Source organism: Micropterus salmoides, unplaced genomic scaffold (assembly GCF_014851395.1).
Source record: "Micropterus salmoides isolate LMB-PRFRI ecotype aquatic unplaced genomic scaffold, ASM1485139v1 Ms_hic_scaffold_10, whole genome shotgun sequence".
In the NCBI taxonomy this organism is placed as follows: domain Eukaryota; kingdom Metazoa; phylum Chordata; class Actinopteri; order Centrarchiformes; family Centrarchidae; genus Micropterus; species Micropterus salmoides.
The window spans coordinates 13940119-14012207 of record NW_024040041.1 but is presented as its reverse complement, the minus strand read 5'-3'; the positions used below and the strand labels follow the sequence as shown (position 1 = coordinate 14012207).

The 72089-nt window shown below is 38.5% G+C and overlaps 1 long non-coding RNA gene and 6 gene segments (V, D, J or C); all 7 read right to left on the bottom strand.

Annotated features, from left to right (window-relative positions):
* Positions 1 to 9428: 9428 nt before the first annotated feature.
* LOC119917564 lies at positions 9429 to 9869 on the bottom strand. The segment is given in 2 exon segments: positions 9429 to 9736; positions 9827 to 9869. Coding segments are annotated over 2 exon segments (348 nt in total).
* A 5186-nt stretch (positions 9870 to 15055) lies between these two features.
* On the bottom strand, positions 15056 to 15600 carry LOC119887090. The segment is given in 2 exon segments: positions 15056 to 15464; positions 15546 to 15600. Coding segments are annotated over 2 exon segments (360 nt in total).
* Positions 15601 to 17566: 1966 nt separating this feature from the next.
* Positions 17567 to 18021, bottom strand: LOC119887101. The segment is given in 2 exon segments: positions 17567 to 17892; positions 17982 to 18021. Coding segments are annotated over 2 exon segments (348 nt in total).
* Positions 18022 to 19825: 1804 nt separating this feature from the next.
* LOC119887123 lies at positions 19826 to 21407 on the bottom strand. The gene is made up of 2 exons (XR_005441626.1): positions 20937 to 21407; positions 19826 to 20402 (listed from the first exon to the last, which is right to left on the bottom strand). It is a non-coding gene; the product is annotated as an uncharacterized LOC119887123 (long non-coding RNA).
* An 18486-nt stretch (positions 21408 to 39893) lies between these two features.
* On the bottom strand, positions 39894 to 40493 carry LOC119887076. The segment is given in 2 exon segments: positions 39894 to 40360; positions 40445 to 40493. Coding segments are annotated over 2 exon segments (363 nt in total).
* Positions 40494 to 44384: 3891 nt separating this feature from the next.
* On the bottom strand, positions 44385 to 44866 carry LOC119887112. The segment is given in 2 exon segments: positions 44385 to 44726; positions 44816 to 44866. Coding segments are annotated over 2 exon segments (345 nt in total).
* Positions 44867 to 63864: 18998 nt separating this feature from the next.
* Positions 63865 to 71257, bottom strand: LOC119887050. The segment is given in 2 exon segments: positions 63865 to 64271; positions 71015 to 71257. Coding segments are annotated over 2 exon segments (348 nt in total).
* Between the last annotated feature and the right edge of the window lie 832 nt (positions 71258 to 72089).

Below are 72089 nucleotides of genomic sequence, written 5' to 3'. Positions count from 1 at the left end.
CTGGGACATTCCTTACATTATATTGTTTTCCAATTTATAGGCATTGACGTTGAACTTTTCCTCGCGGGTTTCCCCTTCTTTGATGGTCCTTACAAGTCTGACGGCCTTCTTTCTTCTCGTAATCCACCAAAGTAACTTCACGTCTCAGCCTATCAGCTCATCATCCGGGTGGGATGCATAAACTGAGAATAGACGGGTAGGACTGATTGTACCCATACTGGAACAGTTTTGCTGTTGCTGTTATTGGGACTGATATAGTCTACAGGTATTGGTTCTGTTAATACCTCATGTGGTTTTATTTGAATGGATGAGTGTGTGTTTGAGGCCTATGTTTTATGCATTTAAAATAGATGAAGTATATTTTGGCAAACTGAAAATTATAAATAAAGCTTTATATTTGTGGATGCATGTCTCTGTTCACTCTGTTCTAGGACCTGTTACACTGTCCTGTAGGATAGTGTTGGCGTAGTTGTTCTTGCTTATTTGGTTCCCTAATAAAGGTATTTTTAGTTCTTTTCAGTTGTAGGGACCTAATTCTAGTTTTGTTTATATATAACCCCACCCTCGAGTCGCTACACAGTGAATAGTGAATATTCTCTCTGACCAATCAGCAGTCTGTCGTGTTTTCACGTTACATTTTAGTATCCCTCAGCTCACTTGGAAACTCGACGGAGGTGAGGTGATACGAAAAAAAGTACCTGGAAGCAGGTGCAGGTACAACATTTCTACAATGGAAAACCAAACAAAGGCGAGTTGAGCCGACTAGCTTGGTTTGAGGGCGTGCCTGACACCACTAGCCACTTGGCAAGCTTTACGACGCCTTTTCATTGTGATGTGAAGTGAAGGGCTGGACTACAAACAAGCTGTTTTCAAGTGGTTCAGAGCAGTACTTTCTGTGGGAGAGAACTCCCTTTGGAGTGGACTTTGGGCTTTTTCACTTTGCAAACCTGTTACATGCACAAAAAAGATATATAACTCAATAAAGGAGAGGGAAAAAGCCAAAAAGCATAATACCACCTCTTTAACAAAAGGATAAACTTGATATCTGGGAAAGACCGTCCATTAACTTTGACTATGTCTCAAGACCAAGCATCATTGATATAAACAGAGTCCGCCTCCTTTAATCTCGCCAGAGTCTTGTGTTCTGGTGGCGTAGAACCTGGTTATTACTTCAATTACTTTCTTTATGCCAACAGATGTAGAGTAACGGCATCCAGGATCATGTAAAACGTAAAGACTTTTAATGATTTCAGTGTTTCAAGAACTGAAACCTGTGACTAAATGCGAAAAGCTAAATATTTTCTTAGATGAAAACTAAAGTAGTTCATGCATTTTATGATTAAACCTCCATTAAACCCCAGGTCTGTTTTTTTTATAGAAGTTCTTTGGATGTATTAAACCTCTTAAACCCTGCGGGGTCGCCCGCTTTAGCTGCTTAAATCGTGAACACAAATATTAATGTTTAAACACATGATCAGTGTGTCAGTATGGACATGCTACACATCCTTAGATCGGTTAGACTCTCCACAATTCAGTTGTTCAGTTCATTTAACACAAACAACAAGCCCCAAAGTATTTTTAATTCTTAACTGTATTGGAACCAGAGGAAAGAAAAAAAAGTGCTGAATCCTGTTACCTTTGAAGCCTCGTTAAGTCCGCTAGTTAAGTCTGAATGTGTCCATTCCTTGATTATTTATCTTCCTTTAGTCTGTAAGGGTCCACCGATCAAAAGAATAAACAAAGTCTTCAAGAAAAATTCATCCAAGTTATGAATCCTGTCATGTGAAGTCCATTGCTCTGTCTGCTAACTGCCGCACTTCTCTCATTCTGCACCCTGTTGTTGTTTTGTTAGTTGCTGCCTTCAAAATAAATGCGTACAAGCCGTCTGTCGGAGCTAGATCAAATGAATTACGTGTAATTGATATTATTTGATCATTTTTATACAACTATTATTCTGTTTGCTTTGTGCAAAATGAATTAAAGGCCTGTCCCATATGGGCGCCTGTCCCAAATATAAGCAGGGTCAATTTAGGGCTTTTCAAAGTTTTAGGTAAGTTCGTTTCCACCAGCTGGAGCGATTAAACCAGGCTATGGCAAGCGTAGTTACTTCAGTAGTTGACGTTACACATGGCTGTTATAAACAAGACATATGGTTTTCAAAATAGATACACAAAACCAGTTGCATGGAAGCTATGGCCATTGATCTTAGAAAAATGGAGAGAGGTCCTCAGAAATGTGTTTCAAGGGGCCAAGTTGCTACCTGCCATGTCTGCGCATGTCATCGGAATATCCGGCAAGACACCGACAGTATATACTTAAGTCAGAACTTAGGCCTATTTGGTAATAGTGTTTCCATCTCCCATTTAGCGCATTAAATATTTTTCGACAAAGGCAAAAAACACCTCAAGCGAGCGTAAAAACTTTTTCGGAAAATTAAGTTGTTTTTTATTTATTTTGCCGTTTCCATCAACTTTTTCTAATGTAATACAAAAAAAAACATAAACAAATGTTGAATGAAACACGCCTGGTGTCACAATGCTGGAAAATCAGGTACCCTCCCACTACAGTAATATGTTATTTTTATCATTGACTGCTCTGTGGTAAGCGCATTAACTCATTTACGTTTTTGGAGTTTGTGTGTTGGTAGCGTATTTTGCTGCTCTAAATTCAACCCAGTTAAACGTGATAGGTTCTTCATTACAGCAGCTAATTATCCGCTTTACATTTACTTACACTAGTTCTGTTCAAGCATTCATAGATCTGTCCTTTTTCTCTCAAAGTTGTTTACACGCTATTCAGTTTTGCTAATGTTAGCTACCTTACTTTAACTTAGCAGCTAGCGATGGCTTCTTTCTCTCGCTCTTCTGCTCTCTCTTGCCCAGTGTGCCACGTTTAGTAAACGTCTTTCTGGGAAAGACCTGATCTGATTAGGATTAGCATTAATCCCATTTTGGATGGGGTAGCTTTCATATCTAGAAATCTAGCCGAGTTTATTAGTGGACCAAATCAGTATCAGAATCAGAATTTACACACATTTTCACATATGAGGAATTTGCCTTGGTATGTATTGGTGCTTATATTGGTACACATGAACATGTCACAATCGCTCTGCTTGCTTCAGAGTCCTGGAGGGGTGCAGGTCTTGGAGGGATGGAATATGGCAACCAATCACCTTCTCAGCAGAGTGAATCATGGGTCGGGGGGTCAGGATCCCCCATCTGAGATTTGTCTCCCTCCAAAAACCATTAAATAATATAATGTTATATACTTAGAATAATTATGTAAGTAGTAAAACAATACAAGCCCAAACAGGGCAATAAAAGTGCGTTTTAAGTTTTGCCTCACAGTGGACTACTGCCTGCTTTACCTCACAGGAGTCTGGTGGGAGTAAACAAGTTCAAATTATTGATGGAAAAAGTCACTCTTTTGACAGACTCGAGTCATCAAATCTCAAATTTTGTCATTTCATTCATTTCTTTCATTTTAACTAGGCTGGTTATTGCGGCACTGCAGCCCTCTAGTGGGTGATTAAAAAAAAAAACAGCACAGTTCTCAAACACGAAAGGCTGCCTGGCTTGCATTAATTGACAGTATAATGCACAAAGTATAATGTACAAATTCACCTCTTGATCATTCTCTATCATCCTTCTATAAAGCCCCATGTGGCCTCAACCAAATTCAAACCATGTAAAAAACACAGAAATATGTTGTCAATATTCAATTAAGCCACTACTCCGGCTAAATCTGTCCATTTTCACAATCTTTCCTGCATATACTACCAGGCCAGCCATATATATGTATATATAATTACTTATATCTTTATATCTCTGAAGTGCTCATTCATCAGTAGCCTAATGTCCCTTTCCATGAGTAAAATCTGTATATTAACACCAGATTTGTGGGGAATATTTTGAAGTAATAAGCTTCACACACTAGATAAATAAAACACACTCTTATTAAAATTTAACAACTTTAATAATAATCTGGATAAAGCCACCAAGTTCTTAAAAGAACTCCAGCACAGAGAGAGGAAAAAAGACATAAACACAAAATATAAACGCAGAAGTTTGGTAGGTCTGGACGCAGAATGGGCCTCATCAGGTCCGGATTCTGCAGACAGAGAAACAAACATGAGCACATCGCTCTTAAACACTGCTGGTTGTTCACCTGTCAAGAGCTGTGAAACAACAGCACGGCTCTGTTGATAAAAAAGTTAGTCACCTTCTCTGGCAGACCCGGATCAGCTGTTAGCTGTAAACACAACACAGGGCTAACGCTAACGTTGCTATGTGGCTGTGTTTTAATGTTTTAATGACCGGGTGTGTTTGTTTTAGAGAGGAAACGACCTCAGAGGTAATTCGGCGCCTGGTAGAACCCTGTCAGGGTGCTGAAGTGGAGCAGGCCCAGAACAGCTCTCATCAGCTGTTAGCTGTAAACACTAGCAGGACTAAAGTTACGATACGGCTGTGTTTAAAACTACAGCACAACATCACTGCCCTGTAAAAATGTTATGCTTTATTAACATTAAGTGTCATATAATTAACAAAATAGATATATGATGTGTTGGACCATGACTTTAAAGTACCCTTTTTAAACTGTGTAGTCCTTGGTCCTGCGTGTTCTTTCATGAAGCAATAGGAGAAGATGTATTTGGTCCAAGTTAATCAGTTTTATTACAAGTAAATGAATAAAGCTTACAGAGTTCTGGGTTGATCTTCCTTTCTCTGACAAACAACAAGCTGTATCAGTTCATGAAGTCTGACTGGCTATCTCTCCCTGACCCAGTGTTTTAGTATACATCGTCATAAAACAATAAAACTAAAGTGTAGGTGAGTCCATGATTGGCCCACATCCTCTGACCCCAATGTTTGTCCTCTGACTCCACGAATCACCATGCTGTTGCTGGGCAGATTACGAGCGTAGTTCCTGAAATGAGATATCTTGGAGAAGAGATGTTTGTACCACATTCCAAACTACCCCTCACCCATTGTGAGGGGTGTCCTTATCTGATCATGCAGTGACCCCCTGTTTCTGCACCTCTCCAAAAAACACACACATCAGGTCTAGTTTAATAAATGATAAACCAACATATAAACTTCTACCTATAAAATACATCAGAGATCACTATAAGAAAACACAATAATTTTGGTTACTCTGAGTAATCATACTATCATAATCTCTCAAGTCCCCCTTTTGGTCTCATGAAAATGAGACCAATCAACAACTATCAGCCCATAATTACACTGTGGAGTCCTTTTCTTCGTTTCCCTCTCCCAGCCATGCCATTACCTCCGCCTGGACCATTTGATAGGGAGGTGGAGCATTCTTTTTCTCCACCGCTGCGAATATTGCACGCTCACAGAGAGACCTGATGCAAGGAATACAACAACAACCACACAATCCCACACAAGCAATCATACTCACGTGGTCTGCTGGTTGTTTGGTACCCCTGCCTCTCAGACCGTCCTCCCACCATAATATTGGTACCACAATCATACATGCAATTAATGAAACAATACACAAAAACCATCCCTTTTGGAAGAGCCCGTTGTCTGGGATGTACATCGTTCTTGTAGGGTCCTGTCCACCTTGGCTCAGACCACTTCCACTTGATCACCTTCAGTAAAACCCACTCCGTGGATGGCGATGTCCCTTCGTCCGACACCCCATTTGCTGCTGCAACCTGTTTGGAGAAAGCTGACACCAATGCTGTTAGTTGATCATAATAAGGTTTATACCTTACTGGGCTTTCATCTGCTTCCTCAGTGAGCAGTCCAGCTCCTGGTCCCGGGAACTGTTGTACCAACAGATACCTGTACCCATTCACCCTTTCCAAACATGTCTGTGTAGTCAATAATAATTTCTATCCCTGGCATTTTTGGAAAGGGAAATTTACCCTCATGCGGTTTTATTGTTGGTCGAACATTGTATCCAGTACATATGTGACACTCTCTGATATAGTTCTCAATCATAGCTGGTAGAAATGGGTGCCACCAGTGGGCTAACCTTCACATCTTTCTGCACTCTTTCCTCACATCTGTGTGGTTCTCCCACTCCCATGTTGTCTGCCATGTTGTAAATGTTATGTTGGGTGCCGTTAAAATCTTCTCCAGCCTAATTTTCCTGAGTGACGTCATGGTGAATGCTGTTGAACTAACAAATGCTACAATGCTGTGTGTTGAGTACTGTCACTGGATGACCCATCACTATGTGTGTTGTTTTCTGCAAAACTTTTGCCACTCCTGCTGCATGTCATGTCTGTCTTCAGTTGGATCTAGAGTTATGCTGGCATACATCAGCACCTGTCTACCTCCCCCTTTTTTCTGAAAAAGCATTTACTGTTTGTGATTTTTCGGAAACATCCAAAAAAAATGGTAACTGGTAGCCCGGTATTGCCAGGGCAGCAATACTGGTTAGGGCCTGTTTCAAAGCAATAAAACTGGCTTCGGCTTCAGTGGTCCAATTCAATCGGGCAGAGAGATTTCTCATGCCTTGCTCATTAAACAAGGCCCTGAGAGGGTAAGTTAATTCGCCATATGATGCCACAAACTGCCTGCTATACCCTGTCAAGCCTAGGAAAGACAACATGTCTTTCACAATGAGGGGTTTGGCATGGTGCAAAATAGATGACAGGTGTGAGGGTGACATCCCTGTACCTTGTCTGGAAATGATTCTTCCCAGAAATGAAACTTGCTGTCTACAACACTGCAACTTGGATCTGGAGACTTTAAAACCACAAGCGAAGAGCCTAGAGAGCACGGAATAAGTCGCAGTCAGGCAGGAATCAGAGTCCGGAGCAGTCAATAATATGTCATCTACATACTGTATCAAAACTACTCCGTAAGGGAGCTCAAGATCTGATAGATGCTGTTTCAAAATCTGGTTGTATAGATCAGGAGAAAGTATGAAACCCTGTGGCACTCGAGTGTAACAAAACTGAGTACCCTGGGAGGTAAAAGAGAAAATATCTCTAAGATGGTCAGCAAGTGGCAGACAGAAGAATGCATTGGCCAAGTCCATACATGTAAATCACTGGTGTTGTGGTGACAGAACAGACATTGCAGTATATGGATTAGGCACAGGTACTGTTCAAGTGGAAACAATCGCATTAATCCTACGTAAATCATGAGCCATGCGATATTTACCAGTGTTCTGCTTCTCTACTGGCAAGATAGGTGTGTTCCACTGTGACTGAGATTCCTCCAACACCCCTGCTGCTAACAGTCCCTCAATAGTGTCTGCTATTCCCTCCTCAGCTTGTTGCTTATATGGATACTGCTTCTGCCAGATAGGCGTGCAATCCGAGACGTCAAAGGTCACAGGTTGCACATAAATGCAGTGCTCTACATCTGTAGGGCCTGCTGACCATAATGCAGATGGGAGTGAATTTAACATCACCTCTGCATCTTGATGGTCTGTTTTTCCCTACCATGGAACCTCTCAATTTGTCTGTGTTCCAAAGTAACCTGATCTGTAGTGGCCTTAACAATTTCTTGCAAGCCTTTTCAGATGAAGAATAAAAAACATAGGGTAACTGGGTCGAAACCCAGTCAGATATCGACTCCAAGCGCTTACACATAGGGCCCAAATCGTTAGCCTGATGGTCTGAACTTATAGCTAAAGTGATATGGGGTACAGCTTCACCCTGAAATTTATACCATGTCATCTGTTCCTCAGTGAGTTCAACAACCGCAGCCACACCTTCTTTTCCCACCAGGATACAACTAGAATTAATATCCCACTTGAGGTCGATGACTTCATTGAAGAATGCCTGCTGATAAATTTCATCCCTATCATAGAAAAGGGTCACATGGAGAGGGGTCCAAAGGAGGGGTGTAGCTTTAGGATCCAGGGTCGCCAGTCTCGATACAGGTGTTGTATTCCTCCAGCACATGCAGGATCAGTTGTCAGTAGGCCCCAATATATGTCGGCCCATATTCCTGGAGCTGTGGGAGACAAATCTGCTGACAGCAACATCTGAGAAGTTGATTGCATTATAGAGATTGAGCAGTTCACAGAATAACCATTACGAATAGTCACCACCAGCCCTTGAGGTCCACACAAAATGAATGCACCACATTTGATAAGCACATCTCTTCCCATCAGATTTGCTGGGCATAAGGGAGAGGAAATATATGAATGCATAAAAGTCTGATCTGCAACCCTGGTAGGTAGAGGTCTGGTGAATGGCAGGTTTTCCCGAGAATCCAACTAATTCCACTCTTGAGGATGACAGCTGTGATTTAGGCACATCACAGTTAATGGTGGAATAGCGTGCCCCTGAGTCCACAATAAATGGCAGTTCATCATCATTTATCCTCATATGCAGGTAGGGGTCTGCCAGACCTACCGGCTGTGGGGTTCTCGGGCCTCTTCAGTACTGTTCCCAGTGCTCAGTCCAATCCACTTGAGGGTACTGGCCCTGGGGAGCTGCTGCTGCATATGGCGCCTGATGCTTAGGTGGTAGACCTTGAAAACGTGGCCTATATCCTCCTCTAGGGGGAGCTATCTGACCCCTTTGTCCTGGCATTGCCTCATATGGACATGTGTTCCTCCAGTGATTTAAATCACCACAATTACAGCAGCCATTTTTTGGTGGATGTCCCCTGAATCCTCCGCGACCCCTTCCCCGACCCCTGAAGCCTCCATATTGCCCCCGAGGTCCCCCACGATAAGGAAGGTGTGTCGGGACCCACAGTGGTGTGGGATGTAGGTCAGGAGTGGGTGCACCACAGACGGGTGGCTGCTGCTGTTGAACCATCTGAGTTGCAGACTTTCTGCCTTCTTTCTTTGCCTCATTTGCCTTTTTTCTAGCTTCCTCCAGTTGTAATTTTGAATTTATTTCTACCCCTCTTAATCTGATTTTAGTTTCACAAAGTAATTTTCAAATTCCACTGAAAGAAATATCTGACACACACGGTTCACTTTTAACACATTAAGAATAATTCAAAGATTATTACAATAAATTTTTTCATCTTATTGAATAGGTCAAATTGAACATTAGTCAGAGTTAATGCACTGTAATATGTCAAAAGTGGTATAAGAAGTAAATGTTTATGTTTCATTTCTTGTTAGATGAAGAGCTTTTTTAAACAAATTGTCCACTGAAATAATGATGTCATTAATTCATTAAATATTGAGTCAGACAGGGAAGATACTTTTTAGAAAATGCCTCCACTCATTATTATTATTATTATTATTATTATTATTATTATTATTATTATTATTATTATTATTATTATTATTATTATGCTAAACTATGCTATGTTTGTTATACTTTTTAGTACTAATTTACTACTGTCTGTTTCTCTCTGAAACAGTGAACAGGTGCTGAAGTCATTAGTGGTCTGAGGGCTCCTCCTCTGGTGGCTTCATGTTACAAGTGTTCAGGCACTGAGGTTTTTGTTCAGGTCTGCTGATGGTTTGTGTTATTGTGGATATCTGGCACAGTAATACACAGCAGTGTCTTCAGGCTGCACATTCTGTCCGTTTAGAGTCACTGTTTTGCTGGAAGAGTCTAAGTCGATACTGAACTTGTTCTTTAGTGAATCTTTGTAGCTTGAAGTGTATCCAACACGTGCACTTCCAATCCACTCCAGTCCTTTCCCTGCAGGCTGTCTGATCCAAGCTGTGGCATAGCTGCCCAAAGAATAAGAGACCTGACAGGTGATGGTCAGACGTTGACCTGGCTGCACAGTCACAGAGGCTGGCTGTGTCAACTGTTCACACTTCACACCTGTTAAAAAAAGAAAATGTTTAGTAACAAATGATCAAGTTATACTGCAAAAGAAGAACTGCTGACTTTGACAAATCCAGAGAGACTCACATCCAGCTGCCAACAGCAGCAGCAGAGCTGCAGAAAACATGGTTTATGTTGAAAGTGACGTGCTGTGAACTCCACTGACAGCCTGATGGGAAGTTTTTATAGCTGAGTAACAAGGAAGGTCACTGAGTTTGCATAGAATCAAACACATGAAGCATCAATGTTGGTCTAACTGGAGCCAATAGAAGAGTCTGTTGACTGTTATTATATCTGCAGAGTGAAAACATGCCTGGAAATCACCTCTGCTTTACATATGATAATTTAATTTCACTACACATCTTCAAAATGTCCCTGCATTAACAGAAATAAAACAACTGTTGACTTTTAATGTCTGTATTGATATCAATTCAATATTTAAAAAAATTATGAAAATGAATGCAACAACTATTAGGATCATTATTACTATTCTTAATGTGAATACTAACGAGTCAAGGATTATGCAAAGCTTCATTAAAATCAGCATTGCGATAATGATGATGTGCACCCATGGGAACTAAAGGACCCACTACCATTAACACTTTCCATAAGCCATATTATCTAATTATTAAAAAACACTTTAAATATAATTTAAGCTGTTTTGTGAGATATATTATGTATTACCAGAACCTTCTACATCACATTGATGATTAATTTCAACTGTCTGAGCACAGCTTTTTTTGAAACATTTACAACATTTATTTATTTGTTCATTTAATTACTACTGTAGCCTACTTATTGCAAAGACAAAACCAGTGCCAGCAGCAGGATCATGTAAATAAAATGAAAGTTATGTAAGTTTGCTTGCATAAAATGAATTTAATGGTTTCTGGTTGTTGACATGACATGGCAATTTCACTGTCACAGAAGATTAAAATGAATAAAGATTATTTTGTCATGATTTAGAGTGCAGTAAATGCTTAAACCTTTACCTAACCTGTTGTTGTAAAAACAGCTTTGTTATTAGTTTTCTTACATTTTTGAGCCAAATATCAAAATTGTCATTTGATGTGACTTTCTCAAGCATGGTTCCAAAATTACAACTTTTAAAAAATAAAATGACACGCATAAAAATGTTGATAAATACTTCAGGCATGATGAAAGTGTCTATTTTAGGTTATAGCTAGGTTAGCTAGGTAAAACATGGTCATTAACTGGCACAAACAGGCTGAAACATCCATCCTCATCCTCTGGTGCCAAACCTGTAACTGTCAGAGGACAAAGATGTCCCACAAGTCGTCAAAATGCATTTTAAATTATTAATTCAGATTTGTTTAACTCCTTTGTATTCTTTTGTGTCAATTTTTAGTGCTCCTGAGATGCACTGGTATAAGTGTCATGAAAATAAGTAATGTGAAATGTGAAACTTTTTCTACACAGAAAGGAGTAGGTCCTAAGAGAACAACGAAGAAAGTAAATTGAAATGAAATTTAAAAAAAATAATAATAATAATTTCGTTTTTGAACAACTTGGGTGACATTGATATTGTTGTTTTTAATCAAAATTATATTTTCTTTCTTCTCTAACACCAAAATAATTTCACTTGGTTTGCTCTATCAAGGAGTCAACTTTGATTATGTCGATGAAAAATTGTTTTGTTTTTTTAAAATACGGCTGAAATTGACATTGTTTGCATCAACATGACATATTGAAAGTTAAATAAAACAGCTTTAATGTAATACTATTTACTTCCTCTTTAATGCAATGACTACCATTATTGTCCTATAGTGTGACACACATAAAAGAACCAAAAATGTGTGTTTATCTCAAAATATCTTTAATAAAAACAGTTCAGTATTTCAGCAGGAGAGACATAGTGATCACTCATCATAAATTTGTAAAATTTGTTTCAACAGTTTTGAAAGGATGACATCAAAGTTTAACTCACTTTGATTCAAACAGTGCAAGTCCAAGTTCAATTCATGGGGAAAAATAGTGTTATTTTAAATTTCATATCCAATAAATAACAGTATATGAAAAAAAGGGTCTTACAATTAAGATGAATCTCTTTCATGTTTGTATATTATTAAAGACTTTCTTTCTTAATTTTGTTATGTCACACTAGGACACATTTCCAGTGCAGTTCAGTGAAAATAAAAATAAAAAACAGGGTAAGAATGAACAAAATTAGTGACCCCTTATATTATCTTAAAAATTGTGTTTTAGAAGAAAATGTACTCTCTCTCTCATTTACAGACTCTAGTGGAGCAGCTCCTTCAGGGTTCTTCATCTTGAGATCTACTTCTTGTCTGCTGAGATGAACTGACACTGACAGATGGGGCTGCAGTCACTGCTAATGGTGAACGCCTTATAGTCAAACTTTACAATGTGCTGAATCAAGTTAACACATGGCTTTTGTTTAGAATAGTATCAACTATCCTGGTATCCAGTGTACATGAGCAGCAGGAGTGTTAAGCTTTAGTTCAGTCCAGGGTTCAAGTGTCAATCAGTTAAGATTAATGAGAACACCAGATCTGAGTGTCTCCTTTTACAGAGGTTGGAGAAACTTGACACTGACTATCCTCTACTGATTTTATAAAAGAAACTGCAACAAATTATTTTCACTAATATTATGACTCACTTAGATTGTGCATAAGTTACACTATTGTGTCTTAATTTTTATAAATGTATAGTATTTGTAGTAGTTTATTTTTGGCAACTAGATTGTTGTGCTGCTGCTGTTATAAAGAAGTGATCTTTATTGTGTGTTATATGTTTAATGTTTAGTAAATATATTTCTCAGGAACACTCATCAGGACTTTTTATAATGCATTATTAACACAAATATGCAATGTAAAATATATAGAATGTAAAACAGATAACAAAAATAAATATTAAAAATAACATATATAAAATAAAGTATGTAATATGAATTGCTAAGGGGAAAAAAGTCATGCTCTCACAGTCTAAAAGATGAGTCCAGTAGGATTTTGTACAGCTGCTCAACCAACTCCAGACATGACTGAGAGTAGTAATTGGTGCCACCATCATTTCTGACTGTGGAAACCCAGTCCTTTTCCCTTAACCTGTCTGACCCAGGCCATCCAGAAGCTGCTGAAAGTGAATCTAGAGGTTGTACAGGTCAATCTGTGGGATTCTCCAGGCCTTTTAACCACTGATTCATATTCTGTCAGAGTCTACACACAAGAGACTGCAGAGACACAAACAAATATAAAACTGTAAATCAAACAAAACATCTTTCTTACTTTAACTTTGTACTTTTGCAATCTTAGCTAAGCAGTCAACAATGATCAGTCTTAAAACACAGGCCATCAGAGTAAAAGAACAGGCGAATCATGTTACTACATGGCTTGTATATGTGTCAGGCAGTCAAACAGTATCGATATGAAGGCCCCCCAAGAACCAGAACCAGCTGCTTCCAGTGTCCTTTTCTTCACATTTTTCTCATTCTCACAACACAGTGTTAAAAGTTTCATACTTACAGTATGAAATAGCAAAAACATGTTTCACATCATGGAAATAATGGATGGAAGCTGCTAATCTATCAAAATGTTCAAAAGAACTAGGAAGAAGAAGTTGTCTCATTTTATTAGTAAAATTTGAACAAATGGAAGACCACGTGTATTATTAAGCACAATAGCCAACAGAGCGTGTCGCCACCATAGATTCTCCTACATGCTTGCAAAGTGAGGGGTGATCGGTGACTGAGCCGTTATTTGCCATTCACAACCCTCACCACTAGATGCCACTAAAACTTACACACTGAACCTTTAAACTGTGTGTCCACTGTTCTCTGTCATCCTCTCTGCAGTCAGATAAGTAGAGGTGGAAGACATCTGAGTTTTGCATTGACTCCTCCTCACAGGAAGAGTTCTGTTCTGTTACTAAAATTCATGAATAAACATTAGTTGTAACATGTTAACAAAAAACGCAATCAAGCAACTAAAAAGGAACATTTAATATATGTATGTACATGTATGTATGTCGACTATGTTCTCAGGTGATAGCTTTGCTGTGATGTCATCCTCTATGTAAAGAACTGCAAGTTATGAAAACCATTGTTGACCGCAGCCAAATCCGAGGGGTTGTGACCCGTTTTCCTTTGGGCGCAAGGGGACCAGGAGTCTGATACTCAACTTCTACATCCCTAGGTACAAACACATTATTGTCCCAGCAGAACTGTTTCACTGATCTTCATATGTCGCTCTATAATGTAGCTTCCTGTCTGAGATATGAGACTAGGCCAATGGAGAGATGTGGTTACCACACACCTTCTCACAAGTTGAGGCAATGATATCACATATGCCAGATATTTTTGTCTGTTTAAACATGGGAACGGACTGAGCCGATACAGGGGGCGTAATCGAGTGTTAAGTTTCATTTCTGTCATCAGATTGAAGTAGAGAAGAAGAGTTTGCTTTGGTGGAGGCGGTCTTTATCGGCCTCTGCTGGCGACCAGTAGGAGCTACACAGACATCCAAGATATGTTTTGTCGATTCGTCTTGTCGAGACGAACAAAATGAGACCACTTGCAGCCCTGTAGGATGTTCTGTTCAAGAAGCTTTTTGTTATTTGGAACGTGGTTGTATGGAGAGAAATAATGTTTTGAAGATAACTATCAATAAAAGTGAACATATAAACAGTAAATATGGCCAAAACACGGATCTTTGCCTGGTATATTTTTGAAAGATTGTTTATTAACTGTTGTATATCAGTTTCTTTTCATCAAATTTACAGTTACGGTTGTATTCCAGGTGTATTAGAAGATATTCAGGTGCATTATAATCTACCTTATGATGGTTTTGATGGTTTATTGCATTAAAATATAGCTTTTTTTACCAGGCGAGGATGAAAATATCATATTTTTTCTGTATTTCATCTCCATGTAGTCTGTAATGGTAAAATAAATATGTTAATGTACAATGGATTTATATTCCTTCGCTTCTGACCTTTCAAAGGAGACCAGAATTATGCATCTAGGCCTAATGGTTGAGGAGATATTACTGATTTATTTTGGGTATGTTATTTTAGATGTTTTTCCTGGAAAACTTTTTGCCAGGAACACTTACAACAGTTAAAATGTTGGCGCTAAGATTCACAAAAAAATCACACTTAATTCTGCTGGTTTGAGGTGTATTGTCAGATATCTTAATGATGTTTGACCTGACACTGAGAAAAAAAATGTTTTACATACAGTACAAATTGGAGCAATACTGAACATCACTGTGGATTCACTATTTGACCGATCTGAAACAGAGAATGTGCAATGAAAATATCACTGGGTGTGATGGCATTTTTTCATTTTCTGGATCTACCTGATCTGAGAATGTCAATGATGTGAGGGGGTCTAATGAGTCCTGTAGGTTTTTGTACAGCTGCTCAACCAACTCCAGTCACTGTGAGTCTCGAGCACAATAATAAACAGCAGAATCTTCAGTCTTCAGACTGTTCATCTGCAGATACAGCTGCTCTTTGCTGTTGTCTCTGGAGATGGTAAACCGGCCTTGAACTGACTGAGAGTAGTAATTGCTGTTACTACCCCGATCAGTAGCAATCCACTCCAGTCCTTTTCCAGGAGCCTGTCTGATCCAGGCCATGTTGTAGCTACTAAATGACAATCCAGAGGCTGTACAGGTCAATCTGTGGGATTCTCCAGGCCTTTTAACCACTGGTTCAGATTCTGTCAGAGTCTGACAATCAACACCTGTTAAGCGGATAAAAAACATCAAGTGAAATAACCTGGTGACACAAATATATGATATAAAAGACCTGTGAAGATCTTCACCTGCCCAGCAGACAGTTAAAAGCAGCAGTCCTGTCCTATAGTCCATCATGTTAAACTGTGTGTCCACTGTTCTCTGTCATCCTCTCTGCAGTCAGATAAGTAGAGGTGGAAGACATCTGAGTTTTGCATTGACTCCTCCTCACAGTGTGGAACTGATTTGACTTGGATCTCAGTTACTGTTTGGTGAAACTAGAGAATCAGTGTTTACTGTACATGAGTGATGAGAAGAGTTTCATGTTTCACTATAATTTACACAATAGGTGGACAAACATTACATAATTTAGTTGCTTTTTTATTAAGTCTACATGGCAATAGTTTTTTCACTCAAATACATTTTAAAAGAAAAACAGCAAATATCACTAAAATGTGTTCATCATGTTATACTGTTAATTTTCTCACAAAGTGTTCATAAGTCAAACCATTTTCAGGACATTAGGGAAAAGAAAACCCCTACACCCCTATACAAATTAAGAAAAATGTTAAATATTATTTGTAACTCCTGAGTACATGGATACCATGATTATCCAGGCAATCCAAAGAAATTATCCAGTTGAACATGTAACCTGAGTTAGCCTGTGGTAGACATCCCCCGGCATCTCCCGAGCAGCCGGGAAGGGGTGGCTGGGTGACTGTCCGAAGAAGTGGTCACCACCAACCTGTTCCCGTTTCTAACAGATTTTCCCCACTCAGCAACACACCCGCTGAGAAACCAACTCTGATCATTGGCAGCTCCATTTTGAGAAACGTGAAGTTAGCGAAGCCAGCAGCCATAGTTAAGTGCATCCCTGGGACCAGAGCGGGCGACACGAGTCTTATTTGAAACTGCTGGCTAAGGATAAACGTAAATACAGAAAGATTGTTAATCACATCAGTGGTAATGACTCTGGTTACGCCAATCAGAGGTCACTAAGATTAATGTTGACAAGTGCAAAAGAATCAGAGAATTAAATGTGGACTCTTAAACATCAGATCTCTCTCCTCTAAAGGTGTACTAGTAAATTAATTGATATCAGATTATGATATTGATTTATATTGTCTTACTGAAACCTGGCTGGGTGATGGAGAATATGTTAGCCTAAATGAATCCACCCCTCCCAGTCATATTATTCCTCACATTCCTCGAGTCACAGGCCGAGGATGTGGAGTTGAAGCTATCTTCGACTCTAACCTACTAATCTGCTCTAAACCTAAACTAAATTATAACTCATTTGAAAGCCTTGTTCTTAGTTGTTCACACCCAAGCTGGAAATCACTGCAACCAATTCTATTTGTTATAGTTTACAGACCACCTGGTCCGTGCTCTCTCAGTAGTGCATTGGCTCCTCCTCATAGTGAGGAATTGGATTTAACTTGGATCTCGGTTATGGTTTGGTGAAACTAGAGTATGAATGTTTACTGTACATGAATGATTCCTCCAAGAGTTTTATGTTTCAGTATAATTTGTGTGAAAGGTTGACAAATACATTAGATAAGATAATTGCTTTATTATCGGGTGGTGACGGCGCAATGGATAATACACATGTCTTTGGTGTGAGACAGACATATAATCTCTGTTGTGTTGTGTAAAACAAGTTGTAGTGAAAACTGTAGTCCTCTCTGCAGTCATACTAATAAAGGTGGAAGACAACTATGTTTTGCACTGACTCGTCGAGTGTTGTTTTTAATTTGTTGAACTTGATAATAAATAATGGAGGTTGCAACACCAGCCAAAGTCCACAAAGTGATTTTCATACTACAATAAAGAAAATCTGACATACATACAGTTTTTCCAACAATACTAATTTGATTACTACAATCATGTAATAAAGGTTGTGAGAGAGAAGAAACTTTTTGGAAAATGCCTTGACTATATATTTAAAAAAACTAAAACTTGTGGGATATTCCTTTTACTTTCTCGTTGCTAAATATGTCTATTTCTCTCTTTAACAGTGATCTGGTGTTGCAGTCATTAGTGGTCTGAGGGCTCCTCCTCTGGTGGCTTCATGTTACAAGTGTTCAGGCACTGAGGGGTTTTTGTTCAGGTCTGCTGATGGTTTGTGTTATTGTGGCTCTCTGGCACAGTAACACACAGCAGTGACTTCAGGCTGCACATTCTGTCCGTTTAGAGTCGCTCTGTTGCTGGAAGAGTCTAAGGACAAACTGAACTTGTTCGTTAGGGAATCTTTGTAGCTTGAAGTGCATCCATCACATCCGCTTCCAATCCACTCCAGTCCTTTCCCTGCAGGCTGTCTGATCCAAGCTGTCCAGTAGCTGCTAAGAGAATAAGAGACCTGACAGGTGATGGTCAGACGTTGACCTGGCTGCACAGTCACAGAGGCTGGCTGTGTCAACTGTTCACACTTCACACCTGTTAAAAAAGAAAATGTTTTGTAACAAATGATCAAGTTATACTGCAAAAGAAGAAATGCTGACTTTGTCAAATCCAGAGAGACTCACATCCAGCTGCCAACAGCAGCAGCAGAGCTGCAGAAAACATGGTTTATGTTGAAAGTGACGTGCTGTGAACTCCACTGACAGCCTGATGGGAAGTTTTTATAGCTGAGTAACAAGGAAGGTCACTGAGTTTGCATAGAATCAAACACATGAAGCATCAATGTTGGTCTATCTGGAGCCAATAGAAGAGTCTGTTGACTGTTATTATATCTGCAGAGTGAAAACATGCCTGGAAATCACCTCTGTTTTACATATATTTTCATTTCAATGCAAATGTAGCACCCCGTTAAATATATAGATTGTTTCCTCTGTGTTCTGCTAATAGAAATACAGTATATCCTGAAATATGGGCCAGTTCATTTGTCCCTGGTGTGTAGTACATTTTTGTATTAATATGTATTAATTAAGTTATGATTTGTGAGGTGTTCAAATATCCTATGTTGTGAGTAGCCCTTGAACCTCCCAGGTCATTTTCTTTTGTATTGGGTGGCCTGGTGTCAGTTTTATTCATTATCCAATCAGAGCAAATCAGAAAGCAGTTTTGCAGTCTCCCGGGTTTTGAGGGGGCGGGACTAAAAAAAAAAAACGGAAAACAAACGAAAAAAAAAAAGAAGAGAAGCCGAGGAAAGAGGATAGATACGCTCAGAGCTGGGAGATGTTGTAGGTTCCGTAGGATTAATAATATTACTTGTCCTTTGTCCTTTGTCAGTGTGAGACCTGTTAGCGCGGGAGAGTGAGCTGTGTTTTGGAGCTGGTTAAATCGGCCACTGAGATTCTACTGAAGCGGAGCTAACGCCATAGCCACGTGCAGACTGCTACTACATAGCCAGAAACCTACTTTTGTCGCCGAGTTTCTGAGTGAGTATGGACATTGCGAATTGTAATGGAATTGACATGTTTAGACAAGATAAAGTAAAGCTCATTAGTGTTTGTGAATTTCTGGCCAGTGTGCGTGGGATGCTGCCACCCATGCTGCTGCAGTAGATGTGCTCAGGTTCTTGCCGCTGCAGGGCGGAGGTGTCTGTGTTTTTGTGCACGGACGGAGCCTCAGGCATCAGCATCTCTCCACTGGACAGAAGGGTTCAGAAGGACTGTCACTATAAGCTTTCTGTTACCAAGGAACCGTGAGTACAGAAAATATTTTTCTGGGAGGTTGCAGCTGAGCTCCAACAAGCGCGCCAACGTTGTGGTACCACAAACTGAGGAAAAAAACCCGGGTATTGTTCCCCTTACCAAAATAAAGTATACTTCAAGTTTATTTTACTAAGTAAACTTAAGTAACGTTCAAGTATATTTCCCAAGTATACTTTACATACTAAGTATACTTAGATCATAGTACTAGTAGCATACTTGTAAGTGTACTAATTTATTACTTCTTGGGACTAAATTGGCCCACTTTTTAGTATATAAAAGTATACTTTTAAGTATACTTAAAGTGTAAGAGTGGTAAACTTTGAGTTCACAACTAGTTTACATCCAAGTTTTATTTTGTACTGCAGTTGTACTACAAGTGAACTTATAGATATTATAGATACTGCTAGTTTACTAGTTATATACTTCTAGCCTGGATTTGTAGTTTATGAAAGTACAGTTTTAAGTATACTACTCAGTAAACTACTAGTTTAATAGTTTTTATACTATAAGTGTACTTGTAAGTTTTCTTTCAGTGAACTTAACATCATACTTATAGTTTACTATTTATATATTATTTTTGCGCTGTGTACTACTAGGTTACTACTTACATATTAGTATTATACTTGAAATATACCTTTTACTGTACTTTATGTACACTTGATGTTAACTCACTCTACCAGTGGACTAAACATATAAATATTCACAAGACAAACTCAGGAGTCAAAATAGTCATTTACTTTATAAATCAAAGTTTTCAAACAAATATTGTTTTGGATGTCCAGTTCAAACAAAGGACAACACAGTACGAACACATAGCTAGCTACCCACAAACAGGTTGTACTTCTTTAGTTTCTGCATTTAAAATATACTACTAAGTTTCCCATTAGCTTATAGTATTTATACTTGAAATAAACCATTAACTGTACTTTAAGCATGCAGACTTGATGTTAACTTGCATGTACACAACCAGCGAACTATACATGAACACAAGGTAAAACTCGGGAATGAAAATAGTTTTTTTCTCTACAAATCTAAACAAATATTGTTTTGGATGTCCAGTTCAACAAACAGTATAAACACATATGTAGGGTCACTAGCTCCCCACAAAGAGGTTGTACTCCTCTAGTTTCTGCCCTGTTAAATGGCAGAGGAACCACACAACTAAATGTTCTTTTCATACGGTCTTCTTTGCAGTAGCTTGCTTGGTGTAGCTTTCGTTGTTGCATTTTTTTCTTATGATGCGTCTCACATCATGGATGCTGATGTTAGGAAATTTCGACAGAGCATGGCCTGTGAGTTAAAACACAAATACAACTCAAAACATTACTTTATAACTGATTTCTCTATCACCAAATTTACCATCCAGAATTAACACAATAAACAGTCAAAGGAGCATGTAGGGATATGCAATTCAACTTGAGTTTTTGAGTATTTTTTTCAGATAAGTTTCTGAATATTAATGCAATCTGCAAAATACTATATTTACATGTAACTGAAAATGTCCTTTAAACGCCTACCTTTACATAGATTAGGGTAAGCGTTTTTAGGGCATCATCAAAGTGGGCTTTTTGTGTGCATTGTTTGCATAATTTGTTTGCCACATTCACAAATCTGAACTGATGATCCCAGATTCTACTTTTAGAGATTAGAGACTTTTCACATAATGTTTGAAAGGTATCATTTTTTTCCATGTTGGAGGTAACAGTAATTGAACCACCGTCACCTCCAACATGGAACACTACAGTCAGTTTGTAAAAAGAACTGTATGAGTAATGCTTAGGAATTTATTTTTAATGAAATTTTCCTTTAATTAAATGCACTCACCAACTATAGCTTCAAGTTTTGTGTTATCGAGTTGTGGCTTGGATTCCATGTCTTTGTGTGCCCCAGACTGTCTCCCCGTCAAACTTGAATGGGACAGCGTTTCCCTGCCGTAGACAAGCACAGCAAGGTCCCCTATGTAGACCGATGGATTTGCAGTCCCCAGACAGTTAAGCTTTCGTCTAGGGACTTTGACATCAGAGCCTGGCACAAGAGACACCTGCAAAATAACAGACTGATCACTTAGATTGTAACTGGTCTAACATTGTTTTTACACAACAAAGTTATGAAAATACAATCATACACATTCCCCGGGAAATCTATGTATTCATCAACACTGCACTTTGCATATTAACCAAGTTATTATTCCCTGACAAGACGGGAAATCTGGGAGGTGTTTTATTTCCCAATAAAAAACATGAATTAGAGTGCAAAATGCTACTGTGCCACGCAAGGGAGAACCTTGCCACACGGCTGTGTAGTGTCTGCATTGACATTAACCTTTCTAGTGGGAAAAGTGGGAATACCTCCTTGGTTTCCTGTCTGGTTAGGCAATACATAATAACCAGTTAACATGCACATTTACCACACAGTTGAATATTTAGATTTTCCAGGTAATGTGTATAGTCACTGCCAAGTCGTTATAGATTTACCGACAAATTTTATAATCAACATATTGACACATGGACTGTGACATATCTATGTATGAGATTTAGTTACCATATCATCAGACACCACTTCAGGAGAAACGCATGCAGAAGCTGGTGAGTCTACAGATGCTGTTGGTGTTGACCAGTTGGATGCAGAAGTTGAGGTCTGGTGTGTGACTTTTTCAATTACTTCTTTCAACTTTGTTACTACTACCGGAAGCTCTGTTAAAAGAATGAAGATATAAATGATTATAAGACCAGGGTGCAAAAGCTTAGATTGTCTGCAGGTTTCAGAAAGATTAATATAAGACATGTTAAGAGTTTTTTATGCCATCTGATTATATTTAATAAAAAAAAAATAGGAACAATTTTTGACAATTTTGTGCTTTTTTTCGAAGGCTTTCACTAATATTTAATGAACCAAGGAAACCTTCCAATTTATATGACTTGGTGGATAAAGGGGGAATGTTGTCAGCGTTCACCCATTAGGCAACATGAAGGTGTTGGTCCAAATTGACTGGCAATCTTTAATGTCAATGTCTTTAAGTTAAGTGTACGAAACTGCCATTTTCAGGCTTTGACTTTCAGTGATGCAAAGATTTTTTTATTTTTCTATCTGGCCGGTATTCTTTGGTTGTGTAGTGAACAACGGTGTGGATTTGTGCATTTTATATTGAATAAATTTGGAGCTACTCTAAATTCCTTTCTCCTCCCCAGAGAAGAAGGGGAGAGGTCAAAGTTGCTTTCTCTAAGTGCTATCCCGACCATAAAACTGGCACCTTTTTGATTCCGAAGCTGATAACGCGGGGCCTGACTGTTAAACTGACAAAGGGACACGAACCAGCCATTGGCATCTCCCTGAACAGCCTATCAAAACTGGCCCCCCCACACACGTTTCCATGGCAACTGACCTTATTCTTTGTTTTATTACCACAAAAAGGAAAACCCCTGTCTCACCCAAGTGTGACATGGTCCAGACACTGAACTTTCAATGTAAAAAGGACTGCAGTCTCCAAAGACTCAAAGCATTTAATTAAATCTTTAGTTACCTGATTACGTTTGCCTCTATTTGAGTAGTTATGTTAACTGTTGTTGCTATCTGTTGTTGATATTAGTGCTGAAAAGAAGTTACTTGTGCAGCGTTTTTATTTTCAGCAAGACACTCCTTCATCTAATGTAAACCAAGCTGTCCTCATGTAACCTGAGCTCCCCCAAGTGGCCGAAATAAGTATTACATGCCCTTGTCGGAAATGCCGTTAAATGTATAAATATCCTGACCAATTATGTGACAATTGTTTCCTGTTACCAAATGCCTAGAACAATACAACCGTTCAACCATTAAGGTTCGATTGTGGAAAATATTTGATTATAATACGTGCAAATAGATTTCTTTTCTTTAGACATTAAGTTTAGAAAGGCAGTCCCTTGGGAAACCTGAGACACCCCCTGGGGAACCACGCCCCAGGCAACAAAAGAGCGACACGCGACCTCGCTTCGCGCTCTTCTCTTCGCTGTTGGCTCTCTTCCTCTCTGCTCTGCTCGCTGGACGCTTCGGCACGCGCTTGGCGTGCCTCGCCAGGCAACGCCCAGACTCGGCCAGCGAAACAAACAGGCCTTTTGTTCGTTAAAGTTATCAGTCCATTAAGTTACACTGGACTAATTCAGGAACGACCAAGTTCCATTTTAAGCTTTTTCGTCGAGCCAACTTCACCGAGGTCAGACCAAGCCACGTGGTCTCGCCAGCTACAACGAAGGAAACCTGCAAACAGCCGAATTGCCAGACGGAGGAGGCGTTTTCAATCAGACACGGAGAACCCTGGAGAATCCCTAGCAAAAAGCCAAACTAAGATGCTAAACCTTGATTACATTTAAATATGCTTTTGCTTTTCAGTTTAAGTTTTCTTAACATCAATATTGAGTAAGGAAACTAACTTAACTTACCTGTTTTGTTGGCCTTTCGTCCTCCTCTTCCACATCCTTCATCCACCTACTGTTTGGCTTTGTCTTCCTCTTGAGTGTTTGGTTCCAGATGTCTTCACCCTTTATGAATTCCTCCCTCTTCTTGCAAAGGTCACTGTAGTTGTCTGTGAAAAGAGTTTGTGTAAATTACACTGAGCAAATTAAAATCCCGACTGGGTCTTTGGGCTATGTCTTTAAGCTCTCCCTAACAGACAGCTTGTTGGCAATATTAAATTAACATTATCCACAATTTTAAATTATTAGCATCCAAAAACACAAAACAAACCCAGTTATGCTAATCCTTGAAGTTAACCATTAACATTAAGCTAGGTGACAGATTAAGTGCTAGCAAATTTACCCCCGAGCATTAACACCTTAGCAGGAAAAAAGGCCGGACCATCTTTCTTTTTTCTGCCTTTGTTCCACTTAACATTTATCCATCCATCTTCATCCTCCAGTTTGGGGCACTCTGTGACCATTTTTGAAGATTTTTGCTGGTCTTCAACACTCATCCAATCAATTTTTCCAACTTCCACGGTTTTGTCCTTGAAATAATATATCGCAAATGCCATTGTGGAGGATAATTAATGTTATCTCTGACAATTATGTTTGTTTTTGGCAACCGCGACCGTTAGTTAACATCAAAGATGCTGTACCGTCGGGTGAGATGCGCGCGAACCACAGCTCTTTGACGCAAACGACGCAAACGGTGCAAACGGATCGCACGGCCTGCTATCGCGAGAGGTGCGCGACTGCATCGAAAAGCATGTTGGGATTAAGCGGGAGATTTAGCTTGCTTCTGTAGTTGGCTAACGTTACCTCATTTTTATATGGCTACCTCTCGGTCCAGTTTGACGTTAACAGCAGATGTTTTTAGCCGTGCACAACAAGCGAATTAATGGCAAAACGTCTAGGACCTTACAAAAGATACTTAAGCGGCACAGACGCAGTACCAAGGAGAACTAAGTTCAGATGGAATGCAAAGGTAAGTTACTTTGGACCACTTTTATTTCTGTTCAAAGTCAGATTACACAGGACAGTTGTAATTTACTGCTGGTCTTGCGCTATCTATCAAGATGAGGCTTCATTTTAAATGTATGCATAATGAAGTGTCTACAAACAGTAACATTACAAATAGCTATATGACTAAAACGTCTCTTTGTCTCTCAAATGCAGAGAAGCCAAGAAGATGGCAGTTCAAGTTCAAATAATGAGGATGGTGATGACAGTTACCTAAATGTGGTCAGTATGAATGATGATCAGGCTGACACTGCAACTAATATTGTCATTGTCGATTAATCATTTAAATGTTATATATATAACACCCACCAGAAGTTCCCAGTGCCTATAATGATCTCTTCAAATAGCTTCCTGAATCAGATCAGCAGCCAGAAAAGGCTTTTACATCTTTTTAATATTATAATGATATGAAAGAAGGGAAAGCAAGTAATTCTTAGTATTTGTGTAGCTATAACCAGCTAATGTTTGGTATTTTTACTTTGTAAATGACTAAAACTATTAATTTATTATCTAAGTTAGAATTAAATTTCCTGCTGATCAAAATTGGATTTTTTTCAGACCTAGCTACCTCATTAAATAAATATAGACATATTTATAAGCATTCCACTTTTGTCCTCAAGTTGTCAAATAGATGTTTACCATTATTCTCATATCACAGTTTCCTGCACATAAACAGTAATATCTAATATCTATTAATTGTGGTACAAGACAAGCCTGTCATTTCTTGAAATGTTCCTTGGCATTTTACCCTTCATGTTTTTTCCTTTGTTAACCTTTAGAACAACAATAAAGGAGATGGAGTAAACACATTGAAGATGTCATGAGGAATGCATCCAACAGTGAAGATGAAGAGGATGAAGTAGACAATGAAGACTTTTCCACAACTGGGCTGTTGGGTACTGATATTCAAGAGGTAAATACATAATTACACAGTTTTAGCCCCACTGGTTATTATGTGTTCTTTCCAACCTATTGCTCCAAGGCGACAATGCTGGGCCGACTGCAAATTGGTGAGCACATTCATGCTTCTCGGAGGATGTACCCTGTCAACTATGTTGACATTATTACTATTTGTACAGTGCCACCCTAACTCCATTCTCCCACTCCTGGCATTCTCCTAATATGCACCAAGCCAGTGGCAGCAGAGGACCTGCACAAATTCAATGAGATTATTTTATTCATCAAATTATTTTTTTCTCTTTCCCTTGTTAACTTTCAGAACGACAGTGAGGATGACCAAATAAACACAGAAGATGACTTGAATTTTGCTTCCAACAGTGAAAACAAAGATTATGAAGTGGACAATGAAAACTCCTCCACAAGTAGCCTGTTGGATACTGACATTGAAGAGGTAAATACACAAATGTGCATTGCACAGTTTTTATCTTAACTAAATAAATGCCTACCCTTTAAATTAAGTCTTTCAAGTCATCTTTTTACGTTGTTAACCTGCAGAACGAGCATGACCTATCAGATTCCAAAGCAAACATGCTTGATGCTGCAAGGAGTGAAGATGAAAACGATGTGGACAGTGAAGATTTGATGGAGGGCAACACTAGTGGAGAAAACACATCTGAATTTTCTGAGGTATGTAGTAAGTGGTTCAATGACATGGTGTTAGTAGTTAGTGTAATAGCTTATGTAAAAAAGTCCGTATAGGTACACACACAGATAGCTAAGAGGGCTGGTCAATAAAACTATAGTTATCGCAATGTACTTTTTTCAATAACAATATAACAAATGTTCATTTTGTTTACTTAAATCATAAACGAATTAGGACTTATTTTTTATTAAGATGTTTATTTTGTTAAAGAAAAAGGACTGAGCTTTGAACTTTGGTTGTTTGTCTATGTGTGGCCCTGCGATGGACTGGCGACCTGTCCAGGGTGTACCCCGCCTTTCGCCCAATGTCAGCGGGGATTGGCTTCCCCCTGTGGCCCTGTACGCAGGATAAGTGGTTGATGATGGATGGATGGATGGTTCTACCTCAGAATTGTGAATTGATCCACTGTCTGGCCTCGTGTTGACCATAAAGAAGAGTTTAAACCACAATTAACCATTAGGTTTCTTCAACTTTCACTCAGGAGCACAAATCAAAAGAAACAACGATTTGATACTATATGATAGCGATATTGAAAGATATGCAACTTTTTATATGTAACATTTTTGTCCATATCGTCCAGCCCTAGTAGCTACTCTTTCTTTTGGGATTGCAGCTTGATAGGATATGTTGAAAGTATTATCAGTTTTGTTATAATCCATGGCAAGCATTTCAAGAAAATTACATTTGCTAAAATTAAACACAGTGTGCTAGACTGATAGTCCTGATTCGTTCTCTCTCTCTCTTTCTCTAGGTCAGTGAAGACACAGCAGATACTGGTGACAAGCCCTTGTATCCTGGTGCACCTCTTTCAAAAGGAGAAAGTGTATTGATGCTGATGTCCTATCTGTTACGGCACAATTTAACCGGCGAGGCACTTACTCACTGGAAATGTTTAACATAATGTTTCCAGGTCTGATCCCATCTTCACATTACATTTTCCACAAAGAATTTGGAAGTTCATCTAAATTTGAAGTTCACTTTTATTGTGAAAGCTGTTTTAAATACTTTGGCATTAGCACAGACTGTCCCTCCCAATGTGACTCTTGCAACACAGTATTTGATGCCAATGCAAACCTAAAGAATGGCTTTTATTTTCTTGAGTTGCCCCTGTATGCACAGATTAAGCAACTTCTGCAAGAGCATGGTGTCAGTCTTCATGAAAAAACTAGAACATTTGGGGTCCTCTCTGACATACAGTCTGGTGAAGAGTATCAAAAAGACAGTGGCATTCTTGGAAAAGATGACTTGACGCTTATTTGGAATTGTGATGGCGCACCAGTGTTTAAAAGTTCTAAATGCAGCATTTGGCCAATTCAGTGTCAGGTAATTGAACTGGAACCAGAAGTGAGGAAAAAGGATATTCTGATGTCAGCATCATGGTTTGGCCCAAGTAAACCATCCATGTTAACATTACTAACACCATTTGTTAAAGAGGCCTCATTATTAGAGACTGAAGGGATTGAATGGCAAGACGTACAGGGAAACAATCATGTATCCAAAGTGTTTGTGCTGCTTTCTAGCTCTGATTCGATGGCTCGTCCATTGCTTCGAAACACAAAGCAGTTTAATGGCTTTTACGGCTGTGACTTTTGCTATCACAAAGGTGGTAAATCCTATCCGTATGATCGACCTGAACCCCCACTTCGAAACGAGAGAGATCATTTCAGTCATGCAATGTCAGCTACAGTGAATGAGCCAGTGTTTGGAGTCAAAGGGCCATCTCCTTTAATGAAGCTTAGTCACTTCCAAATGATCAATGGTTTCATTCCTGAATATCAACACAATGTGTGCCTTGGAGTCACTCGGCAACTGACTACGTTGTGGTTTGATACAACAAACAGTGAAACCCCCTGGTACATTGGCAAACAAAGTGAAGAGGTTGATTTGCGACTTGTAAAAATAAAACCTCCTGTTTCAAAGACTATACGGGAAAGACCACATGACTTTCAACATACACTTGCTCACACACATCACACAAAGTGTGAAACACTGGGGTCCTTTATGGGCAACATCAACCTTTGCTTTTGAATCCAATATGGGGACTATTGAAGTATTTTCATGGAACACAGTATGTTCCTTCACAAATAGCTAGAAAATTTCTGTTGTGGAGAGAATTACCAGAAAAGGCAAAGCATACTATCAAAAGTGCAAAGGTTCAATCATTTGTTGAAAAACTTTATTTTAATAAGAGAAGAAAAGAAAAATGTGAAGTACTAAATGAAAGTGTCATGGGTTTTGGGCATCCCCCTTTGCAAGAAAATATCACAGCTTCATATAGGCTTGCCATTACTCAGTTATGTGGCAATCTAAGTAACTGCTTCTGGTCCTACAACCGTTTTTTGGTTGATGGAGTTCTGTATCACAGTCATAAGTATGACAGACTAAAGAAAAGATACAACAGTGCTGCATGCTTGAATGATGGAACATTGTGTTTAATTAAGGACTCATTTTTAAACAAAAGTGTACACATCAAAGCCCTGCATCTTGTGCATATACCAAACATTGCTGTGTTTTAGTTGAGGTACTTGCTCAATCCAGCAGACCTTTATGTAAAGATTCACAAATAAATGTGAAGAGTACTTTCATACATGAGGTAAGGAAGACTGGAAACTTCAGTGCCATCTGGCCTGATATGATAACAATGAAATGCATTGTTGTCAAAATAGTTGAGAAAATGTACATTATACCTTTGCCAAATCCATATGAACTGGACTAAACGAGTCATGAGTCATATTCAGTGTTGTAGCCAATGATTTATGTGGGCCTAGTACATAATGAGATGATGTTTTGTGATGATATTTTCAAAACTACTTTAACCAACTTTAAGACTACATGTACTGTGAGTATATAATGAACTGGTAATGGTGTATGGCTCCTTTCACACCATGAACAAATTGTCATTAAAATCGGCCAAATATTTATCTGTTTCTGTGTGGGTTAATAACACTACATAAAAGATTATGTTCAGTTCCACCTCTGCACTAAGCACTTACTCTAAGCGATTCCACCCCAAAGCTGACTTGTTACCATGAACTTGAGCATGTTAGTTTAAAAGATGGTGTGTAAAACATTTGCTGGAGTATTACCTCAAAGAAGCCCATTTCATGTGAAAATTATTTAATAAGGTTACAAGAGTAAACACAAGTACAAGCCAAGTACACTTAAACTTTCAGTATTCAGAAAGAATACTTTTCTTTAGTATATCTTGATCAAATGATTAAGTACAAGTATATGCCAAATATACTTCGACTTTTCTGTATACTTGTCAGTATAAGCCAAGTATACTTAAGTATAATTTTGTTAAGTATATATCTGAAAAGTATATTGAAAGTAGACTGAAAGCACACTCTCTTATTTTTAGTTTAAAACAAGTATTCTAATAGCACACTTGAATAAACTTATTTTTCGTAAGGGTCAGTAATTTCATTTGGACCATGGGGACATTTTAAAAGGGCAACTTTTAAGTTTTAAGTTGTTAGTTGCTGTAAATACATCCCAAGTTAAATTCTAGTAACCCCTCACCAATTCATTCCCCATGCACATGATAAATCAAAAAAAAAAAACAACCAGTGGAATTGAGTGGTAGGGCTACACACATTATTTCATTATAACTATTCTTAATGGAAATATTAACATGAATCATGGATAATGGAAAACTTATTCATTAAAATAATACTGCTGTAAACACAAATACAGTGACGCAGCCGGGATCATGTAGATGGTATAAAAACTTAAGTCTGATGCTGCTCGTTTGAAGGTTTGCATAAAAGACGATGATAAATAATTTCAGTGTTTGCAGATGTCAAAGACAAAGACAGGAAGTGAAACGTGTGTGACTAAATGCAAAAAACATTTTTTTTATATTAGAAAAAACTAAAGTAGTTCACGTATTTATATGTTACTTTATGTGATTATACCTACATTTTACATTTATCTGTGTCAGTGTCAGAAATAAAACTGTCTTAATGAAATATCATGCTAGGTGGTTAATTGTTGTCAAGATTTTTTATTGTCGGGTTTGCTTTTAAAACAAAAAAAACTTAAATATGCTGTCGTACGCTGTCAAGTTAACACATGACTTTTGTTTAGGGTAGAAAAGTATCAACTATAACAGTATCCATTGTACATGTTAATCTTTAGTTCAGTCCAGGGTTCAAGTGTCAGTTAAGATCAATGAGAACAGCAGATCTGAGTGTCTCCTTTTAGAAACTTGACACTGACTGCCCTCTAGTGATTTTCTGAAAGAAACTGCAATATTTGTCACTCTCATATTATGACTCACTTCAGATTCCACAAAATTTACAGACAATAAGGTATCTAAATTTGTATAAGTGTTTGTTTTTTGCAGTAGATTCATTTCACTAACCATAGTGTTGTGCTGTCTTTGGCCTTTTATGAACAAGGGGTGGTGATGGTGCAGTGGAAGACACATGCCTTTAGTGTGAGTGACCTGGGTTCAATTTCCCACAGTGATACATCCACCAATGTGTCCCTGATCAAGACACTTAACCCCTAGTTGCTCAAGAGGCCTGCGACCTCTTACATAGCAATTGTAGGTTGCTTTGGATAAACACGTCAGCTAAATGAATAATCACCACTTGGAACCTTCCACCCCCTATCTTAAAGTGGTACTTTCCTTCCCCCTCTTAGTGGCATTTCCACCAAAAGTACCCGGATCTCTTTTGAAGGAACTAAAAGGTTCCTTCAGCCATTTGTTGTGTGTGTTTCCACTGTGGTCTAAAGACCTGCAAATATTAGGCAAAACCAGCTGACAGGCTGTAGGCCTGTATGCCGTACAAAGTGATGCAGACGCATCATTATTTAGTAACCACTACCCATGAGCAAAATTTATAAATGAACATCAGATTTGATTGGAATATAATGAAAAACTATAGGCTTTGCTTGAGTGGGAGTATAATGAAGAAACACATGATAAGGTTTGTTTTTAAAATTGTATTCTTTTTTTTTTTTTTTAAATCTGTCCTGCCCAGCAGCCTGGTATAGAGTATAATGACCTGGATACCATATTGTGCCAGACAGATTTTACTTTAACAAGAAAGTATTAATATACTCCTTTGTCTGTTTTATTATTTATTTAATTATGTATTGATTTGTCACCGGGCCGGACAGGGGGGCAGACACGGGGATGGGGGGCACAAACAGACAGCACAGAGAAAGGACAACACCTGTAAGAGAAGGGGGATGGAAGGTGGGGACAACAGGGAAAAGCTGTGGGAAACACCAATTGCAGAAAGCAACGAAACCTGAAATAGAACAGAGAGGGGGGCTTGGGGAGGAGAAAAACAACAACAAACAAACACAAACAAAAACAAACAATAAAAATAATAATAATAGTAAAAGACAACCAGCCAAACAGCAGCAATGAACAGCTGACATAGTAAGACAACTAAGAGAAAAATGAGCTGGAATAATAATTAATTTAAATAAGTAACTGGGGACAACAGGGACAACCTAAATTTGTTTGTGTCTGTGTGCGTGTGGGTGAAATTGTCTGTATGTGTGTGTGTACATGTGTGTGCGCATAAGCCTGTTAAAGAATGTAGTTGTTAGTGAGAGTGGGGCGCCACGACTGTAACAGGCAGGCAAGAAACCCAGTAGCCAATAGGGGTGGGAGAAAGAAAAACAATAAATCAATAAAAAAAAAACAAAGGCTCCCAGATGCACCGCGACGCAAACGCAGAACAACGTAATGCCGACGGAACGCAAAAAACGTAACCCGCAGAAGAGCAACGCCCGGACCGACTGCGGCGTGCACACAACATAGACCAAAATAAAAAATTAGTAAAATTTTATTCTTAATTCAGAAATCTGATACATTTACAATCAAATTAGTTCAAATATCATTTGGCCTGATTACACTCTGTGAGCATATTGGGCAGCAGATGAGCTAAATAATCTACAGTACTCCACTGATCACCAATATCCACTAACATTTTTGAAAATCGCTGTTTGTCATCTTCATCTCGTTATACAACCCTGTGTTGATTATTAAATCTACCATCATGTTACATCAACCAATGTTTTGAACATATTGTTTCAACGTGGACAATTCACCTTTCTAATTATCTTCTGACCTGGCCAAGTTCGCTCTGTGAACTGATTTCATATAATTTTTTGTTTTTTCTTGTAAATGTAAGATGGTTAATTTAGTATTAAAAATGATTTGACATTTGAAAGAACTATGTTACTTTGAGCTTTCCCTGGCCTCTGTCGTATTCAGTGAATATAGTAGCTTATCATGCTATAACCAGATATGATACATGACATCTTCACCGTCTCTTTAGGCCTTTTCAAAGTATTGTAAAGTTAGCTTTGTCAGATTTTTTTCTGCCCTACATTTTGAACTTCTGTGTTGGGTCTTGTTGGTTGCTGAGTATTTGTGCAGATCTGTACAGGGTTTATGCCACTGGAGCCATGTACACAATAATACACAGCTGTGTGATTCTGTCCTGTTAATGTCACAGATCTAGTTGAAGTGTGTGTGTGTGTGTGTGTGTGTGTGTGTGTGTGTGTGTGTGTGGTAAATTAAGTTGTTCTTCAGAGCATGATTTTGGTAAAAGTCACCTCCTCCCTACTAATACAAAATCCAGTCCATTGGTTTTCCTTCATACTGTCTGATCCTACCTGTTGCAGAGCTGTCACAAATCTGTTTAAATATCACATACAAAATACAAAATAAGACAGTTTGGGAGGTGATGTTGCTGAAACAGAGCTTGAAACTTGATTCACCCTCTCAATCCACAGCCTCCACTGTACTCATTTTTTCACATTATTTAAACAAATTTTTCACAGATCATGTAAACAAAACATTCATATCAAAACCAAAATAAAATAGATGCTTTCAGTCTCAGGTTGGACAGCAGATCCAAAGAAGCTCTGATTTCACTCTAATGTGAACTAATGTGAGCTCTAATGTAAACTCAGCAAAGTTTAATCTGATCAGATATTTAACACAACCATTCAACATTGCAGTAGCTGTTTGTAGTTCTTTGTTTACTATCTATTTTTAAATTCATAACTTGAGTATTGAGTAACTTACCCAGCTAACCTACTTATTTTAACCCGAACCACGATCTTTTCCTAGACTCAACCAGGTAGTTATGGAGTCTTGACCGAGCGTCCATATGTAAAGAGTTGGGAGTGACAATGTGTTGTATTTTTCACTCTCATATTATGACCCACTTTAGATTCCACATCATTTCCCTTTCCCATAGTCTTTTGCTTTCTCATCCCTCTCCTCTCTACTCCTATCACTTTCTGCAGGTGTTTCTGGAGCTGTGAAGTCTGGATCTCTGGTTATGAGTCGCCTTATTATTGTTGTTATTATTATTATTATTACTAGTAGTAGTAATAGTAGTATTTACAATACTGTAAATATCAGTACCATTATTCATTTTCAGTCTGTACTTGTCGTCGAGTGCTTGCTCAGAGTTGATATTACAAATCACAAAGAGTACGGCCCAGACCTTCTGTATATGAAAAGCGCAATGTGATTACTTTTGTTGTGAATTGGCGCATTATATAAATAAAACTGAATCGAATTTTATAGACATTATTGTGTCTTAATTTGTAGAAATGTTTATAGTAGTTTAATCTCAGCAACAAGATTGTTGTTTTGTCTTTGACTATTTTATCAACAACCTTTTTGTGGTTCCTGACTGGAAGACAGAACAGTTATTTAGTGCCAAGAAAGCACAAAGCAGTTGAAAAACAGCTTTTTAAATGATTTTACTTAAAAATGGGAGGTTTGTTATGGGCCTGTAACTGCTCATTAGTGACGTGTCTAGATTGACTACAGTTTTCAGTGCCTGTGGGAGGAAACCTGATAGAAGAGACATGTTGGCAATATGTAGCAGATCTGAGGCCGTGTAATCGGAAACATTTTTGTTTTATTATGTCCTCCAGGTTTTTATGGTTAATAGAATTGTGTCATACTATTTGAATTGATTTGAAGTGGACACATCCTGTACCTGGCATGGAGGCACTGACAGGCTATAAAAGAAGGATGAACTGTTGTGTCACCGAGTTGTAGCTTGGAGTTGTCATGTGAACATTTATTTTGAAAATGAAAGGTTATGTATTTATGATTTCATTTTTTCTAACAAAAACTTCTAACAACTCAGATGAAAACATTTACCACTATCTACGGTTTCCAGTTTCAACTACATACAGTACAAAAGACTATTTGAAATGACCATTCAACCTGCATAAAAAGCAGTTGTATTGAGACAGTGCTTTCCAGAGGTTGCTGATCATGTTGAAGTAAGGGTTATTTATTTGACTCTGTAATGGAATATTTTGACTTGTTTGACATATTAACTTAACTTGCTATTATTTGTGTCACTGGCTCTCATTAAGAATAATCAACAGCATAATCTTGTCTCTGTCCAGTCTGCAATGTGTTTGATAGTGATTTAGTCTCTGTCCTGCATGCTGCAACGCATACGTGGAGATGGAAGAGATCAGGGACTCCTCCTCACAGGGAATCACGACATTTCTCACACTGTTTTTTTAATCACTGTCATACTCTCCAAAAGTGTGTGTGTCTTTGGCTCAGTAATACACTGCAGAGTCCTCTGGCTTTAAGTTGGACAGTCTCAGATGCACCATGCTGTTGCTATCATCTCTACTGACTTCTATTCGTCCTTGCACACTGCTGGCATAAGTGTTACTACTGGCATTGGAGAAGCCGATCCCAATCCATTCCAGTGCTTTTCCTGCAGGTTGTCTTATCCAGCTCATAACACAGCAGTTAAACGTGAAGCCAGATCCTCTGCAGGAGAGACTGAGAGTGATGAGATGAAAGAAGAGAGGAACCAGAGAAGAAAGTGAGACAGTCATCTGGGAAGTTTTCTGGGATCACTGACTGACCATCAGTTAATGTTGTCTGATAAAAGATAAAACAGCAGGAAGCAGGAGAACTCACAGGGCAGAGAGAGAGCAACCAGCAGAAGAGTGAGTGTGTTGATCATCCTGAGGCTGGAGATGTGACCTCTGATGCTGCACACAAAGTACAAGAGCAGTCAGCAAGACAGAAGTACACTGCACAGACTGAAGATTTGCATCAGGATATCACGGGGAGGGAGGGGCTCATGCACAGGCACTCTGTTAGAGTTTAATTTATTCATTTATTTTGCAACAATGGCTTTAATGTGTGAAACCTGTGTGATGATATGCAAAAAACTAATTACTGTAGTGCAGAGGAAAATATCTGCTGTCAATAAATGTATGTGAAAGTGCCCTTTTATATCACAATTAAATCTTACATTAGTTTTCTCAGAGGAGTTGTTTAATGAAGTTCTGTTATGGAACAAGCAAGATTTGCCTTTCAAGAAAAAGTATTTCTACATTCACATCTCTGTTTAGGAATATTTTCCAAATCAAACAGTAACAAATGTTTGGTGTTATGGTATTGTATCATTTTCTTCAACTACTGCTTGAAGTAATAACATTTATCATCTGAAATAATTATGTTAAAGATGAGTTCTGTAGAATTTTGTACAGGTGCCCAAATGAGCACAATAATAAACAGCAGAATCTTCAGTCTTCAGACTGTTCATCTGCAGATACACCTGCTGTCTGCTGTTGTCTCTGGAGATGGTAAACCGGCCTTGAACTGACTGAGAATAGTATGTAGCATGTCTACTTGTGTTTTTAATAAATTTATGAGAATTTATACAAAATTATGAATTTTAATATTCAGAGAATATTCATTCATAAAGCTCTCATTTTGCGGGGCAACCCCGGAGATCTAATTCGCCCAGAGTCCCCGGACCTCTGGGTAGCGTTTTAATAATTATACAATTATTCACTAGTGATCAGTTAGTTAATAATCGTTCAATTACCTTAAATAAATCAGTCAGTCTCATATCGAAGGGGTAAATTCTCGTGACAGGGAATTGGAGGTAGGCAATACACACACCATTCCTGTGATTACAGTGAAATTTATTAACTAAGGTGACATAAAAATGCGGTTAAATATACATCAAAGAAATAAACAATGGCTAAACAGTGGGGATGTGGGGTTCTATTGTGAGGAGAATTTGACTCACACAGGCAGCTAATGAACGCAAGCTATGAGTTTTAAGAGGTAAAGATAATCTATTAACAAACTATTGGACATCACTGATAACAGAATGCCTTGGTTTGGTCTTACTGCTTGTCGTTTCTCTCAGCCGGGTTGCTGGTCGGCGGCCTCACGCTGGCGAAGTTCCGTGCGTTCTCGGTTAGGACGGCCTAAAGCCGTCGGCCAGTCGCTTTCTCTGCCAGGGAATTGCTCTGGAGGTCCATCTTTTGTCGGCTTATTGATGAAACTCGCAGTGGGGGCCTTTTCAACCCTGGCTCGGGTCAGAGGAGGGATCAGTGTAAGTTAGCTCAACGAATAAAGCTTAAAAAGAACTTGGTCGTTCTTGAATTAAAATTGTGTAACTTAACGGTCTGATAACTTAACAAAGAAAAGAAAAGAAAAGCAAGCAAGTAAGTTCCTGGAAATGAGGGAAAAATTGACGTTGCGGCTCTTCACGTGTGTGGCTTCGCTGCGCGGGGTCGAACTTCTTAGGGCGTTGCCGGGAGATGGGGTACGCTGGGTGCGTGCCGAAGTGCAGTTGCAGAGAACCAGAACAAGAGAGAGCAGGAGACAGCGTGTGTCGCTGCTTTTGGGGGTTGGGGCGTGGTTCCCAGAGGGACAGTCTTTTGTTCCCCTGAGGGAGGGCTTTGTTTCCGGTTTCCTGAGAAATTGTCATTTCTTTAAACTTTTAATATGTCTATTCAAAAATCTATTTGCGCGTATTGTAATCAAATATCTTCCCACAATCAAACCTTAATTGTCAAACGGGTATACCGTTCTTAGTTTTAAGCATTTGATAAAAGGAAAACAATTGTCAGTAGTTCAACCTTAGGTTAGCATTTCCTAGGAATCACATCGGCATTTCAGAACGATGGCATGTAATACTTATTTTGTCCACTTGGGGGAGCTCTGGTTACATGAAGATAGCTTTGATTAATCCTAAAACAGTCTTCTGCTCAGGAGCTGGGGAATTTAGTTATTTAACATTAAATTCGAGCTGGAAAATTAATCAAGTATAGGATGACATTTCTTTATCATCATTTCTAAAGTAAGTGTCATAAAGTGTTGGGAACAAAGCATTGGTTACAACATAAAATGAGGCAATGTCATTGATCCTTGTTGAAAATTAAAACTTAAAATTAACTTATTTTGATAATTTTCAACAACAAATATCAACAACAACATGGTAACATAACTACTAACCTAAGAGGCAAACACCACTACTAACTTAGCAAGGATTATTATTTAAACAGAACAAAACAGTTTCTAATGAAACATTGTTTATGCTCAAGAAGGCAGGAGTTGTTTGTGTCCCCCTCTCGCAATCCTGGCTTATCACATTTGCACATCGGCTAAAGAGAGAAGGGAGTGGCTCAGCCATTCTGTGGAAAAGGAATAAACGGGTGGTACTTTTGATGTTCGGAGGTGACCTGTGGAGAGAGAGGGGCCGGACAGCCCCTCTGCTGTCCTGCTAAGTGTCTCTATTGACACCTTTACGGCAAGAGGGGTTCACTAAGGCTCTTTGAATACACAGTCCTTAAGCGATGCATGTCTGATTGAGTCTCTGCAGATCCTTACCAAACCCCAGGCGATGTCTCTAGTTTTTGCATGTCAAAAGGCCAAGCCCCCCCCCCCCGGTACTGTCACCATAGATTAAACCAATCCACTCCAGTCCATTTCCAGGAGTCTGTCTGATCCAGTGCATGGTTTATGTTGAAAGTGACGTGCTGTGAATTCCACTGACAGCCAGATTTTTATAGCTGAGTAACAAGGAAGGTCACTGAGTTTGCATAGAATCAAACACATGAAGCATCAATGTTGGTCTAACTAGAGCTTTTCTGCTTTTCAAATAACTTTATTGCTGTTTAATTGCATCAACTGGGTGGTGATGGAGCATACATAAAATGCTTGCGTTTGGTGTTGGACCTGGGTTCGAGTCCCACTGTGAGACATCCACCATTGTGTCCCTGAGCAATACACTTAACCCCTTGTTGCTCCAGAGGCGTGCGACCTCTGACATGTATAGCAATTGTAAGTCGCTTTGGATAAAATCGTCAGCTAAAATGAATAAATGTAATTCAACTTTCAGAATTCTCTCTGTATCTTCTATAAACATTTATTTGCAGTTTAAACACAATCATTATTTAAATCCCATTGTTATGGTGTGTTGGACAGAGACGACCCAAAAGCAACACTCAGGTGAAAGGATTTATTGAGGGGAAAAAGGTGTTGAGGAAGTGTAGGTAAGGGAGAGGTGGATGCCGGGGGAACACGGGCGCAGGGGACCGAGGAGTAAGTAGGGCTGAGGCACGGGGAAGAGCCTGGAAGACGGCGTGGTTGGGGTCTGAGAGGAGAGGGCAGGGTGGCGAGCCCAGCTGACAACGAAGGGCGGAGGTGAGTGAACCTGGAGGGAAGACAGACTGTGTTAGGCACAGACAAAACCAAGAACAGGGAAACAAAGATGATGCAGGTTATGCACGGGCTTGAGTGAAGAAGTGGCACCAGGTTAGGAGCAACAACGATCAAGCAGAGATTGTGTGGAGAACCAGGGTTGAAGTACTGGCAGAGATGAGGTTGATGAGGCGCAGGTGTGGATTGTCAGCCGGGCTCAGGAGCGGAGAGAGAGGGAGAGCACACACACAAGGAGAGGAGACACAAACAGGCAGGCCAAAACACGAGGGGAAAACAGAATCACGAGAAAAAAGGAGAAACAGGACACTAACCGTCAGCTGGGCTGCCACCACAACACCCATATTATACTTTCTTCAATAATCAAAAACCTTGCTATATAAATGATCTCCATACAAAATATATAGTATTAAAGTAATTTACTTTGTTTGTGAGCGTTAATCTTAAATACCCTGCCATCACTCCACTTTCTCTCAGAATTGGTTTTAATGAAACTAAAGTCTGTGATGGAGAAATATTTTCTTACCTTTCAGTTGGTTTGTAGTATAGAGCAATATGAATCTTTTTCATCATTATTCTCTCGTGAGATGTAATGTTAAAGCCAGTCATAAATCAGTGGCAATCAAATGTCTGTGTTTTGTATCATTTTAAATTTGTCTATCAGCCCAGTGAGGATGAGAAAAGAGTTTTTACTCAGTATTAGTTGTTGTTCTTGTCTCACAAGCACAGAAAGACATGGCAGCTTCTTCAGGCTCTACTTCCTGTCTCCTATCACTTTCTGCAGGTGTTTCTGGCTCTGGAGCTGTGGAGTCTGGATCTGTGGTTGCAAGTCACCTGCTGACCCCACGTTCCTGCTCGACACCCTCTGCTACAATTGTTATTACTAGTCCTATTGTTATTATTACTGTCATTATTATAATTAACATTATGATTATTTTCATTAACAATGTTATCATTACCATTACTATAAATATCTGTACCATTATTCATTCAGTCTGTACCAACATTAACTTTACTGTCTGTACAGTAAAGTAAATTTTCCTTTTAAGGAATAATATCACAGAGTACGGTCTAGACCTGCTCTTTTATGAAAAGCGCTATGAGATAACTGTTGTTGTGATTTGGCGCTATATAAAAAAAATTGAATAGAATGAACTGACACTGACAGATGGAGCTGCCGATAGAAAACACCTTATAGTTAAGCTTTACTATACAAAACTAAGTCAAGTTAACACATGACTTTTGTTTAGAGTAGAAAATTATTAACTTTAACAATATCTAGTGCACATGAGCAGCAGGACCGATAAGCTTTGGTTTAGTCCAGGGCTCTGACAGCCTGCAAAATGAGTACTGAGGATTTTGTACAGCTGTTCAACCAACTCCAGTCACTGTGAGTCTCGAGCACAATAATAAACAGCAGAATCTTCAGTCTTCAGACTGTTCATCTGCAGATACAGCTGCTCTCTGCTGTTGTCTCTGGAGATGGTAAACCGGCCTTGAACTGACTGAGAGTAGTATTTGGTGCTACCATCAGGATAGATATAAGCAATCCACTCCAGTCCTTTTCCAGGAGCCTGTCTGATCCAAGCCAAATACTGTGCACTGAATGTGAATCCAGAGGCTGTACAGGTCAATCTGTGGGATTCTCCAGGTCTTTTAACCACTGGTTCAGATTCTGTCAGAGTCTGACCATCAACACCTGTCAAGAAAAAAAGGCATCATGTGAAATAAGCTGGTTACTTATAAAAAGGTATGCTAAATCAAGACCTGTGAAGATCTTCACCTGCCCAGCAGACAGTTAAAAGCAGCAGTCCTGTCCTATAGTCCATCATGTTAAACTGTGTGTCCACTGTTCTCTGTCATCCTCTCTGCAGTCAGATAAGTAGAGGTGGAAGAAATCTGAGTTTTGCATTGACTCCTCCTCACAGGAAGGAACTGGATTTGACTTGGATCTCAGTTACTGTTGAAACTGGAAAATAAATGTTTACAAATGTTTATAAATGTTTAATCTCATTTTTGATGAACACATTATTAAAGTTGGTTGCTTTATTATTAGGCACAGTCTGTATCATGTCTGTCACAACAGATCTGTTTTACAATACCCCCAAATTAGTAATTAAAATTACATTTTATTAGGGAAAAAACAATAAAATAAAACCTTAACAAATATTTCTATATGTTATAATAGTGTTGATTTATTCACAAACTGTTCATAATTTAAGGACATTGTGACAGAAAACCCCAAAATCAAGTGCATAAAAACATTGGTATTTTTATTTTTTATATAAGATTTATAAATTCAGTAGATGTGAATTGTAGATGTGAAGAAATAATTTATGGGTAGTGTGACTGACGCAGGTTTCCCCAAGTCATGAAAGGGTCGATTGCTGGAGTTAATAAGCCAAAGGTGACAGCCACAGACTCTCCGAATCAGACTCTCTCTCTCCACTCTGCCTGCTAGTCGACTGATGCAGCTCAGTTGATAATGATTGTCATAGATTTGTTAGCTTACCCAGTTCAAAGTTAACTTTATTTTATTTTAAATGTGCTTTATAAATAAATTTGAATTGACTTGACTTGACTTATTTTGTTTCATTGCAGACATACTGACTGGCTCTTTTTTAAAGTGTTGCATGTGGCTTAAAAAACACACAATGTGTTTCATTCGATTTCAATTATAAATGTAAATCTGTGTCCTTGTCCTGTTGACTGAATAAGGTTACAGTTCTGGAATGAATTGGGAACACGTTTGGAAATGTGTTTCAGAGTTTCATATTGCAATTAAAACAGACGATTACTGAGCAGCCCAATGTGGGTATATTTTGAAACCTTAGCTTCCCCTTTACAGATAAAGTTCACACTATGATCAATTAAGCCTTTCTGTACCTTTTGTTTTTGGTTGTTGTGCATTTGTTTCATTTTTATGTCTATCCTGTATTTATATAAACACTTTAATAAATAAATGCTGCATAGAATAGCGAGAGTTAATCACAATCAGTATTGTAAAAAAGGTGATACTGAAAATAATGGAGCTGGATATAATTCCATTGACTCCTCCTCACAGGGAAGATACTGCTGGATTGGACTTGGACATCACCTGTTCTCACTGTTGTGACTTGAGCCAAATTAATTTGGTTATACGTCTGAATTTGAATCCGAATTGTTCTGAGAAGTTAAATTTTGTGCTTGGATTTTTATTGTTTGAAATTAGACTTCAGGTTATTCATGAGTAACAGAACAAACTACAAGCAAAAACACACATCTGAAACCAGTTTAAAAAATATATTAATGTTTGGTTTTATATGTTTCTGTATTGAACATCACCATAAGTGGTAAAGACTACTGTTTCAGTTACTGATGTAGCATTGATTCAGACAATTATCAGTTTTATTTTATGTATGTAAAGATTTTATTGAAGAGAAACTGACTGTCTGGAAATCTGTTTCTTGTTAGATGATGAGGATTTAAAGCTAGGTTGTCAGCTGACTGTATTTCATTAATTGAAAGATTTAATATTCATTTATTCTTCATTGTGGGAAACATATGTATCGCTTATCAGTGATTGCAATGTCAGAATTTAGAATAAAAAAACAGTTGCAGTCAATTGAAATTAGGATAATTAGATTTTTTTATTGTATAATAAAACTCTAGACTGTTTCCCTCTGTAACAGTAAACTGGTGTTGAAGTCATTAGTTGTCTGAGGGCTCCTCCTCTGGTGGCTTCATGTAACAAGTGTTCAGGCACTGAGGGGTTTTTGTTCAGGTCTACTGATGGTTTGTGTTATTGTGGATATCTGGCACAGTAATACACAGCAGTGTCTTCAGGCTGCACATTCTGTCCGTTTAGAGTCACTGTGTTGCTGGAAGAGTCTAAGTGGATACTTAACTTGTTCTTTAGTGAATCTTTGTAATGTGTGCTGGAGCCAACTCTCATTCCAATCCACTCCAGTCCGTTCCCTGCAGGCTGTCTGATCCAAGCTGTGTAGTAGCCAAGAGAATAAGAGACCTGACAGGTGATGGTCAGACGTTGACCTGGCTGCACAGTCACAGAGGCTGGCTGTGTCAACTGTTCACACTTCACACCTGTGGAGAAAAACATGTTGAATTTTGAATCAGTGTAATAACAGTGAACAGTCACCTCCCCTCTGCTTACTAGGTGATATATCAGCAATCAGTCTGGAAAATAAGGAAAACAATCGATTACTCCTTGTGGCTCTAACTATCGCCAAGAAAACCATCATTCTGAACTGGAAATCACCGCCATACATATAACACATTGGAAAAACTTAATGATAGAGTACATATCCATGGAAAACTTATCTAACCCCACCACAAACATCACGATAGACTCACACTCTACCTGGACAGCATTCATTAAATTCATCCAATCCTGTTTCCATGGTTCTTGCCGAGTTAAACCAACCGTAATAGACACAAATCATGTTTTGAACAATATCTACTAGAGGCCTATTTGGTCAGGGCTGGGTCCCCATATTCTTTACTCTCCACATCAAATATTCTATATTTTACACATCAAATAAATGTTTAATTTGCACATGAATGCACAGTCTCTACTTAACTGGCCCCCTCCTCACTGTCTGGGAGCAGTTTAGAAAGTGGACATGGTCACTTTGGGCTGGCTCCCTCCTAAAGGGTCTGGGAGCAACCCAAAATAGGACCAGCATCAGACAAAATTAAACAAACAAAGCAACAATCCTTTAAAAGACAAACAGAGTAAAATAGGAAAACTTTCTAAACAGAAAGGTGTGCTGACCCGGCGTGCCCAACCCTTGCTGTCCCGTTCCGCTGCCCCGGGAGGCGCCTTCACGTTACCTTACTGACAGGGCCTGAGGCCGAGGGGCAGATGACTCTAGTACTACGTATATTGTGACTTGCAGCGGTTGGGGACGGTGGCAGCAGCAGTATTCCAACTCTATTTTGACTTTTTGTTTGTATTATTATTAATAACCCGTACTTATTTGTTATTATTGTTATTGTTATCACTATTATAGTAATGATAACAAAAAGTTGTTGTTTTTTCTTCTTCGCTTGTAGTCCCCCGCCAGCCTCTTAGCCTATCTCTATTTTCTATCCAATAGGCATCTCCCTTCCCTGACAATGTGGGAGGCTTGTATTTACACACACAAGCACATACACACGCACACGTACAAACACACACACACACAACATTTTGTTGCTGCTGTTGTTATTGTTGTCATGAACATGTTTTGTTGATGTTTTTCTTTCATTTGTCTCTCTCTTCTTCTTTCCATTGTATTGTCATGTCTATATTATGTATTTTGTCTTGCAATAAAAAAAAAGGAAAAATAACAGTGAACAGTCAGTGTGCTGTGATCATACTGTCAGTGTCTCTGCCTCAGTGAGACTCACAGGATCCAGCAGCAGCAGCAGCAGCAGAGCTACAGAGAACATGGTTGGTATTGAAGGTGATCTGATGGGAGCTTCTCTTCTTCTGCTGCAACTGACAGCATGACATCAAGTCTTTATAGCAGACTGTGAGGAAGTTCACTTTGTGTAGAGAAGGACACTGACAGGCTATAAGGTATATAATGGACCAGACAATTAATTGTGCATTGGTTTTTGTGTGGGAAAATTGTTTTCTTAAAAATTTGGTATTCAATCTGCAAATCTTGAGGAAGAGTTTATCTCTAAATTAAACAAAAGAATGTAAATTTTTTCAGCACATGGTGGTGGTAAAAAGAGGAAGTACTTTTTGTATGACTCTCACATTATTGTCTCTCACTGTGGATCTCTGGCACAGTAATACACAGCAGTGTCTTCAGGCTGCACATTCTGTCCGTTTAGAGTCACTGTTTTGCTGGAAGAGTCTAAGTCGATACTGAACTTGTTCTTTAGGGAATCTTTGTAATATGAAGATCCAGTATCTCTCATTCCAATCCACTCCAGTCCTTTCCCTGCAGGCTGTCTGATCCAAGCTGTCCAGTAGCCACTAACAGAATAAGAGACCTGACAGGTGATGGTCAGACGTTGACCTGGCTGCACAGTCACAGAGGCTGGCTGTGTCAACTGTTCACACTTCACACCTGTTAAAAAAGAAAATGTTTTGTAACAAATGATCAAGTTATACTGCAAAAGAAGAACTGCTGACTTTGTCAAATCCAGAGAGACTCACATCCAGCTGCCAACAGCAGCAGCAGAGCTACAGAAAACATGGTTTATGTTGAAAGTGACGTGCTGTGAACTCCACTGACAGCCTGATGGGAAGTTTTTATAGCTGAGTAACAAGGAAGGTCACTGAGTTTGCATAGAATCAAACACATGAAGCATCAATGTTGGTCTAACTGGAGCCAATAGAAGAGTCTGTTGACTGTTATTATATCTGCAGAGTGAAAACATGCCTGGAAATCACCTCTGCTTTACGTAAGATGTTTTAATTTCATTGTACATTATTTCATTATAACTATTCTTAATGGAAATATTAACATGAATCATGGATAATGGAAAACATATTCATTAAAATAATATTGCTGCAAACACAAATACAGTGACAGCAGCCGGGATCATGTAGATGGTATAAAAACTTAAGTCTGATGCTGCTGGTTTGAAGGTTTGCATATAAGATGATGATGAATAATTTCAGTGTTTGCAGATGTCAAAGACATCATTTCAAGACGACAGCTGCTCAGGAACTGAAACCTGTGTGACTAAATACAAAAAACGTTTTTTTATATGTTACTTTCTGTGATTATAACTACATTTTACATTTATCTGTGTCTGATTATGTCAGAAATAAAACTGTCTTAATCAAATATCATGCTATGTGGTTAATTGTTTTCGGGATTTTTTAGGTTTGTTGTATAAAAAAATAAACTTAAATATGCTGTCGTACTTTTCAGTTCAAAATGCACTGAATCAAGTTAACACATGACTTTTGTTTAGGGTAGAAAAGTATCAACTATCACAGTATCCAGTGTACATGTTAAGCTTTAGTTCAGTCCAGAGTTCAAGTGTCAGTTAAGATCAATGAGAACAGCAGATCTGAGTGTCTCCTTTTAGAAACTTGACACTGACTGCCCTCTAGTGATTTTGTGAAAAAATCTGCGACATTTTTTGTCACTCTCATATTATGACTCACTTCAGATTCCACATAATTTACAAACATTAATGTATCTACAAAGTGATGCAGACGCATCATTATTTTCTAACCACTATCCATGAGCAAAATTTATAAATGTCAGAATCAGATTTTATGGGATTAATATCCTGCCTTGATTCAAAACTGACAATAAAGTTCTGAAAGGTTGAAACTAAGTGTTTGAAAACTCAAAATCTTACAAAAAAAAGTTTTGCAAGATCGAAAACTAAGATTTGCAAGCTTGCAAAATATAAATAAATTAAAAAATCTCTGCAAACATTATGTTTTTGAGTTTTCCTTCTTCAGAACAATTTTTGTTTCAAATTTGTCACTGTTCTCCCAGTGTATTAGTTTGTTTTCCTGGTTTGAAACCTTGTAAATGGTGATCTGAAAACTGGTGTGCAAATGTGTGAAAAAAAGTTTTGAAACTCTGAAAATTACATAGTTTAGAAAATACAGAGGAAGCATGGGAGAAATAGTTCGTTGTTACTGTGTTATTAGAGCATGGAAGAACAGTGGATACTTTTAATACAGCCCACACCCATAATATTACTGTGTAGCTACAGAATAACAAATAATAAAGTGGAGAACATGCAAGATTTTTTTTTTTACAACAGCCTGCAAAGCTTATCTATTGTGTGTTAAGAATGAAAATAAATTCTAGGCTCCTCTGTACCCTGTTTACATTCAAGGTCAGCTGTGTTTGATCCACCTTCATATACAGTATATTTCACATTATTACATTACTGTATAACTTGAGAAAGGTAAGTTTGTTTTCACTCCAGCCTGCCTTAAGAGCTGTTGCAGTGCAGGATGATAATAGACTTGTTTCTCAATGTATTATTACAGATGTGGTTGGCCTTCTGAAGGGGGCGACCAAATCATTTGTTTTTTATTGAATTCAGTCCATTAGTATATTATTTTGGTAGCACATCACAACTGAGAAAAACACCTTAATGAATTAATAGATGCTAAAGGAGGTCATTCTTTCTTGTAAACTGTTCAGCTCTGTTTACTAGCACTGTAACTAGTAAGCAAGGGTGTCACTTTGTGTTGTAAAGTGGGCACATAAGGTCTCAGATTAGGGGTGTGATGATACATTTACACATAAGATGTGACGATGAACGAGAACAAGACAAAAATATAGTACTATTTAGATGAAACTATGATGGTGAAATATATGTGCTGGAGGTCTGAGTACTCCCCCAGAAGATTTAGAGCATTAAACTCGTAATTTCCTGCATTCTGGAAACATTTTCTGCTCCAATTTATGGTGGAAATGTCTGTTTTTTATGAGGGAAAACTATATTGCATGTTTTCTTATTGCAAATAAACCTTTCTCAAAGCATTTTCATTTCTTAGTTAACATTTCTTGGTGCTACTTTTCAGAATGTTTTTAAGAAATGCTTTCAAAAAGTGATGGGGACAAAATCAGCCATTTCAAAATGTGGTGGGGACATGTCAATGACACCTAAGCTTGTAGGTACCCAGCCTTTTAAGTTTAATACTTGCATATTGCAAACCAAAAGGAGAGAAAAGAATCAATCGGTTGTATTTGTTGAAATGTAAATAGTTTTATTCATTGCACATTTTCAGTCCCAATGCCATCGTGCTTTAGTTTGGGTTTGCGGCACCTAAAAACATTTGACAGCTGAATCAGATTATTGTGAGTAAGTTTAGTTTTCAATAAATGCTAAAGTACTTGCCTTTACATCCAAAGGTGTCTTTGAGGATGAACTGATGAATGACAACCCATCTGTTAATGATCATTGTTCATTCATTGTAGACAACAACAATGAACTCCAAGATGAAGCTGTCCATAAATATATATCTGCTTCTTTTCGTCCTCCTGTGAGTGATGACCACAGCATGCTCCCTCTTCTTCAGTGCTTTAGGCCATAAAAGAAAAGACAACAACACAAATAGTTGTTACTGGTTAACTACAGTAAAGCCAACTTTGAAATGACTACCACACATAAAACGTGGTTTAATAGAATAATCACATTTAACAAAAGCAAACATTTTGGCTTAATAACTGTCGAGATTTGTCTTGTTGATAGTCTCCATTGATTACTGTAAATTAAGCCAGCATTTTACACAGCATAAATTAGCCTAGTGGCTAGCGGACTTTTCCTCTCCTCATAGCTTAACAAATTACATGTTGTTTTCGATCTTGCAAAACTTTTTTTTGTAAGATTTTGAATTTTCAAACACTTAGTTTCAACCTTTCAGAACTTTATTGTCAGTTTTGAATTAAGGCAAGATATTAATCCCATAAGAAGGAATATAATGAAAAACTATAGGCTTTGCTTGAAGAGACACAATAAAGTTTGTTACAAATTTAATAACAAACTGGATAAAACCATCAAGTTTATTAAAATAACTTCAGCACAGAGAAAGCAACACAAACATAAAATCGCGACAGTTTGGAAGGTTATTAAAACATTTATCAATACACCTGTTAAGCATAAACATGTAGAGCCCGATATTTTAATCTGCTCAGTTTCTCATCCACCACAGCTGTGTTGTGGTTTTACACAAGTACAGCGCTGATTCGGCTAATAGCTAATTGTTACAAACAAGCTAAAGTTAAAGATTCCTGTCTTTATTAACTGTTCAGCTTAGTTTACCCCGTACATTAAAATACTGCACATATAAACTCAGCTGCTGGCTGAACCAGCTCCTGTCTACCAGCAGCAGCAGCAGGAGAAGGAGAGACTGATAGAGACTGACTTCATCATTCTTTCCAAACTTCACTCTTGTTGATGTCAGGGATATGATTTATTTATCTGAAATTTTAGATTTGTTTCCAGTGAGTGTTTGAGAGTGTTTTTAACTTCATTTTATAGGTAAGGTAGGATGAGTGGGGAATTGTTTTCTCTCTTGCAACAACTGTATGTGAGACACCTGTGAGACAAATAAAGGCTGATCTTATGTAGAGTTTCCACTCAGAAACTGATGAGGTTATGGCACCAGATGTTAAGATGTTCAAAATGCACGTTATTAACATTCTGTGCTGCATTTTCAGGAAAGATGGCCAGCTCCTTTCCAGTAACATCAGCTAACTTACATAAAGTGCACATATTTAGATTGTTTATTGTTATACTTTTCATAATGTGTTTTCTCACACAGATCGTTTGCTAGTTGTGGCCAGAGAGATGCCAGGAGAATTGGACTGGTGCCCAGAAGATCTCTTCTCCACTGTAAAAGCATTCTCAGGTAAATTTTATGTCCTGAGCAGATCCCGAGGATCAGTACTGGGGCACATTCGAGCAGATTTTAATCAGAATAGACAGAAATAACCCACAAATCTGACCTTTTCTTACTGTACTCATGTTATTTTTTATCCACCTCAGCCTGCTGAGTGAAAAAAAAATTAAGATTGTGTGAATGTGAAAAATTATTTCGACACACTGGTGCAAGTGACCGACACCTGGTGTTGACAAAACATGGATAGTAACTAACTGTCAACAGACCTGTTGTCTCCCTGTTCTTTTCTTTCTCTTTTTTTTCCAGCAAAGAGCAGGATACCGAACACTCAACTAGTAGCTTCAGCAGATTGATATTTCTTGATTTCAAAGTCAAGAGTCACATTTTTTCATGATAAATATTCATTCATATCTTAAATTACTGAATGTTTATAAATTTTGCATTTTTCAATCCGGATCTTCAGTTTTGGGATGTATAGATGCTTGTGTAAAATAAGGTCTGTTGAATGTATTAGGCTAAAGCTGCATTATAACAGTGTGCCAGGTATATATTTATTCAAAATTTGAATAAAAAAGTCGTGGATTGGACTTGCATTTGCAAAGAACTCTAGCTTGGACAAAAATATACAGTATATTTGGGACATCCCTAGTCTATAGGGAAAAACAATGAGCACAGTCTGCAGCAAAGTGTAAATATATATTGTTGGTATTTTAGACTTTTTTCTTATGTTTCACTACAGCAAACGCAAGACATCAATGTGGAGCAGACTGTATGTCTCAGATGTCTACCAGCGCTGCTGCAAGAAGACGACACAGAGCAGTTCTACACCTGCAAGGTGGGCTGATGTACACTTAACATGGTCAAGCAATAGTAGGTTAAGCATTTAATGAAATATTTATCAAAACCAACATTACGACACTGCCTGCTTTGGTTATTTGATAAACTGATCAAGAACAATATTTTGATTAGTGGTTCGCTGTGCATGCAGAGCCTGCTTGTCATATTTCCACCGTGTCTGCGTCTTATTACGTAATACCAGTTAACATCTCTCTGTGTTTATCTCTGCAAAATGCTAAAATGGGTTGCCAAATATACTTCAGCAGCTGTCAATATTCCTGGGCGGCCCAAGTATATGTGGGGAACACTATTTAAATTTTGTAAATATTACACTGTAAACCTATTCCTGTGTATGGTCATCAAACTGCTCAACTCATCCCCCTTTGTCACAGTATGGACAACTGTGGACTGCGAGGCTGCTGAGGTCCTTCTGGTTTTGCTAATTGGACTTTGTTATTACATTTTCCGTATCTTCTGATACAGTGCAATACATACTGGTAACATGCTGAGGGTTTGTCATGCTGTGGTGGTTTTGGGGGGGAGCCAACAGGGTGCCAGTGCCTCTGTAACACAGACCTTGGACCCCCTATGGCCCCCCTCTGAACGAAAAGTCTACAATAATCATAGTAATATATGTTCCTTGCGATGATATGGCACTGATGCGAAAGGCAGAACAAAAGTGTCTCAACTAGTTGGATCCTTAGGACGTTACACCTCCACTGTCCAGCGTCGTGTCAAGGTAGTTATCCCTGATAGAAAGTGTTCTCCCTGCCGCTGGAGCGCAAGTTGAAGGCAGACTTTCGACTTCACGAAAGTAAATTAAAAATATAACGTGAAGTGTTTCATCCATCGTTTTAGTATTGTTTTATCAACGAGGTTTTTGCAGAGCAATCTAGCACACGCATTATACACGCTTTTATAGGCTAACGTTAACATTACGTGTTATTGAACTTCATATTATTCATTGCACTGAATTGAGAATGTCTAAACAAGCATATAGTTTCCCTGTAAAGCAAACATTTACTTTGCGATAGTCTTATGATGTTATAACTGACCACGTAGTCATCCATGTTACTGTTTGGAAGCTAGATCTAGAGAGTCTGTCCCATTTTTCAAGTAAACTGCTGTGGTGTCCGAACGATAATGCTGCGATGATGTGTTGAGAAGAAATCCGCTTGACACTGTTCTTGATTATAAAAGTTTATTACATCAAGGAGTTCAGCATCAATTACAAGCTCTGCAGCAGCTTGGAGAGTGACCCAGCCCGATAACCACTCTGTCTCTCTGTACATTGAACACAGCTTATATAGGACATGTTTAGGTATCTGCTAAAGACCATATAAGGGCAAAGTCTCTTCATAGACACTAATCTCTACTCCCCCTACCACTGGGTCAGAGGTCAAATTCCATAGGAGGGTTCACTCTTTGCACACCCATCAATCATTACTCCCCCTTAAGAGTTCACTGTGCCTCTCTCCAGCTGCAGAGTATTATTTTAAACTGTAATGGTCAAATGCACATATGTTATACACCACACTGCTCATACAAATATCTACGCCATCGATACTGTAAAATCAACATCATTGTAATCAGTTTAACACATTGCTCTCTCAACGTTACATCTATTTGACTCAAAATGCACATTAAACTGAATGCAGCGCCCCTGAGAGTCCCCCTCCCTAAAGGGTAAATTCATAGGTGTCATTTACACTCGGGACACTGGGGACATGTCCCCACCACTTTTTTAAAGGATAATTTGTTAAAAAAACGTATGAAATATAGCTTACAGTAAATAACAAATGAGAATGCCTTTAGAAAATAACTTGCACATTAAGAAAAAGTAGCAGATCTGAAAGCAACACAGAACACCTGAAAGCTGCACTGACTTAGATTCTGTTATAATTTAATATTTGGAAACGTGCCACCTGAATTTTGTGTTTCCTTTTACATAAATAAAAACATTTTCATCATAATGCAGGAATTAAAGTGTTTAAAGATCAAAATCCCCGTCCATAATGCACAGATGATGGCCTACCATCATGTATTTAATTTTGTGTATACTTCACATCATGACTAATTACAGGGGTGAATATGAACAAGTTTCTATTTTCCTAGCAAAAGTTTTAGTGGGATACAAAATACAAACTGGGATCCAGAGAAAGTCCAGTACACTAGAGCTTATCCTGTTCATTAAGCCTTACAAAGAAGAGTTGCATCAAAGAATGTACTGTAACTCCAGCTAAAGTTAACAGGAATGTAGTTGTTTTTTTTTTTGAATAATGTAATTTAATAAAACTATAACTAAGTCACAGAAAAGATCCTGTTACTGAAACAAATAACTGTAAGTTACTGAAACATACTAAAACATTACATTATATACTAAACAAGACATTTTGAAAGTTTGAACATTTCCTTGTCTCTTTTGTCCCTTATTGAATGTGCCCCTCTGACAAAACATCTGGCCCCAGACTGGCCCCATCAATATTATTGGTTTAGAACCGCCACTGTCGTCATGTATAAGGGACCGGACAAAGAACAATTAATTGTGGACTGGGTTTTGTGTAGGAAAATTGTTCTCATAAATATTTTGGTGTTCAATCTGCAAATCATCTGGAAGACTTTATTTTATTTTTACTGAAATGTACATTTTTTATCACATGCATGATATTAATCAATATCATTACAAAGATAACGTTTCACTACACTAATACAGCATTGCATGAAACATTGCTTTAAAGGAGAAACAACAAAATTGTATTTTTTTTCCTTAAAAATAAAGAATAATATTTTATTTGTTTGTGTAGGTTGGAACTTCAATATTCAATAAGTCACTACTCAGACTTTCCATCACTGAGAGTAACAATCAGTATTGTGGAAAAAACAACAAATAATACTGAATATTGCCAGTGATGGTGGTAAATGGAGGAAGTAGTTTTTGTATGACTCTCCTGTTATTGTCTCTCACTGTGTCTCTCTGGCACAGTAATACACTGCTGTGTCCTCGGTCTTCAGACTGTTCATCTGTAGATAGACTTTACTGCTGGAGTCATCTCTGGAGATGGTGAATCTACCCTGGACTGACTGGGAGTAAGAGATAGGAGAACTAGATGTGTGTACAAGAGCAATCCACTCCAGTCCTTTTCCAGGAACCTGTCTGATCCAGTTCCAAACTGAGCTACTAAAGCTAAACCCAGATGTTGTGCAGGTGAGTCTGTGCTTCTGTTTTCAAATCTATGAACCTCCTTTAAATATGATGTAAACTGGATCCCTGTGAGAATTTGTTTACAGTAAGCTCCTCCTACATCACATTCTGCTTTTACAGTCAAATTCAACAGTATGAACACAGCATGACACAAAATAAAACAGCATTTAAACAATCTGACAACTAGCAAATAGTGATTTGAGACATCTGAACCTCCCTGACTACGATAACCTGCTGAGTCAATTTAGAAAATGCGATTATTCACATGATTCTGATTTGAAAAGATTTGTTCTTCTAAAATTTGACCAACGCATGACTTACTTAATGGCTTCATTTCTGATGAAGTTTAATTCAGAAATCCTAGGATTATGAACTAATACATCTGATCGTAAAATTAATTGATTCATACTTTTGGTTTTATTTTCATTCTGTTGCTGCAAACACAAGTGAAGTGAAAGCAAGATAATCTGTGAGTATTTGAGTTTGTTGCAGCTGGTTGAGGGCCTGGATTGTTATTTCTTTTTTTTTTTACTTTAAAGATTTCAGAAAATAAATTGTGGCAGTTTGAAGCCACAGACATACAGAGAAACCTGGAGCCTCAAAAGGAAATGAATTATTTAGGAAGTGAAACCTGTGGGACGATATGCAAAGAACTTACAAATGCAGTGCACAGGAAAAAGGCTGCTGGTTTATCTGTCAGATTAATGTACATGAAAGTGCAAATTCAAAATCACAATTAAGAGGAGTAAACAAAACACTAGACAATTTGAGTAGTTAAGTGAGTGTAGAGCTGAAAACAGTTTGATTCTCCATTTATTCTCTCAATCCACAGTCTCTGCTGGACTCTGTGCATACTGTAATTTTAACTCCACTCCAAACTCCTGCAAACTTAGAGTAAAAACACTTGTAGATCACAAGTTAGACAGTTATCAAAAACAATTTATTGTTCAGCCACTGTCTTCTCTGAGGAGTCATTTTGATGAAGTGTATTATATCTTTTAACATTAATGACATTAGTCATGTGAGTTGATTGTGGTAAAGATGAGTCCTGTAGGTTTTTGTGCAGCTGCTCAACCAACTCCAGTCACTGTGGCTCTCGAGCACAATAATAAACAGAAGAATCTTCAGTCTTCAGACTGTTCATCTGCAGATACACCTGCTGTCTGCTGTTGTCTCTGGAGATGGTAAACCGGCCTTGAACTGACTGAGAGTAGTATTTGCTGCTACCACCGCTACTGATATAAGCCACCCACTCCAGTCCTTTTCCAGGAGCCTGTCTGACCCAGGCCATATGGTAGCTGCTTAATGAGAATCCAGAGGCTGTACAGGTCAATCTGTGGGATTCTCCAGGCCTTTTAACCACTGGTTCAGATTCTGTCAGAGTCTGACCATCAACACCTGTTAATACAGCAAAGAAAACTATCACATGCAACAAAAAGACACATTACAAGAAAACATTAAATAAAGATCAGTGAAGATCTTCACCTGCCCAGCAGACAGTTAAAAGCAGCAGTCCTGTCCTATAGTCCATCATGTTAAACTGTGTGTCCACTGTTCTCTGTCATCCTCTCTGCAGTAAGATAAGTAGAGGTGGAAGACATCTGAGTTTTGCATTGACTCCTCCTCACAGGGAGGAGAGAGCTGATAGTGTTTGGTGAGTATATTAATGCTTGTAAAATATCAACATAAATGTCAAATCAACATCAATAAGCATATTACTGTTCCACAGGGCCGTACTGGGATAATAATTCAGCCTGGGAATCTAATGTTAGCCCAGGCCGATATCTTCATGTTCACAACAGACCACACATATTGTAACTGGTATAAAGAAATATTTGTGTCTTTTCACTGATTATTCCAGTAACACGTTTTAGTTTTATTACGCACAGCTAACTGTCTTCAGTTTCAAAAGTTAGTCACAGTCACTATTTCCATGCATATGCATTTCCTGCTTTCCTATAGAGCATTATTAGGTGTTGCTACTTGTTTGTTTTTTAAAAAAACAAAACTACATCAACACGTTGAGGGCGGCTTTGCTAGCATGTTCTTTTTATAAACTGTAACCATGTCCTTGTGATTAATTCAGTCAGATACACAAACACTGTTATGTTGAGTAAAACAAAAGTTACAGTAAAACATTAAAAGGTTTATTTTCCTCTCTGCAGTCAGATTAGTGAAGGTTGAAGATAGTTAGGTTTTGCATTAAGAGTTTGGCCTTTTCTTTGTTGGACTTGAAAAACAATAATGTATGAGTTGCAACACCAGCCAAATAAATATAATTTAAGCAATAAATAAATTTGCTTAATATGAATTGTCTTCAAAAGTTGAATTTTCTGTCTTATTATGTGGTCAGATTTATCAGAGTATCATCCAACAAGTAACAATTTTAAACATACTCACAAATGAATTTTCATGGCACAAAATTTGACCTTACCAAAAGATTACATTATGTTCTTCATCTTAATTTTGTTTCAAGTCCACAAAGGGATTTTCATATTACAGGGAAGAAAAATCTGACACACACAATGCACTCCCAAAAAATAAAAATCATTTGATTATTATTATTATTTTATTATTAAATAGTAGTTCAGATTTTACATTTTATTCCATCATGTTCCGTTAGGTGAAGAACTTTTTAAAACACAGTTGTGAGCTGAAAAAACTGTGCTTTATTATGTTATTATATTATTATTATTGTTCATTATACTAAACCATGTTATATTCCTTCTCCTTTTGGCTGATAATATGTCTGTTTCTCTCATTAACAGTGAACTGGTGTTGAAGTCATTAGTGGTCTGAGGGCTCCTCCTCTGGTGGCTTCATGTAACAAGTGTTAGGGCACTTACAGACATTAATGCATCTAAATTTGTGGACATGTATAGAAATGTTTTTCTTTCTTTTTGTTAGTGTAGATTCAACAACCAAAGTGATCTTTATTGTGTTTTTCTTTAATATGTTTAATGTCCATATGTAATGTAATAAGGTTTCTCAGGAACAGTTTACACAACTTCGTATTATTTGAAAAAACATGTAATGTAACATAAAGTATATGATTTATGTACTATAAAATAATATTAACTCTTAGGCTCTAACAGATCAAAGATGAGTACTGTGGGTTTTTGTACAGCTGCTCAACCAACTCCAGTCACTGTGAGTCTCGAGCACAATAATAAACAGCAGAATCTTCAGTCTTCAGACTGTTCATCTGCAGATACACCTGCTGTCTGTTGTTGTCTTTGGAGATGGTAAACTGGCCTTGAACTGACTGAGAGTAGTAACTGCTACCACCGCTACTGATATAAGCAACCCACTCCAGGCCTTTTCCAGGAGCCTGTCTGATCCAGTGCATGCCCCAGCTGCTGAGTGCGAACCCAGAAGTTGTACAGGTCAATCTGTGGGATTCTCCAGGCCTTTTAACCACTGGTTCAGATTCTGTCAGAGTCTGACCATCAACACCTGTTAGGACAAGAAAATAATAATTTTCATTGAGTTGGTAATGTTTTAAAGATAACTCAACTCATGATCAGTGAGAATCTTCACCTGCCCAGCAGACAGTTAAAAGCAGCAGTCCTGTCCTATAGTCCATCATGTTAAACTGTGTGTCCACTGTTCTCTGTCATCCTCTCTGCAGTCAGATAAGTAGAGGTGGAAGAAATCTGAGTTTTGCATTGACTCCTCCTCACAGGGAGGAACTGGATTTGACTTGGATCTCAGTTACTGTTTGTTGAAGGTTGTCTGTCATGTTGTGGAGTCATTCCTCCAAGAGTCCCTTTTTCATGTGTAAATATAGTTTATGCAATAGATGGATTTTCACAATATTAAAGTGGGTAGCTTCATTTAGAAGACTTTGGCAGGTTTTCAGTTTTTCACCTTGTGCAATTAGCACACTTAGGCATGCAGGTGTTATTGCCCTATTCTTTGCACTGTGTGGTTTGTTTGTGTACTTCGGCTTCTAATTATAAGGCAAGATGACTTATGATTACTCCAACTTAAAAAATGAGCCATTTAAAACTGTAACAGAGTACCAAAGTCACTAACGCGTTCACATACATTTCCCCCTTTACTATGTCCAAAGGATACACACAGGTTAACAGTGTCCTTTTGTTGAGAATTATTTTAGAACATTACAGCCTAAATTGTTATCATTAATTACTAGAGCGAAGGTGGTCTGCATTGGCATCATTTAAAGTATTATTTTAGAGTGTAAAGTTAAGATTACAGTGTCAAAACTCTATAGCTATTGTCATCATTTAGAGTGCTATTTTATAGTGTAAAGTTAAGATCACAATGCTGAAACTCCATAGCTCTGAGAGTGTGTGGTCCTCTCTGTGACTAGCTGCTCGGAGGCAGTAACAGTAGCACATGTGTGTGTAAGCAGGTACGTGCACTCTGGGAGCAGAATGAGCACAGCAAGGCATCATACAAAGCACCAGCAAAGGAAAATGTAGAAGCAGAATTAGTGAAAATTGTGTTACAAAACATACATCAATACAGTAAGAAGGTCCTGTCTATAGCAAAAAGTACAAGAGACACCAGCTTATTCCACAAAGTCAGGTTTTTGGTTAAAATAGCATGATCGGCAGAGGGCATGCCTAGGACACAGAGAGGGGGAGCATTGCAGACGGTAGACATCAGTCAAGAAACAGTCATCAGTGATTATCCTTGATCAATATTAATCATTGTTAATCAGTTTTATTGTCTTTAATCAGTTACTTTAAGTAATCATTCTTATATCATCATTTTTAATCATTTTACTAGTATTAATCAATAATCATTCTTAATCATTTTCTTTTTACATAGATATGCTTTAGTTTTTACTTATAAGTAGTGAACTGTAGTCATGAACACAGAAACAGATCCTTGAGTGGGAGGAATGACTGCAGGAAGTGGCTGCAGGTGGTTTGTATTTGTCCAACTGTTATCTACTGTAGATTATGACCATAGGAGAGGCTGCAGGTGTGCAAGATCTGCCGACACTGTGACAGTGCATGCTTTGGTCTACCGTTATCTACTGTTGTTGTGATTACACAAGGAACTGCTGAGGTGTTAATCTGCTAACATTAAGACTATATGCTTAATTACTGATTAAGGGGATTTGATTGTCAACTTCCAACCTCTGGTTATTATAGCCAGTATGAGCTTTGAGTGAATTTGCTTATGACCTGTGTGAACTTTGAGTGAACTTGCTGAAGGAATTCATGCTTTGCAAAAACACGACAGAGGATGACCAAAAAACCGACAGATGCTTGGCAAAAACACGACAGACAGATGATAAGCAGAAAGCAGAAAGCAGCCAGGATAACATCAAGAATGCTGTAAGAAACCAAGCATTAATGAAAAATGCAACTTTACTTATGTTATTCTTATATTAATTGGTTAAAAAATACAATTATGTGTCAAATTAAGCATGCGTAACCTTTAAAAAACACAGTGAGACTGAAGTTGAAATGTAAATGATGAACTTCTTATACAGTAGTATAAAGATGTAGAAAGTCTACAATACAGTAATAAATGACAGCTGGGGAACAGTGTTAATTGGTAAAAACAACACAATAACAGAGGAAAAGAAGTTCATCATGAGGAAAGGAGGGGGCAAACCAGCCCAGAAGAGATATATATATAAGACTGTCTGCAGACCATAGGATGGGCTTCATCCTCCGACCTGCTGGGATGTTGTACGGGTTTATGTGACCTATTTTGGAATAAACTCTTTTGCACCGACTCTTGACCGTCTCCAAAGAAGTTTTTGCTTGCAAATTTATTGACTATAATAGAAAGCTAATGGAGTATTTTTTGACAAAGTTTATTAAGTTGGTGAAGGTGGGGACCAGGCTTAACTGGCCCAGCCTGGTCGTACATCTGACCCAACACTTTCCTGAGGAGCAGCGATCCACTTACTGAGATGTCACCAGCATCTTATATCTCAGCACAACACATTAAGTGTCTGTTTCACATATGAGACAAAGTTTAGCAACAGGCCTTTCCAAAGTACTGGATTTTGTTTTAACCAGCACTCAACGAACCAGTCCTTTAGTGTCCAATATAGTGTCCACTACCCTACCCAGCAGCCAAGAGTTCCGGGGGGCATTGTCGTCCAGGATCATCACAACATCCCCTGGCACTAGGTTTTGTTTGACTTCATCCCATTTTTGCCGTAGCTGTAGGCTGGGCAAATACTCACGTACCCACCTCTTCCAAAACAGGTCTGCTAGGTACTGAGTTTGCTTCCATCTACGACTTGAATAACAGTCATCCTTGCTAAACAGTCCTGGGGGAAGCAAGGGCTATTTCTTTTCACTGGTTTCCCTTTTTCCAGGGGTGAGATCTCAACTTGGAACTTGTGGTTTTGACAATATCAAATGTTCTCCATTTCTGCATGGTTAAGGTTCTCCACATCCAGAGGCCCCTTGTGAAAGGCTGTTCTCAACTGCTGCATTTCTTTGTTCATATCGATCACTACCTTGTTTGAGCCAGAATCACATTGGCGGATTGCAGCTTCCAGTTCTCGCCGCCTTTTGCTTAAAAGCAGTAGACCATCTTGGAGTCTAAGCATCCATGCCACTGCTCTTTTGAGGCGATGCCAGCTGGAATAATAGCCCATTAATTTGTCTATCATGTCAGTACTTTCAGTGAGGTCTGTTTAGTGCACAATGACAGCCTTTCTCACCTCGTCATCATCCTCAGAAAGTTTCACACTGCTTCTCTGGGCTGTTGATAGGCAGGATCTTTCAACACTGAAGGTCCGTTAATCCAGTTGTGAGTGGCCGTGAACTGCTCTGCAGAGAGCCCACAAGATGCACAGTCAGCTGGATTTTCTGTTGTTTTGATGTGCCGCCATTGTTCCATCTGCGTTGATGCTGTGATGATTGCAATTCTGTTAGCAACAAAGGTTTTGAGAAGTAGAGCCTTATTTCCAATGTATTTCAATACAGCAGTACTGTCAGTCCAGAACACAGAGTCGTTTAGCTCCAGCTGCAGCTCCTTCCTTAAAAGTGTGTCTATTTTGACGGATACCACAGCAGCCGTTAGCTCCAAACGTGGAATAGTGGTTTGCTTTAGAGGACCACCCGTGCCTTTCCCATCATGAAAGCACAATGCACATGGCCGTCACTGTTTGTGAGCTTCAGGAAAGACACCGTTCCATAGCCCTTCTCACTGGCATCAGAAAAATGGTGTAACTATGTAGACACGACAGATCCAAATCTTTCAGGCTTGATACATCTTCTCACTTGGAAGTCTGAAAGTTGAGGCAGCTGACTTATCAAAGCATTCCAGTATTGTGCGAGTTTGTCAGGCATTACCTCATCCCATGTAAGCTTGTCCTTGCATAGTTGCTGCAAAAAGGTCTTAGCTGGCAGCACAACTGGAGCGAGAAGTCCAAGGGGGTCGTATATGGAGCTTACGACTGACAAAACTCCTCTTCTTGTTGCTGCTTTCTTGCTGACGTTGACTCTGAATTTGAAGCAGTCAGACTGTCCCAGAGCACACCAAGGGTTCTTTCAACAGGAAGAACATCTTAATCCAGGTCCGAAACCTTAAATTCCATAGCTCTCTCACTTTCTGGAACAGCCATTAAGAAAGCTCGGCTGTTGCTTGTCCACTTAGTAGGATGAAATCCACCTGAGGCGCACAAGGCCATGAGGTCTCTACTCAGGGTGATGGTTTCAGACTCATTACTTACTGCCTTTAAGCAGTCATTTACATAAAAAATTCCTGAGAACTGTGTCCACAGCTTCAGGTGAAGATCCTGTTCTGTTAACTTCCGCTGTTGTCCGTAGAGCAATGTTGGCGCAGCTTGGGGATGTGTTGGCACCAAACAGGTGGACAACCATTTTGTACTCCACCATTTCCTGTGTCAGGTCCCCTTCTGGCCACCGGCAGCCACAGACAGCGGGGTGACAGCAGCCCCCACCGCAGAGGAGACGAGGATGAGGCACATCCGAGGACCTCAGGTAAGCCTTGAGGCAAACAAGCACTCCGGCATGCTTTCACCGTTCACCAGTTCTAGATCCGTAATCATGCTTTCATGTTTCATTTCATGTTAATCCGACAGCTATCTGGCTGTGATCCCGTCCTATTCTTTCCCACCAACGCAGTCCCACACTCCCCCAAGATCCTCCCTTACATTGGTGACACCACTTGGGCAGTTTCTTAATCTCCTTTTGTTAACACAGTGGATTCTAATTGTAGAAACAGTAAAAGCAACCGGAGTATGCCATCTCTTTCTGAGGGATATTTATGTAACTTGGAGTCTTAAAAAGACTCAGGTAAAGAAATGTGCTTTAGCACAGTATCAATAATCCCTACACCTTTTCTTTAACTGTTGTTTATGCAGTTTAGTAAGTCTATTCATCATGATGGCCCTCAAAATATGTAAAACAGATAGGATTCCTTACAAAAATAAAAGGTTTTATCTTTTAATAGACCTACTGCTGCATTGTTTAAAGACATTGTTTGCGTTATGAGGATGACACAGGTTGTAAGTTTCACTCATGCACACTGTTTTGAGGTAAGCTATTAAAGAGGTGGTATTATGGTTTTTGGCTTTTTCCCTGTCCTTTACACTTGTTAAAGCACTTTGTAACTTGTTTTTGAAAAGTGCTCTACAAATAAAGATTATTATTATTATTATTATTATTATTATTATTTATTGAGTTATATATGTTTTTTGTGCATGTACTAGGTTTGCAAAGTGAAAAAGCCCAAAGTCCACCCCAAAGGCAGTTCCCATCTCCCACTGAAAACTCTGCTCTGAACTGTCTGAAAACGGCTCGTTTGTAGTCCAGCCTTTATTTCCCTTTCTTGTGACGTCGCAATGAAAATACATGTTATAATGCTGGGTGAGCGACTGCTCCGACACGCCCTCAGAAACACCGGGGGAAAACACTGAGCTGCAGCACACACCTCTCCTCTCCCTTCCAAACACTAGCTACCCTCCAAGCAGTCAAAGGACATGAAGTTGTTACTGTGATGTAGAGACAGAGCTCAGTTAAAACTTTAGGGATGAAAGATACTTTTGTTACAGATTAATAACTCGCCACTCTGAAACTCTTGCTCCAGTCCAAATTGCCAACCTGGTAGGCAGAGCCTACAGCTGAATCGAAGCTGTTGACCGTCTTTTCGCTAACCCGCCCTTCTCTGCTTCTGATTGGCTAGTAGTCCTTAACTAAGAACTGCGAATGTGCAGCTCCCAACAAAGATCATTTAGAGACAAGATGTATCACTCCATCGCTAAAACGAAGCATTCAGCACAGGGTGAATAGGTGCTGCAGCAATGTAGCAATGTAATTAGGGCTAAAATGAGTGTTTTTTCTCTCCTCTCTAACAACCCGCTCCAATCATTGTCCTTAAGATTTACAAGGTCTCAATCTATAAGTTAAGAGTCAAACAAGAGCACAAATCCCTGATCAATAAGACTAGAGTAGTCTATATAAGAAAATCGCTCACACATTTGAAACACTTTGTTACTGAGAAAGTTGAATCGTCATAGAATATTAACACAGGGGTTTCTAAAATGTAGAAACATAAAAGCAACCTGTGTTTGCATTCTCTATCTGCGACAGCTATGTGTCCAACATTAGGATGTGATTTAAACAGATAGATGTCACCCAATCTACTATCCTAACAATAGGAGACAGTTTTAAGTAGTTTTTTTTTTCTCCTTTCTATGTAAGTCACCATGTTACTTCAATAAAATAAATGCTCTTTTTCTCCTTTCTGACAACGCGGCAGGTTATTGCAATTGCTGTCCTTAAGAGAAGAACGACAAGAGTAGCCTAAATAATCGCTCATACATTTGAAACAGCTTGTTACTGGGGGTTCGCGGAAGCACGCAAAGCTGCCCCTAATATACTACTTTTGTTCAGGTCTACTGTTGTTTTGTGTTATTGTGGATCTCTGGCACAGTAATACACAGCAGTGTCACATTCTGTCCATTTAGAGTCACTCTGTTGCTGGAAGAGTCTAAGTCGATACTGAACTTGTTCTTTAGTGAATCTTTGTAGTGTGTGCTGGAGCCAACTCTCATTCCAATCCACTCCAGTCCTTTCCCTGCAGGCTGTCTGATCCAAGCTGTCCAGTAGCCACTAACAGAATAAGAGACCTGACAGGTGATGGTCAGACGTTGACCCGGCTGCACAGTCACAGAGGCTGGCTGTGTCAACTGTTCACACTTCACACCTGTGGAGGAAAACATGTTGAATGAATTCAGTGAATCAGTGTAATAATTTGTCAGTGTCTCTGCCTCAGTGAGACTCCCAGGTTCCAGCAGCAGCAGCAGCAGCAGCAGCAGAGCTACAGAGAACATGGTTGGTATTAAAGGTGATCTGATCTGGAAGGTGAGCTTATTCCTGTGTATGGTCATCAAAATGTTGAACTCATAACCTCTTTGTCACAGTATGGACAACTGTGGACTGGGAGGCTACTGGGGTCTTGCTGGTTTTTCTAATTGGACTTTGTTATTACATTTTCCGTAACTTCTAGCACAGTGCAATACATACTGGTAACATGCTGAGGGTTTGTCATGTACATAACGGACCAGGAAAAGAACACTTGATTGTGGAATGGATTTTGTGTAGGAAAATTGTTTTCAGAAAGATGTTGGTGTTCAATCTGCAAATCATGTGGAAGATTGTATCTTGACATTTTACTGAAATGTACATTTTTGTATCACATGCATGATATCAATAAATTTCCTTAAGAAGACACAAGGAAACTGTTTCACCACACTAATACAGCATTGTATGAAACATTGCTTCAAAGGACAAACAAAAAAATGCTTTATTTATTTGTCTAGGTTGCAACTTTAACATTCAATCTGTCAATCAATCAGTATTCTGACGGGAAAAAAACAAGTAATACTGAGACAAGTGGATGTCACCAGTGGTGCTGGTAAATAGAGGAAGTACTTTTTGTATGACTCTCCTGTTAATGTGTTTCACTGTGGATCTCTGGCACAGTAATACACAGCAGTGTCTTCAGGCTGCACATTCTGTCCGTTTAGAGTCACTCTGTTGCTGGAAGAGTCTAAGGAGATACTGAACTTGTTCTTTAGTGAATCTTTGTAATATGTGGTCTGTCCAACACGTCCAATTCCAATCCACTCCAATCCTTTCCCTGCAGGCTGTCTGATCCAAGCTGTCCAGTAGCTGCTAACGGAATAAGAGACCTGACAGGTGATGGTCAGACGTTGACCTGGCTGCACAGTCACAGAGGCTGGCTGTGTCAACTGTTCACACTTCACACCTGTTAAAAAAGAAAATGTTTTGTAACAAATGATCAAGTTATACTGCAAAAGAAGAACAGCTGACTTTGACAAATCCAGAGAGACTCACATCCAGCTGCCAACAGCAGCAGCAGAGCTACAGAAAACATGGTTTATGTTGAAAGTGACGTGCTGTGAACTCCACTGACAGCCTGATGGGAAGTTTTTATAGCTGAGTAACAAGGAAGGTCACTGAGTTTGCATAGAATCAAACACATGAAGCATCAATGTTGGTCTAACTGGAGCCAATAGAAGAGTCTGTTGACTGTTATTATATCTGCAGAGGGAAAACATGCCTGGAAATCACCTCTGCTTTAAATATTATATTTTGATTTCATTGCACATTATTTCATTATTGCTTTTGTTAATGTAAATATTCCCATGAATTATGGGTAATGGAAAACATATTCATTATCAGCTTTGCACAGTGTGTCTAGCATGTTTATAGATTATTAAAAGACACTTTAAACATGATGCGATCTGTTTTCCTCAGATCATTTATTTACTGTCAGCACCTCCTACATCACATTCATGATTAACTTCAAACCTCTGAGACCAGTGTTTTTGTAATTGCAGCATTTATTTAGTAATTTATTTGCTCACTCACTGTATTTGTTACAAACAGAAATACAGTAATAGTAAAAAAAAACTTCTGATGCTGCTGGTTTGAAGGTTTGCATAAAAGACCTGATGATAATGATGATGAATGCTTTCAGTGTTTGCAGATATCTGAAGACACAGACATACAGAGAAACTTGGCACCTCCAGAGGCAAAAAACTAAATATTTTATCTTTGATGAAAACTAAAGTAGTTCACATATTTGTAAGTTACTTTTTGTGATTATTACTACATTTGACTTTTATATGTAGCTGATTACATCAGAAAAAAAAAATCTTAATCATATATCATGATGTGTGTGTGTGTGTGTGTGTGTGTGTGTGTGTGTGTGTGTGTGTGTGTCAGTCAGTTAAGATCAATGAGAACACCAGATCTGAGTGTCTCCTTTTAGAAACAGAGGAGAGAGAAACTTGACACTGACTGTCCTCTAGTGATTTTATAAAAGAAACTGCAACAAGTTATTTTCACTCTCATATTATGACTCACTTTAGATTCCACATAATTTACAGACATTATTGTGTCTTAGAAGAAATGTTTAGTATTTGTAGTAGTTTATACTTGCTATCATTGGCCTTTTATGAACAAGTGATTTTTATTGGGGTTTTTTATTATTAGCTAATTTTTCACAGGAACATTTTACACAACTTTGTGTTTTTGAAAAAAAAATCGTAAAATACGAAATACAAAAAAATAAAGATAATAACAATAAAACATTTAGAATATGATTTATATACTATAAAAAATGTAATTCTTAGGCTCTACTAGCTTAAAGAGGAGTACTGTAGGTTTTTGTACAGCTGCTCAACCAACTCCAGTCACTGTGAGTGTCGAGCACAATAATAAACAGCAGAATCTTCAGTCTTCAGACTGTTCATCTGCAGATACAGCTGCTGTCTGCTGTTGTCTCTGGAGATGGTAAACCGGCCTTGAACTGACTGAGAGTAGTAGATGTAAGCACTATCATATCTGACATAAGCAACCCACTCCAGTCCTTTTCCAGGAGCCTGTCTGACCCAGTGCATGCTGTAGCTGCTGAATGTGAATCCAGAGGCTGTACAGGTCAATCTGTGGGATTCTCCAGGCCTTTTAACCACTGGTTCAGATTCTGTTAGAGTCTGACCATCAACACCTGTCAAGAAGATAAAAAATCATCAAGTGAAATAAGCTGATGACACAAATAAAATTTGATCAAGATCAGTGAAGATCTTCACCTGCCCAGCAGACAGTTAAAAGCAGCAGTCCTGTCCTATAGTCCATCATGTTAAACTGTGTGTCCACTGTTCTCTGTCATCCTCTCTGCAGTCAGATAAGTAGAGGTGGAAGACATCTGAGTTTTGCATTGACTCCTCCTCACAGGGAGGAACTGGATTTGACTTGGATCTCAGTTACTGTTTGGTGAAACTGGAGAATCAGTGTTTACTGTACATGAGTGATTCCTCCAAGAGTTTCATGTTTCACTATAATTTACACAATAGGTGGACAAACATTACATAAGTTAGTTGCTTTTTTATTAAGTCTGTATAACAACAGTTTTTTCACTCAAATACATTTTAAAAGAAAAACAGCAAATATCACTAAAATGTTGTTCATCATGTTATACTGTTAATTTTCTCACAAAGTGTTCATAAGTCATACCTTTTTCATGACATTAGGGAAAAGAAAACCCCTACAACCCTATACAAATTAAGAAAACTGTTAAATATTAATTGTAACTCCTGAGTACATGGATAATATGATTACCCAGGCAATACAAAGAAATTATCCAGTTGGACATGTAACCTGAGTTAGCCTGTGGTAGCCGCCTCCCGTCATCTCCCGAGCAGCCGGGAAGGGGTGGCTGGGTGACTGTCCGAAGAATGAATAGTCGTAAGCATTCAAAGCCCACGGGTCACCACCAACCTGTTCCCGTTTCTAACAGATTTTCCCCACTCAGCGATACACCCGCTGAGAAACCAACTCTGATCATTGGCAGCTCCATTTTGAGAAACGTGAAGTTAGTGACGCCAGCAGCCATAGTTAAGTGCATCCCTGGGACCAGAGCGGGCGACATGAGTCTTATTTGAAACTGCTGGCTAAGGATAAACGTAAATACAGAAAGATTGTTATTCATGTCGGCGGTAATGACTCCCGGTTACGCCAATCAGGGGTCACTAAGATTAATGTTGACAAGTGCAAAAGAATCGGAGAATTAAATGTGGACTCTTAAACATCAGATCTCTCTCTTCTAAATCAGAATCAGAATCCGCTTTATTGACAGGTATGTGTACACATATAAGGAATTCGACTCAGGATTGTACATTGCTCACAATGTGCTTACTCGTACAGAAATACCATAACACAATAATAAAATTATAATAAAATAAAATCAGACACAAACTACAGTATAGACAACACTAATGCTAGTAAATAAATTAATATCGGATTATGATATTGATTTATATTGTCTTACTGAAACCTGGCTGGGTGATGGAGAATATGTTAGCCTAAATGAATCCACCCCCTCCCAGTCATATTAATCCTCACATTCCTCGAGGCACAGGCCGAGGAGGTGGAGTTGCAGCTATCTTCGACTCTAACCTACTAAACCTAAACTAAATTATAACTCATTTGAAAGCCTTGGCAGAACAAAGGTAAATCCAACAAAGAGTAAATCCAAGGAACTCAGGGTAATCCAAAAACTGGGAACAAAGCAAGCAGAACACTCAACATCCAACGACAAGGACGCCACATAGACAAAACTGAACCGAGGGTTCACCGCCAGGGTTCATTGTATACCTATAACACCATAGCGGGTAAAATCTACCCGCTATAAAAATGCAGTGATTTTGTGATTATTTCTGCTACATGTTGCTCCAACACACTTTGGGAAAGATTTAGCACATTGGCTGTGTATTTCCTATAAACACCATCCCCATATTTCAGGAATTGACAGAAAGTTTATTCTATTCTATTCATTGTCTTCACCGTGCAGGTTGATCGCTTGCGCTGCGCATCTGTGAAGGGCACGTTCACACGCGGCAGCTCTTTTGACGTCATAGATGTTATAACCTAGTTATATTCTAAACACAGCTTGAATTTAAATGCAGCATACAATTTACAAAAAAAGACTGACTGTTGTAGTGTTTTATAGGCGGCTATAATAATAGCCTCAATGTCGGCTAGTTCTTACTTTTCTGCTTGTTTTTTCGGACTCCATCGGGCATCCAGAGAATAACACATAGCTACAAAAGTTTGAAAGTCCAAATAAAAGTAGGCTATTTATTCGAAAGAAACGATTATTATCAACTCCAAAATTCATAGTAAATTTTTACCCAGTGGAAAGATGTATAATGATCACTTTTACCCTTTAATTACACAGCACTGGAAAAATTATAGCCGGTCAAAAAGCACAGGAGGGAGCCGCACGCTGTCTTGAAGGGACCGCAGAACACACCTCTATCACAGGGAAAAACTAGACCACTGCAGCATTAGTTTTGATGATCGTGTAGCCTAAACAAAAGCTATAAGCAGCAGCTTTCATGCATGTTTACTTCATACAAGTGAATCACTGTCAGATAATGGCCGTCAGATGCAGAATCAACACAGATTTTCAAATTCAAATTAGCTTTATTGGCATGAATGTGTAACAACAATATTGCCAAAGCATCATACAAACTACGTAGGAACAATCAACCCCATACATTTCATTAGACAAGTAATTAAAGCGTAAAGTAATTAAAGCGTCTGTGTGTTTGTGTTTGAAAAATTTAAATATATTTATAATGAAAATAAAATAAATCAATAAAACAGTAATTATGTGTGTGTGTTAAAAAAATAAAAATATTAATAAATAAAACAGTACGCTGTGTGTGCGTGTGTGTGTTAAAAATATATATATATTAAAAATAAATAAACAAATAAAACTGTAAACGTGTGTGTGTGTGTGTGTGTGTGTGTGTCTGTAGTGGGAAAGGCGTTGCCAATAGCAACATAGAATGTTTATCTAAACGCACGACATGAGCTAAAATGACTTTATTTTATAAATTGTACCTGCTGGCGCTTAAAGGTATAAATGCCCATTTTTAAAATCGGGCTTTATCTTGACATTTCTTAACAACAGGGGGTGCTACATAACACACTTTTAGGAAAAGCCAGAGACTGGGGGACTTGAATATTATATTGAAACAAAGATACATACAACCAAAAAACAGCTGTGGGTAAATTTGACCCATTATCGGTTCTAGTGTTAAATGCACAGGCAAAAGATCAGGGAGGGAGTTCACAGGTTACCTGTGGGCCACCCAGGTGCCTTGACACCACCACTCACACTGGTGCGCAGCCACCTAAACACAGCAAGATACACACAAATGCCACACAATAAAACTAAGTTAAGCATGCGCACACAGCTGTCATACACACCACCACATGCAGTGAAGGGGAAAGGGGTTCCCACAATCCACCACCCTGTCCGTCTGGCAGAACACTAAAAAGGGGAAGAAATGGCTAACAAGCTGAGGGAAATCACACAGCCAAAAAAAGGGAAGACAGCCACACCCTTAGCAGACCTTAGTTGGCAAACACATTCACAGGGGCCCATCCACCTGTAACAAATCTAATAAAATAAGAATTGACATAAAAATTCAAGCACGAATAGCATCAGTGGCTATACAACCCTAAAATTACAAAAACATACCTGCTAAATACCTGACAGATGATCTTTACCTCAAACAATGCAGTAAATAGTCAACCCAGCTCTGACTCCACCTCGTTTACAGATCAGACGTTTAGGCCCACTGCAAAGTAAATCATGTTATCAAAAGGCACACAAACTAGTAAACTTGCATAGCTCTACTAGACAATATCTTTTTACCTCAGGGTTATCAACAACCACCACTGCCTTCTCTGTGGTGAACTTTAGCACAACAGGCTATTCAGCTGACGAGGTCTGGACGACAGGTGGCTTAAAATACCTGTGATTAAAACAAATTAAAACATGTTCACAAAAGTTAAAAACATTGTCAGCCTTGACTCATAACTTCTGCAAGACATACCTGCTCTCTAGCCACACTGGAACACAATGCCTACAGAGAGATCCTGAGTGTTCTCTATCAGAGATGCTCACAAGTCTTTGAGCTAGAGTCCAAGTCAAGTCTCAAGTCTCTCGTGGTTATTACGAATGCTGTATCACCTGCTGCGTTCAATCCAGGTTGCTACTAAAACTGCATGGCTATATGGAATTCTGTAACTGTAACCTGTAACCATTTACAGAACACAACCATGTAATGTGCAATGCAATTATTGACAGCTTCTTAAATACTGTAAGTCAACACACTCCCTAGACTCTTAAACCCAGTGTAACGTTGACTTAATAAAACTGTGACATTGCATAAACAATAAACCGGTAACCTGTTTTTTAACTTTACAGAGCACAACCATGTAGCCTAATGTACAATGTGTCAACAATTAATGACTTATTATAAGCTTATAAACTACTGTAAGTCAACAAACCCTGTTGACTCTCAAACCCAGTGTAAGTTATAACTAAATAAAACTGTAAAGTTACAAGGTCAACAAGAAACCTGTAACCTCTTTCGGCAATAATTAAGGTGGTGGCAGCCAGCAGGACGTAAATAATTACGTTTATCGACCACCACAAGTTTGGCAAGTAAACAAACGCTCATTCATCTTTTCATAAAGAATGACAGTCGGAGTAAACCTCCCGTAGGTCGTAGCTTAAGCAAGAAGCAAGCTAACGTTAGATGGCCAATGCTGAGCTAAACATGTTTACTCAGCACAGGTTACTAACCTATTTGCGTTCAGCGCTTCTTTGTTTGGGTCTTGTATTATGAAGTTTTAAAGCCAAAGTTTATGATGAATGGCGGAGTAGCTGCCGGTGTTTGTTGTCCTCTCTCACGTGCAGCCGCGGGCAGCAGATGATACGTGTTACGTAGGCAGGTTATAGGTAATGGAGGGAGGGAATAACGGAGAGCTCATCAGACGTTTACTAAAAATAAACATTGTTCACGAGTCCCAACCCTGGAGTCCGAGTCGAGTCTGAAGTCTTTTGAGGACGAGTCTCAAGTCGAGTCTGAAGTCACTGTGTGTGACAAATCCTGAGAGACTCACATCCAGCTGCCAACAGCAGCAGCAGAGCTACAGAAAACATGGTTTATGTTGAAAGTGACGTGCTGTGAACTCCACTGACAGCCTGATGGGAAGTTTTTATAGCTGAGTAACAAGGAAGGTCATTGAGTTTGCATAGAATCAAACACATGAAGCATCAATGTTGGTCTAACTGGAGCCAATAGAAGAGTCTGTTGACTGTTATTATATCTGCAGAGTGAAAACATGCCTGGAAATCACCTCTGCTTTACATATGATGTTTTAATTTCATTGTACATTATTTCATTATAACTATTCTTAATGGAAATATTAACATGAATCATGGATAATGGAAAACATATTCATTAAAATAATATTGTTGCAAATACAAATACAGTGACAGCAGCCGGGATCATGTAGATGGTATAAAAACTTAAGTTTGATGCTGCTGGTTTGAAGGTTTGCATAAAAGACGAAGATGAATAATTTCAGCGTTTGCAGATGTCAAAGACATCGTTTCAGGAGGAAAACAGCTGCTCAGGAACTGAAACCTGTGTGACTAAATGCAAAAAACATTTTTTTTATATTAGAAAAACCTAAAGTAGTTCACACATTTATATGTTACTTTCTGTGATTATAACTACATTTTACATTTATCTGTGTCTGATTATGTCAGAAATAAAACTGTCTTAATCAGATATCATGCTATGTGGTTAATTGTTGTCGGGATGTTGTTTGTTGTATAAAAATTTTTTTTATACAACAATAAATATGCTGCCATACTTTTCAGTTCAAAATGTGCTGAATCAAGTTAACACATGACTTTTGTTTAGGGTAGAAAAGTATCAACTATCACAGTATCCAGTGTACATGTTAAACTTTAGTTCAGTCCAGAGTTCAAGTGTCAGTTAAGATCAATGAGAACAGCAGATCTGAGTGTCTCCTTTTAGAAACTTGACACTGACTGCCTTCTACTGATTTTGTGAAAGAATCTGCAACATTGTTTGTCACTCTCATATTATGACTCCCTTTAGATTCCACATAATTTACAAACATTAATGTATTTACAAAGTGATGCAGACGCATCATTATTTACTAA